The sequence below is a fragment of the Aquarana catesbeiana genome, linkage group LG03, assembly GCF_042186555.1.
Source record: "Aquarana catesbeiana isolate 2022-GZ linkage group LG03, ASM4218655v1, whole genome shotgun sequence".
Lineage (NCBI taxonomy): Eukaryota > Metazoa > Chordata > Amphibia > Anura > Ranidae > Aquarana > Aquarana catesbeiana.
The window spans coordinates 304,376,887-304,448,975 of record NC_133326.1 but is presented as its reverse complement, the minus strand read 5'-3'; the positions used below and the strand labels follow the sequence as shown (position 1 = coordinate 304,448,975).

The window sequence follows — 72,089 nt, the reverse complement described above, 5'->3', positions numbered from 1 at the left end:
CACTGCCTATCACAGTTTCGGAGGCCATGGAATGCCCAGGTGGCACAAACCCCCCCCAAATGACCCCATTTTGGAAAGTAGACACCCCAAGCTATTTGCTGAGAGGCATGGTGAGTATTTTGCAGCTCTCATTTGTTTTTGAAAATAAAGAAAGACAAGAAAAAACATTTTTTTTTTTCTTTTTTCAATTTTCAAAACTTTGTGACAAAAAGTGAGGTCTGCAAAATACTCACTATACCTCTCATCAAATAGCTTGGGGTGTCTACTTTCCAAAATGGGGTTATTTGGGGGGGTTTTTTGCGACCTGGGCATTCCATGGCCTCCGAAACTGTGATAGGCAGTGAAGAGTGAAATCAAAAATTTACGGTCTTAGAAAGCCTGAAGGCGGTGCTTGGTTTTCGGGGTCCCGTACGCGGCTAGGCTCCCAAAAAGTCTCACACATGTGGTATCCCCGTACTCAGGAGAAGCAACAGAATGTATTTTGGGGTGTAATTTCACATATTCCCATGGCATGTTTGAGCAATATATCATTTAGTGACAACTTTGCGCACAAAAAAATAAAAAAAATAAAAATTTTCTCTTTCCCACAACTTGTGTCACAATATAAAATATTCCATGGACTCGACATGCCTCTCAGCAAATAGCTTGGGGTGTCTACTTTCCAAAATGGGGTCATTTGGGGGGGTTTTGAACTGTCCTGGCATTTTATGCACAACATTTAGAAGCTTATGTCACACATCACCCACTCTTCTAACCACTTGAAGACAAAGCCCTTTCTGACACTTTTTGATTACATAAAAAAATAATTTTTTTTTGCAAGAAAATTACTTTGAACCCCCAAACATTATTTATATTTTTAAAGCAAATGCCCTACAGATTAAAATGGTGGGTGTTTCATTTTTTTTTTTCACACAGTATTTGCGCAGCGATTTTTCAAACGCATTTTTTGGAAAAAAAACACACTTTTTTAAATTTTAATGCACTAAAACACACTATATTGCCCAAATGTTTGATGAAATAAAAAAGATGATCTTAGGCCGAGTACATGGATACCAAACATGACATGCTTTAAAATTGCGCACAAACGTGCAGTGGCGACAAACTAAATACATTTTTAAAAGCCTTTAAAAGCCTTTACAGGTTACCACTTTAGATTTACAGAGGAGGTCTACTGCTAAAATTACTGCCCTCGATCTGACGTTCGCGGTGATACCTCACATGCATGGTGCAATTGCTGTTTACATTTGACGCCAGACCGACGCTTGCGTTCGCCTTAGCACGAGAGCAGGGGGGACAGGGGTGCTTTTTTTTTTTTTTTTATTTTCTTTATTATTATTATTTTTTTTTATCTTATTTTAAAATTGTTCCTATCATTTTTTTTTTAAAATCATTTTTATTGTTATCTCAGGGAATGTAAATATCCCCTATCATAGCAATAGGTAGTGACAGGTACTCTTTTTTGAAAAAATTGGGGTCTATTAGACCCTAGATTTCTCCTCTGCCCTCAAAGCATCTGACCACACCAAGATCGGTGTGATAAAATGCTTTCCCAATTTCCCAATGGCGCTGTTTACATCCGGCGAAATCTAAGTCATAAAATGCTCGTAGCTTCCGGTTTCTTAGGCCATAGAGATGATTGGAGCCACTCTGGTCTCTGATCAGCTCTATGGTCAGCTGGCTGAATCACCGGCTGCATTCTCAGGTTCCCTGTTGAGACAGGAGAGCCAGAGAAAAACACGGAAGACGTTGGGGGGGGGCATTCCCTCCCACTGCTTGTAAAAGCAGTCTAGAGGCTAATTAGCCGCTAGGATTGCTTTTACATGAAAGCCGACCGCTGGCTGAAAAGAATGATACCAAGATGATACCTAAACCTGCAGGCATCATTCTGGTATAACCACTCAAAGTCGTGAATGGCGTACCTGAAGACAAAAAAATGGTTAACAATAAAGCACAGTAAACGGTAAAGTATAAAAAATTGCAGACCTGAAAAGCAAACATGATAAAACATAATAACAATAAAACATTGCAGAATAGAATACAGTAAAAAAGAGCAGAACAATAGAGAGAATAGAGAGAGAGAGAACAATAAAACGACAACTATTATTTTTTATTTTATATTTTTGTGTTTTTTTTTTTTTTTTTTACACTTTTTTTTGTAACTAACTTTTATAACTGTAACCGGTTCCAGGTTCGGGTCTCTCAAAATGCGATGGCATCTTGGGAGACCCTGTGAAAGTGTGTCTAGTCTGTGCAATGCTGTACCCTACGCTAATACTCAACTAGTGAATGGTAGCGTTCAAAACATTCACCAATGCAAAGACCAGGATTGTCAGGACAGGAGAGACAATAATAGCGGGTGTCACGCCTATATCCGCGCTTGCTGCAGACACAACATCTTTTTTGGGGGGGTTCGTTGAGTAGGGGTACTCGGGAGGACATAAAGAAAATGCCTCTCATGCAGCCAGCTGCATTTGGTTGGGGATGTGAATGGGGGAAGTACGGGCGCTGCAGAAGTGGTGGGTTCCCAATTAGGATTGGCGAATGCAGCAGGAAGGGCATTATGGGCACGACGGGCCTGTGTTTGTCTTTTTGGTGGCAGCGGGACACTACTTGTGCTTGCCACCTCACCAGCTTGAACTGCACTTATGGGACTCGCCACGTCACCAAGTGTTACTGCAGTGCTGGTTTGACTACGACCGGGGTGTACTAGGCCGCTGGTGCTTGCCAGTTCACCAAAACGCTACAAAAAAAACTGTTAGCGATCGCAGGGATCAGGCCTGACTCTGCGAACACTGCAGTTATGCGTTTAGTGTTTTGTAAGTGACAGTGATCGATCGATACTGCACTTGGGTGGGCTGGGCCGGGCGGAGGGGCAAAACGCAGGTGCTAGCAGGTATCTGGGCTGATCCCGCTAACACTGCGTTTGTGGGAACCCTAAACTGCTGGGGACGCTAGTATAGATCTGATCAGATCAGATATTGATCCGATCAGATACTATACCACTAAGGGAGGTGTACGGTGCGTGCGTGGGTGTTAGCGGTACTGGCGCTAACCTGACGCTGCCTGGGGCTGGTGCTTGCCAGTTCACCAAAACGCTACCAAAAAAACTGTTAGCGATCGCAGGGATCAGGCCTGACTCTGCGAATGCTGCAGTTATGCGTTTAGTGTTTTGTAAGTGACAGTGATCGATTGATACTGCACTTGGGTGGGCTGGGCCAGGCGGAGGGGCAAAACGCAGGTGCTAACAGGTATCTGGGCTGATCCCGCTAACACTGCGTGTTTGGGAACCCTAAACTGCTGGGGACGCTAGTATAGATCTGATCGGATCAGATATTGATCCGTTCAGATACTATACCACTAAGGGAGGTGTACGATGCGTGCTTGGGTGTTAGCGGTACTGGCGCTAACCTGACGCTGCCTGGGGCTGGTGCTTGCCAGTTCACCAAAACGCTACCAAGAAAACTGTTAGCGATCGCAGGGATCAGGCCTGACTCTGCGAACGCTGCAGTTATTTGTTTAGTGTTTTGTAAGTGACAGTGATCGATCGATACTGCACTTGGGTGGGCTGGGCTGGGCCGGGCAGAGGGGAAAAATGCAGGTGCTAGCGGGTATCTGGGCTGATCCCGCTAACACTGCGTTTTTGGGAACCCTAAACTGCTGGGGACGCTAGTATAGATCTGATCGGATCAGATATTGATCCGTACAGATACTATACCACTAAGGGAGGCATATGCTGCGTGCGTGGGTGTTAGCGGTACTGGCGCTAATCTGACGCTGCCTGGGGCGACGCATATCACCGCCGGGCGATCAGGGGGCTAAACCTTTATTCGGTAATAAACGGCGGGTGCCCTGACACTATAAAAAATAAACGAACTAACCAGCGTCACCCGTAACGGTTATACGGTGATCAGTGGTGAAAGGGTTAACTAGGGGGCAATCAAGGGGTTAAAACATTTATTAGATAGTATATGGGGGTCCCTGACGCTATAAAACGCTGACGGCGAACCTAAATATTTACCTCCCTAACTAGCGTCACCAGCGACACTAATACAGCAATCAGAAAAATGATCGCTTAGTGACACTGGTGACAGGGGGTGATCAAGGGGTTAAAACTTTATTAGGGGGGGTTAGGGGGGTACCCTAGACCTAAAGGGGGCTACCACTCACTGCCCTAACACTGTAACTGTCACAAACTGACACCAATCAGTAATCAGAAAAAAAAAAAATACTGCTTGGTGTCAGTTTGTGACGGGGGGGGGTGGTTGGGGGGGGATCGGGGTATGATCTGGGGGGGGTCGGGGGTGTTTTATGTGCCTGGCATGTTCTACTGTGTGTGTTTGTGTTTTGTGCACTTACATGTCTTCTCTCCTCGGCGCTGGAACGGAAACTGCCAAGCCGAGGAGAGATGACATCACATCCTCTGCCTGTGTGAAACTACACACAGGCAGGGGAGGATTCCGATTGGCTGGGAGCGATCGCGAGGGGGGGCCACGATCAGATGGTCTCCCCCTCGCCTCCCAACGCTCCCAGTGAAATGCCGACCGCCGCTGGCACCGGGGGGGGGTCCGATCGGACCCCCCGCCCGCGGGAGGCAGATCACGTACAGGTACGTGATTCTGCCTGCCCGTGCCATTCTGCCGACGTATATCTGCGTTAGGCGGTCCTGCAAGTGGTTAAGAAGTGGTGTCGCGAGTGCGCACCGCCGGAGGCGCGTACACACTCGCCACGGTCCCCGTGACCACGGTCCCGCGGACTCGATGTCCGCCGGGTGCCCACGATCGTGTCACAGAGAGCAAGAACGGGGAAATGCTATTGTACACAAAGCCCCCATCCGGCCAGGTACAGGACAGTGATCTACTGCTCTCTGTCATTTAAAGCAGTGATCACTGTCCTGTGTGTTCAAGCCCAGCCCCCTCACAGTTAAAATCACTCCCTAGGACACACTTAACCCCTTCACCGCCCCTAGTGGTTAACCCCTTCACTGCCAGTGTCATTTACACAGTAATCAATGCATTTTTATAGCACTGATTGCTGTATAAATGACAATGGTCCCAAAAATGTGTCAAAAATGTCCAATGTTTCTGCCATAATGTCTCAGTCCTGATAAAAATCGCAGAAAACTATCCCCTATTTTGTAGACGCTATACATTTTGCGCAAACCAGTCAATTGTCAGTTAAAGCAACGCAGTGCCGAATCGCAAAAAGTGGTCAGGAAGGGGGTAAAATCCTCCCTGGCTGAACTTGCACAAATATTATGTAAAACAAAAATTTGCAACTATCCCCTTTTTATTCTGCAGGTACTCTGCTTTCAGAAAATATATAATGTCCTGGGGGTTTAATTAATTTTATTGCCAAATAATTTAATAATGTATGCGGAAAATAAAAAAAAAATGGTTCTGGAGCCGAACTGGCTAATATTTCATATCTATCAGGCTATATATGTTAATGTTACTATTTTTATAGCTCTAAACATAATAAATAATAGAAAATGCAAACATTTTAAATGTTAGGATACATATGCTTTTATATTAACATTAGAGCTTAATATATGTGATGCCAGGAGAAACATCTCCTTAAATTAGAACCATTTAGCAACAGTAAGTGATTGTTTGTCACATATGCTAATCTGAAGTTTACATGCCTGCAAACTGTATAATTAAATCCAGAATGCCAGGAGCATGTTCTCAAAATATGTTTTATATGCTGGGGGTTGGCAAGGATCTGCAGTTAAATCATGGCACTGCCAGGTATATTAGTGTAAGGCTGAATTGGGAAATTAAGAAAGCTTGTCTGAGCACATACAGTACCAAGACTGTCATACTCAAGAAACCACTTCCAAGATATGGCTAATGTTTGTTCGCTCAGGTCAGTGAACATACATATAAGATCAATCAAAATTTATAGGAAAGGGTGACATCTAGTGAGTTCAATCAGAATTTGTAGAAAGATAAATTTAAAGGCTAAGTTCCATTTCATGAACTTTTCCATAAAGAATATCTCTTAACTGAGGACTCCCACTTAAAGTGGGTACTGAAAAGAATCACCCCCCCCCCCATTTAAAATAATCACACTTTGTTGCTTTGCAGCCTGAAATGAAGACAGACACAGTTTTTATTTTATACAGCTGTATTTACTTAGTGCAACTTATAACATCCAAGTGAAAGATAACACCAACATGTCAGAAAAAAATATAAAATATTCAAAAACCGAATTGCTGGATTGGAAAAAGGATCACCCCTTCATGTCAGTATTTTTTTGAACCACCTTTTGCTTTAATTACAGTGTTTAGTCTGTTGGCATATGTTATTGTTAACGTTGCACATCTAGACTGTGCCTACTCTTCTTTTGCGGGACTGCTCAAGTTCAGTTAAATTTTATGGTGACCGTTTGTGGGTTGCAGTTTTAAAGTCATTTCACAGATTTCCATTGGGGTTTAAGTCTCAGCTCTGACTAGGCCATGCAAGGACATTCACCTTCTTCAATCACTGTGTGGTCATTTTTGCTGTATGCTTTGGGTCATTGCCATGTTGGAAGGTAAACCTGCTTCCCATTGACAACTTTCTGGCAGAGGGCAGCATATTTTCCTCAAGAATTTGATGGTATTTTACCCCATCCATTTTTCCTTCTATCCTGACAAGTGCTCCAGTCCCTGCTGCAGAGAAACACCCCCATACCAGGATATAAACACCCCCATACCACCTCCATGCTTTACTGTAGGAATAGTGTTATTTGGATGGTGATCTGTATTGGATTTCCACCAGACATATTGTTTGGTGTTGAGGTCAAATCAATCAATTTTAGTCTCATCTGACCATAACACCTTTTTCCATGTGGCCTCACTCAGAATCTTCAATGTGCGTGAGCTCAGTTGTGACTGCAAGTGGCCTTTCTTGAGGAGTGTTTTTTTTTTTTCTTGCATCCCTCCCATACAAGCCACAATTGTGGAGAATTTGTGATATTGTTGTCACATGCACATAATGACCACTCTTTGTCATAAATTCCTGCAACTGCTTCAGAGCTGCTGTAGACCTCTCGGTAGCCTCTCTGACCAGTTTCCTCCCGGCTCTTTCATCCAGTTTGGAACAACATCTTAATCCAGGGAGGATCTGTGTTGTACCAAATACCTTCCACTTCTTAACCACTTCCCGCCCGCCATATAACAGAATGATGGCTGGAAAGTGGTTTCATTATCCTGCCTGGGTGTCATATGACGTTCAGCAGGATAGACCGCTAGCACGCACCAGCAGGGAATGCACAGTGCGGCGATCGGGGATGATGCGTGTCCCCGGACACAGCCCATCCCCGATCAGGGTAAACAGCCAATTAAATTGCCTGTTTACCACATGATCGGCTGTGTCCAATCACAGCCGGTCACATTTGTCAACATTAGAGGTGTGTGCCTAATGCGCGCCCCCGGGGGCGTGCACCACGGTGATCGGGGATGGCGCGTGTCCCTGGGACATAGCCCATCCCCGATCAGGGTAAACAACCAATGAAATTGGCTGTTTACCATGTGATCGGCTGTGTCCAATCACAGCCGGTCACAATTGTAAACAAAGAGTGGTCACTAGATCTCAGCTTCTTCTTCTCACACACCGATCGTGTGAGGAAAGAGCAGGAAATCAGTGAGTAGATTGCTATTTTACAGTTACCGTAATGCCCTGTACACACGATAGGATTTTCAGATGGAAAATGTGTGATAGGACCTTGTTGTCGGAAATTCCGACCGTGTGTAGGCTCCATCACACATTTTCCACAGGAATTTCCGACACACAAAGTTTGAGAGCTTGCTATAAAAGTTTCCGCCAACAAAATCCATTGTCCAAAATTTCGATCGTGTGTACACAAATCTGACGCACAAAGTGCCACGCATGCTCAGAATAAATTAAGAGATGAAAGCTATTGGCTACTGCCCCGTTTATAGTCCCAACGTACGTGTTTTACGTCACTGCGTTCAGAACGATCGGATTTTCCGACAACTTTGTGTGACCGTGTGTATGCAAGACAAGTTTGAGCCAACATCCGTCGGAAAAAATCCATGGATTTTGTTGTCGGAATGACTGATCAATGTCCGACCGTATGTACAGGGCATTACACTTTACTATGCACCACATGCCCCCCAATAAAGAGAACCTGTCACCAGAGTACTGTCAGACAGCCCATCTGTCACACAGTCCATCTGGATCTATCACACAGGCCTGCCATCAGTACCGCCATCGGTACCACCATCAGTACCGCCATCAGTACCGCCACACAGGCCCGCCATAAGTACTGCCATCAATACCGTCACACAGGCACGCCATCAGTGACCTGTCAGTACCGTCACACAGGCCGACCATCAGTACCTCCATCGGTACCGCCATCAGTACCACCATTGGTAACTCCATCAGTATTGTCACACAAGCCCTCCATCAGTGACCTGTCAGTACCACCAGCAGCACCGTCACACAGGTCTGCCATCAGTACCGTCACACAGGCCTGCCATCAGTACCACCATCTTGTCCCAAAGATTTTTCACACCTGAGGAGGCATATAACATCCTTACTATGTCGAATGATGAGAGCAGGGGGCAGCTCTCATCATCCGATTCTAGTTCGGAATACAAGTCAGTAGAGAGTAGTTGATCGGAGACCGAGTCAGCAGAGGAAACCGTCCCTCCTTAAAGAATAAGGAGATCAGAACCAAGATCAGAACACCTGCCTACCACCAGCAGCGCCAGACCTGAAGAGGAAGAGGAGCCCAGTACCAGTACTGGAATTACACACCCAACCCAAAGAATCCGGACCCAGTCCTACCTTCCTGGTTCCCTGGCAAAACCCTTATTGTTGCCTGCCAGCTCAGGGTCAACTATAATCCCCCCTTTCATCACACAGCCGGGTGTGCAGCCCAACACTACAAATTTTTCCCGAATAGATTATTTTTATTTGTTTTTCTCAGAAGATTTGCTACAGTATATGGTGGACCAAACAAATCTCTTTGCAGAGCAATTTATTGCCTCCAAACCCAATTCATCCTACGTCCTTAAGTTTCATTGTGGACATCTCACACTAGACAGATTCAAATTGTTTTTGGGCCTTACATTTAATATGGGGCTTACAAAGAAGAACGAATTGCATGATTACTGGTCCACACATGCGGATATATTCTGCTGTAATGTCCATGACACGCTATAACATAATTATGCATTTCCTACATTTCAATGACAACTCATAGTGCCCTCCCTGAGATCATCCCAACCACGATAAATTGTATAAAATACGCCCCCTAATAAATTCTTTTTCCAAGCAATTTGCTGAAGTGTAAGTCCCAGACCAAAATATTTGTGTGGATGAATCCCTTATCCACTTTACAGTCCAGCTGCATTTCAAACAATATATTCCCAGTAAGAGGGCCAGGTACGGGTTGAAAGTAAATAAGCTTTGCAATAGAACCACTGGATATGTGTACACCTTCCGCATTTATGAAGGCAAAGACTCCCAACTCCAGCCCCCTGAGTGCTGCAGATATATCGGAACCAGTGGGAAAATTATCTGGGAGCTGGCATACCCCCCTGTTCAAAAAAGCATATCATTTTTATGTGGACAATTACTACCCTGGCCTGCGGTACCTTCAGAAAAAACACGAAGGGCTCCCCACAAAATGTAATAACAAAAAGTCTACAAATTGGGTAATCTGCTTTTATGAGGAACGAGGAAGTGTTGGCCATGGAGTGGAGGGACAAGAAAGATGTTCACATCCTCTCTACCATCCACAATGACACCTTCGTAGAGATTCAGAGAAGACACGGCCCCATTGTAAAGCATGAATATGTCCACGATTATAATCTGTTCATAAGGGAGGGGGGTGGATTTAAATAACCAGATGCTACAACCATATTTGTCAACCCAAAAGTCTCGTTACTGGTATAAAAAAGTTGCAAAGTTGCATTTCATCTTTTTCATATGGCCATGTTTAACCAGTTACTGCCCACCCACCGTCAAATCGGGGCCGTACGGCTCTCATTCTGGGAACAGCCGCTATTGCGTGTTGCTAGGACACGCCGCGACCCCGATCTCTGTAAAGAGCCGCGTCCGTGGATCTTTAACCATGTGATTGGCTGTGTATGAGAGCATGAGAGCGATAACACCAAATTTAACACACCTGCTCCCCATTCACACCTGAGACCTTGTAACACTAACGAGTCAAATGACACCGGGGAGGGAAAATGGCTAATTTGGCCCAATTTGGACATTTCCACTTAGGGGTGTACTTACGTTAGTTGCCAGAGGTTTAGACATTAACATTGGCTGTGTGTTGAGTTATTTTGAAGGGACAGCAAATTTACACTGTTATACAATCTGTACACTCACTACATTACATTGTAGAAAAGTGTAATTTCTTCAGTGTTGTCACATGAAAAGATATAATAAAATATTTACAAGAATGTGAGGGGTATACTCACTTTTGTGAGATACCGTATATACAGTTCACTTGGTGGTGTACATTATATAATACACTTCAGGCGGTGTATTCACACACATACATATATATATATATATATATATATATATATATATATACATATACATACACATACATATATATATATATATATATATATATATATATATATATATATATATATGTATATATAGTAAAGTTTGGGAGATAATGGCTCCACGGGACCAAGTGCATAAACCGTTTAAACTTCAAACAAAAAGGCTTTTATTTGTAAGCAAATCAAAAATAAAGCTTAATGCAGCACACAGCACAAAAATATAAAACAAAGTCAGCTTATCTTCAGCATAAAATAAAGTCCGCTTATCTTCAGCACAAAGAAAATTAAAGAAAAGCCACGTACAGTTTGTGGCCGGGTCTTCACCCCAGAGTTTTAAGAGTCCTTGTTGAATCTTTAGCAGCTTCCAACAGATCCACAGCTAATCAGGACAAGTGTAATCACCTACTCCTCCTCACCACCACCTCTCACTACTTCCTGTCTTTTATGAGCTGTTTCCTGGAGGCCTTTAACCCCCTGTGTGCTGAATCCCTGTGGTCAGGGGTGGAGGCTCTTTCCCACCCGAATATCACTTCAGAGCCTCCCAAATTCTGGGTCCCAAATAACTCTCTATTAAGACAGAGAGGACTGTGAGTCAGTCCTCTCCTAATTGACTCTACTCCCGGGAATTCCTCACCCATTCTGGGTGACCCCCTAAACACTACCGCACTTCCCTTAAAGGGACCATACCCTATATACCATGCCATATATATATATATTCTGCATTCAGTGTAGCCTATATATACAGTAGGGATGGAAAGTATTCAGACCCCCTTACATTTTTCACTCTTTGTTATATTGCAGCCATTTGCTAAAATCATTTGCAAAAGATTGCCGCTCCAATCTCTCAAATCCGTATCAAGACAACCGCCCTAATGGAACTCACAGGTGCTGGCTCTGCACAAGCTTGAGGAACGAAAAAAATCCTGGATGGCCGCACACCATAGAAGGCATCTTTATTGATATGAAGAAATAAAATCCAAATGCAGTCACCTCATGTACAACAGGAACAGGATAGATAGCTAACATGTTTCACGCCCCATCATGGCACTTATTAATAGCCATGATGGGGCGTGAAACATGTTAGCTATCTTTCCTGTTCCTCCTTGTACATGAGGTGACTGCATTTGGATTTTATTTCTTCATATCAATAAAGATGCCTTCTATGGTGTGCGGCCGTCCAGGATTTTTTTCTTTGCTAAAATCATTTAAGTTAATTTTTTTTTCTCATTAATGTACACACAGCACCCCATATTGACAGAAAATCACAGAATTGTTGACATTTTTGCAGATTTATTAAAAAAGAAAAACTGAAATATTACATGGTGCTGTCCATTTCTTCTCATCATCCTTGAGGTGGTCTCTTCTCATCATCCTTGAGGTGGTTCTACACCTTCATTTGAGTCCAGCTGTGTTTGATTATACTGATTGGACTTGATTAGGAAAGCCACACAACTGCCTGAAGAGCTCAGAGACATAATTGTGGCAAGGCACAGATCTGGCCAAGGTTACAAAAAATGTATGCTGCACTTAAGGTTCCTAGGAGCACAGTGGCCTCCACAATCCTTAAATGGAAGACATTTGTGATGACCAGAACCCTTCCTAGAGCTGGCTGTCTGGCCAAACTGAGTTATCGGAGGGAGAAGAGTCTTGGTGAGAGAGGTAAATAAGAACCCAAAGATCACTGTGGCTGAGCTCCAGAGATGCAGTTGGGAGATGGAAGAAAGTTGTAGAAAGTCAACCATCACTGCAGCCCTTCACCAGTCGGGCTTTATGGCAGAGTGGCCTGACTGGAAGCCTTTCCTTAGTGCAAGACACATGAAAGCCCGCATGGAGTTTGCTAAAAAAAACCTGAAGGACTCCAAGATGGTGAGAAATAAGATTTTCTGGTCTGATGAGACCAAGATAGAACTTTTTGGCCCTAATTCTAAGCAGTATGTGTGGAGAAAACCAGGCACTGCTCATCACCTGTCCAATACAGTCCCAACAGTGAAGCATGGTGGTGGCATCATCATGCTGTGGGGGTGTTTTTCAGCTGCAGGGACAGGACGACTGGTTGCAATCGAGGGAAAGATGAATGCAGCCAAGTACAGGGATATCCTGGACGAAAACCTTCTCCAGAGTGCTCAGGACCTCAGATTGGGCCGAAGGTTTACCTTCCAACAAGACAATGACTCTAAGCCAGGGGTCTCAATCTGGTGGCCCTCCATCTGTTGCAAAACTACAAGTCCCATCATGCTTGTTACTGTCAGCCTTGCAATGCCTCATGGGATATGTAGTTTTGCAACAGCTGGAGGGCCGCCAGTTTGAGACCCCTACTCTAAGCACACAGCTAAAATAACAAAGGAGTGGCTTCACAACAACTCCGTGACTGTTCTTGAATGGCCCAGCCAGAGCCCTGACTTAAACCCAATTGAGCATCTTTGGAGAGACCTAAAAATGGCTGTCCACCAATGTTTACCATCCAACCTGACAGAACTGGAGAGGATCTGCAAGGAGGAATGGCAGAGGATCCCCAAATCCAGGTGTGAAAAACTTGTTGCATCTTTCCTAAAAAGCCTCATGGCTTTATTAGATCAAAAGGGTGCTTCTACTAAATACTGAGCAAAGGGTCTGAATACTTAGGACCATGTGATATTTCAGTTTTTCTTTTTAATAAATCTGCAGAAATGCCAACAATTCTGTGTTTTTCTGTCAATATGGGGTGCTGTATGTACATTAATGGGGAAAAAAAATGAACTCAAATTATTTTAGCAAATGGCTGCAATATAACAAAGAGTGAAAAATTTAAGGTCTGAATACTTTCCGTCCCCCCTGTACAGTGCACTCGGTGGTGTACAGTTTCTAATACACTTCAGGCAGTGTACACAGTATATAATACAGTGAAGCCGATGTACAGTTTCTAATACACCTCAGGCGGTGTACACAGTATATAATACAGTGTGTACAGTTTCTAATACAGTGCAGGCAGTGTACACAGAATATAATACAGTGTGTACATTTTCCAATACACTTCAGGCGGTGTACACAGTATATAATATAGTGCAGCCGGTGTACCGTTTCTAATACAGTACAGGCGGTGTACACAGTATATAATACAGTGTAGCGTGCTGTGAAAAGAAAAAAATCCTCATCATTTCCGGAAGGCCACCAAGGAGAGGCAGACGCTCACAGGCCACTAAAAGAGGGCAAGCAGCCTCTGTGTCTAAAGTCAACAGTGGTGGTCGTGGATATGGTGCATCCTCTGCAGGTGGCCGTGGGACACGCTTGTCATTTTTTTCTGCTGCTGGCCATGTTATTGAGCCACAACATGCAGAAGAGTTGGTGGAGTGGATAACGAAGCTATCCTCATCCTCATCCTCTGTCACCCAGGCTCATAGTAGTTTGCCTTCCAATGCAGCTGCCAAAGTGGCCAATTCCACCGGCTCCTTGTCCACAGTTACTCCTTCCATAGCCCCACCATCATGCATGGAGGAGTCCCCAGAATTATTTCACCACAGTGTCGGTTACATGCTGCTGGAGGATGCGCAGCAATTTGAAGGCTCCGATGTTGGTTCCCAGGTGGAAGAAGAGAGTAACGTGAGCCTAGAGAGAGGGGGTGACACATTAGGACAAGAAACTGGCAGTCATGTTCCCCAAGCTGCAGCATACTGCCAAGTTTGCTCCAGTGACAAGAAGGGAGGGGATGATGAGGTCCTGACCATACTTGGGTGCCTGAGAGAAAAGAGGAGAAGAGTGAGGAGGAGGCACAACTCCAACGAGGCAGGATGTCCTCCAGGGGGCAGCTTAAGGGCAGCCACTCTATTGCATCACATGCATGCAGAGCTCCACAGGTGGACTGTGCTTCTGACTCCCCACTGACTTTTAAAAGTTCCTTGGTGTGGGCCTTTTTCGACACATGTTCAGCAGATCGCACCGTTGCTGTTTGCAACCTATGTCTGAAGCGGATCAAGCATGGCCAGAACAGCAGCCGCTTGGGCACCACATGCTTAACCAGACATATGATGACCTGCCATGAAGTCCGTTGGCAGCAGCACCTGAAAGACCCACATCATAGAAAAAGGCAGACTTCTCCTTGCTCCTCATCTGGGATATCAAACCCTACTATACCTCCAGTCCTCTCAAAAACCTGCACTGAGAAGAATGAAGGTATAGCAACAGGTGTCACAAGTACTTGCTGCCAATCTGCTAGCAGTACACCACCAGTTGATTTCAGCAGGCAAATTTCCCTACCTCAGATGCTAACCTGTAAAAAGAAATTCGGTCCCAGCAATCCACATGCTCAGCATCTAACTGCTAGCTTGGCCAAATTGCTAGCACTGCAACTGTTGCCTTTTCAGCTGGTAGACTCAGCGCCCTTTCGTGAATTTGTGGAATGTGCTGTACCACAGTGGCAAGTTCCAAAATGCCATTTCGTTTCACGGAAGGCCTTTCTGGCTCTCTGCTGCCAAGTGGAAGGCAATGTTTTGGCCTTGTTGGACAGGGCAGTCAGCAATAAGGTTCATAATACCGCTGACTCATGCAGGCATGGGCAGGGACATTACCTTTCCTTCACAGCACACTGGGTAACTCTGCTGGCAGCTGGGAAGGATGCAGGACAGGGTTCAGTGTTGGAGCTAATTCTGCCACCATGCATCCAAAAAGCTAGTGGTGATTCTGCCACAACATCTGTATGCTCCCTCCTCTTCTTCTTCCTCTTTGGCCTCTTCTGCAGAATTGTCCTCTGAACCAGCAGTGCTCCCTAAGCACTCAAAGGGCTACGCAAGCATTCAGGCAAAAAGATGTCATGCAGTGCTTGAGTTGGTCTGCCTAGGGGACAGGAGCCACACTGGGGCAGAGATTCTGTCAGCTCTGCAGGGGCTGACTCAGAGGTGGTTGACGCCATGTCAGCTTCAGCCAGGAATGATTGTATGCGACAATGGCACAAACCTTCTCTCCGCCCTTTGACAGGCAGGTTAGAAAAGTCTGGTCATTTCCGCTGGTCTTACAATGCCAGTGCTCGGCTGGCTGACATTCAAAGGGAATTCAACCTGCCCATCAACCGCCTCATTTGTGACATGCCCAGTGGCTACTGATCAAGGATGCATGCACTGTTCTGTCACCATTTGAGGAGGCCACAAGGATGGTGTGCAGCGACAATGCATGCATCAGTGACACTGTCCCTCTAGTCTTCCTGCTGGAGCACATGCTTCATGGAATTATGGACAGGGCACTTGAGGCATAACAGCGGGTGGAAGAAGAGGACTTCCTTTCCTCTCAAGGCCCCCTTTATCCAGATAGCATTCCTGCGGGTCCGCCAAACACACAGGAAGAAGAGGAGGAGGTTTGTGTCAGCATGGATGTCGAGGATAACACGCAGCAGTTGGGGATGGTTTTCAGTCCCCAGAAGCCCAAGGAGTTGTACGTGGCTGGGAGGAGGTAGTTACGGATAATGTGATCCTTTGTGACCCAGAGGATTCAGAATCTAATGCCTCTGCAAACTTACGCTGCATTCCCTCCCTGATTCTGCGAACCTTGCGAAAGGACCCTAGGATTCGTGGTATTAAGGAGAGGGATTATTACTGGCTGGTAACCCTGCTTGATCCATGTTACAAGGGTAAGGTTGCAGAACTCATCCTGCCTTCGCAGAGGGAGCAGAGGATGAAACATCTTCAGGAGGCCTTGAAGAAAAGTTTGTGTAATGCATTTCCAGACCCTGGGAGATTACCATTTCCTGTTGCTGCACAACGTGTTTCTGAGGCTTTGGTCTGTCAGAGGAAGAGCGGTGGAGAAGGTGGCCAGCTGACCGATGCCTTTAAACAATTTTTCAGTCCTCAGCACCAAGTAGGGATGAGCTTCGAGTTCGAGTTGAACTCATGTTCGACTCGAACATCGGCTGTTCGCCAGTTCGCCGAACAGCGAACAATTTGGGGTGTTCGCGGCAAATTTGAAAGCCGCGGAAAACCCTTTAAAAGTCTATGGGTGAAATCAAAAGTGCTAATTTTAAAGGCTTACATGCATGGTATTGTCATAAAAAGTGTTTGGGGACCTGGGTCCTGCCCCAGGGGACAAGGATCAATGCAAAAAAAGTTTTAAAAACGTCCGTTTTTTCGGGAGCAGTGATTTTAATAATGCTTAAAGTGAAACAATAAAAGTGTAATATCCCTTTAATTTTCGTACCTGGGGGTGTCTATTGTATGCCTGTAAAGGGGCACATGTTTCCCGTGTTTAGAACAGTCTGACAGCAAAATGACATTTCAAAGGAAAAAAAGTCATTTAAAACTACTCGCAGCTATAATGAATTGCCGGTCCGACAATACACATAAAAGTTCATTTATAAAAACGGCATGGGAATTCCCCACAGGGGAACCCCGAACCAAAATTAAAAAAAAAAATGATGTGGGGGTCCCCCTAAATTCCATACCAGGCCCTTCAGGTCTTGTATGGATTTTAAGGGGAACCCTGTGCCAAAATTTAAAAAAAAATGGCGTGGGGTCCACCAAAAATCCATACCAGACCCTTATCTGAGCACGCAACCTGTCAGGCCACAGGAAAAGAGGGGGGGGCAAGAGAGCGCCCCCCCTCCTAAACTGTACCAGGTCACATGCCCTCAACATTGGGAGGGTGCTTTGGGGTAGCCCCCCAAAACACCTTGTCCCCATGTTGATGGGGACAAGGGCTTCATCTCCACAACCCTTGCCTGGTGGTTGTGGGGGTCTGCGGGCAGAGGGCTTATCGGAATCTGGAAGCCCCCTTTAACAAGGGGACCCCCAGATCCCGGCCCTCCCCCCTGTGTGAAATGGTAGGGGGACCCCTACCATTTTACAAAAAAATTGTCAAAAATGTTAAAAATGACAAGAGACAGTTTTTGACAACTCCTTTATTTAAATGCTTCTTCTTTCTTCTATCCTCTTTTTTCTATCTTCTTTCTTCTATCTTCCTTCGGTTTCTTCCTCCATCTTCTTCTTCTTCTGGTTCTTCTGGTTCTTCCTCTGGTGTTCTCGTCCGGCATCTTCCTCCGCGGCGTCGGCATCTTCTTCCCTTCTTCTCCTCGGGCTGCTCCGCATCCATGATGGCATGGAGGGAGGCTCCCGCTGTGTGACGCTTCTCCTCTTCTGACGGTTCTTAAATAACGGGGGCGGGCCACCCAGTGACTCCGCCCCCTCTGATGCACGGGGACTTGACGGGGACTTCCCTGTGGCATTCCCCGTGACATCTGAGGGGTGCGGGGTCACCCGTTACGTAACCCCGCCCGCTTCTGACGTCACAGGGAAGTTCCCGTCAAGTCCCCGTGGGTCAGAGGGGGGCGGGGTCACCGGGTGGCCCCCCGTTATTTAAGAACCATCAGAAGAGGAGAAGCGTCACACAGCGGGATCCTCCCTCCATGCCATCATGGATGCGGAGCGGCCTGAGGAGTAGAAGGGAAGAAGACGCCGATGCCGCGGAGGAAGATGCCGGACGAGAACACCGGAGGAAGAACCAGAAGAATCAGAAGAAGAAGAAGATGCGGAGTGGCCCGAGGAAAAGAAGGAAAGAAGACGCCGACGCCGCGGAAGAAGATGCCGGATGAGAACACCGGAGCAAGAACCAGAAGAAGAAGAAGATGGAGGAAGAAACCGAAGGAAGATAGAAGAAGATAGAAGGTAGAAGAAAGAAGATAGAAGAAAGAAGAAGCATTTAAATAAAGGAATTGTCAAAAATTGTCTCTTGTCATTTTTAACATTTTTGACAGTTTTTTTGTGAAATGGTAGGGGTACTTTTGTACCCCCTTACCATTTCAAACAGGGGGGAGGGCCGGGATCTGGGGGTCCTCTTGTTAAAGGGGGCTTCCAGATTCCGATAAGACCCCCACAACCACCGGGCAAGGGTTGTGAGGATGAGGCCCTTGTCCCCATCAACATGGGGACAAGGTGTTTTGGGGGGCTACCCCAAAGCACCCTCCCAATTTTGAGGGCATGTGGCCTGATACGGTTCAGGAGGGGGGGCGCTCTCTCGTCCCCCCTCTTTTCCTGTGGCCTGACAGGTTGCGTGCTCAGATAAGGGTCTGATTTGGATTTTTGGGGGGACCCCACGCCATTTTAAAAAAATATTTGGCACGGGGTTCCCCTTAAAATCCATACCAGACCTGAAGGGCCTGGTATGGAATTTAGGGGGACCCCCCACATCATTTTTTTTTTAATTTTGGTTCGGGGTTCCCCTGTGGGGAATTCCCATGCCGTTTTTATCAATGAACTTTTATGTGTATTGTCGGACCGGCAATTCATTATAGCCGCGAGTAGTTTTAAATGACTTTTTTTCCTTTGAAATGTCATTTTGCTGTCAGACTGTTCTAAACATGGGAAACATTCGCCCCTTTACAGGCATACTATAGACACCCCCCAGGTATGAAATTTAAAGGGATATTACACTTTTATTGTTTCACTTTAAGCATTATTAAAATCACTGCTCCCGAAAAAACGGCCGTTTTTAAAACTTTTTTTGCATTGATCCATGTCCCCTGGGGCAGGACCCAGGTCCCGAAACACTTTTTATGGCAATAACTTGTATATAAGCCTTTAAAATTAGCACTTTTGATTATTCATGTTCGTGTCCCATAGACTTTAACGGTGTTCGCGTGTTCGAACTAATTTTTTGCCTGTTCGCACGTTCTGGTGCGAACCGAACAGGGAGGTGTTAGGCTCATACATAGCACCAAGGTCTGCTACCATCGCCTGCGTCTGCATTATATGGTGTAGGAATATCTAGGGGCAAGAGCAGACTTGGAGACCTTTCCAACAGAGCATCCACTGGATTACTGGGTCTTGAGGTTTGACCACTGGCCAGAACTTGCTCAATATGCAATTGAGCTACTGGCCTTTCCTGCATCCAGCATGCTTTCTGAATGCACATTCAGTGCTGCTGGAGGTTTTGTAATGGATCAAAGAGTGAGCCTGTCCACAGACTCTATTTATAAAAATGAATCAGTCCTGGATCAGCAGCTATCAAGCACCTGATGCTGATGTAACTGATTGAATTTGCTATGGATCTGGGATCCCTTGAAGACTGCCTTTGCTTCCTAATATATTCCTCCTCAATCATGATGATACTAGCTTCCAACAATATTTTTGGTTTAGGGCACCACCACCACCCAAGGCCCAATTTTCTGCCCCTGTTTAACAGGGGCATGTAATTACAATTTTTTAAATTATATTTAACAGCAGGGACAGTTCCTGCACCCAACAAGAGTAACTGTGAGGGGTTACTCTGTTCTGGGACCACCAACACCTAGGGCCCAATGTTTCTGCCCCTGTTTAACAGGAGCATGGAATTACAATTTTTGAAATAATATTTAACAGCAGGGACCGTTCCTGCGCCCAACAGGAGTAACTGTGAGAGGTTACAGTGTTGTGGCACCATCAAAACCAAAGGCCCAATTTTTCAGCAGAGTATATAGTGCAGTCCGTATAGTACATATACTGCAGTTCAGAGTATATAGTGCAGTACGTATAGTATATATACTGCAGTTCAGAGTATATAGTGCAGTCCGTATAGTATATATACTGCAGTTCAGAGTATATAGTGCAGTCAGTGTAGTATATATAATACAGTGCAGGGTACATAGTGCAGTGTACAATATATAATATAGTGTATTGAAGTGGTTAGGTGGAGCCCTATGACAGAATAAAGAAAAAAACGGAATGGGTTCGCCCGTCCATACCAGGCCCCTTGGGTCTGGTATGGATTTTGGGGGGGGGACCCCCACGCCATTGTTAAGGAAAATTTTGGCGTGGAGTTCCCCTTAATATCCATACCAGACCCGAAGGGCCTGGTTTGGACTGGGGGGGAAACCCACGCTGACATTTTTTCCTTTAGAAATGTCATTGTACTGTTCTAAACATGGGGAAAATGCGCTACATTAAAGGCAGACTAGGGGGACCCCCAGGCATGATATTTAAAGGAATATTTCAGTTTTATTGTTTCACTTTAAACATTATTAAAATCACTGTTCCTGAAAAAACGGCCATTTTAAAAACTTTTTTTGCATTGATACATGTCCCCTGGGGCAGGTCCCCAAACACTTTTTATGGTAATAACTTGCATATAAGCATTTAAAATGAGCACTTTTGATTTTTCACGTTCGTGTCCCATAGACTTTCAAGTTCGTAGACCTCTGATATTGGATTTTTCTGCTGTCTAGTCCTGTTAGCCTTTGTTATTTCAAAAACAGCATAGCACAAATCATATAGTGAAAGGTGATCAATAAATTCACAGATGTGCATAGCATGGTTTTGGAAATTAAAGTAATATTAGCATATAAATAATAGAATGTCAGATATAATATGAGTTGTATTGTGAGATGTTTCTATGCAGTGCTTGTATAGTACTTTTTACTGACAGAGGTTTGTTACAATTCATATGAACTAGAAAATACTCAATTATTACATGCATAGCTATTTAGCTGTCATTTCTATCAACACATTTTTTAAAACACAAATAAATATTTTAAGCAATATTTTATCTGGATTTTATTTTTTTTTCTAAAACCGCTGCTTCTCCTTGATTTATATAAAGAATGTCCAATTTATTATGGTAAGTGCAGACTTTAACACTCAGTGGTTGCAACCCTAAAAAAAAAATAAATAAAAGAGATCCGGTTCTCTTATAGCAGGTTAAAAAGCACAGAGCTTGTGCTGTCTAACCTGTCCCTCCCTAAGTTGTAAAAAAACCTGGTTGATCCTGCCTGTTCCTGTGCCCCCCATGGTGAGCTGACCACAGTAATCATGGCTGCTGATCCCTGATTACTGTGGTCAGTTTACGTGCCTCTGTCATCCCGCTGTTCTCCTCTCTCCCTCTCTCCCCCTCCCTCCCTGCCTGTCAGCTCCTATGTGTGTGAGCCGTCTCTTGCCCCCCCTCCGCTATTAGTGGTAAATTAAACCTAATTAAATATCACTGCTTGCCAGCCCCTCTCTTTTATGCAGACCTCCTAAGCTGTGTAAGTGTGGAAAACAATACCTTTAAATACCTTTTTTCAGATTTGTTCTGGACGGTCACATGACCTCCAGCCGCTTTCCTCCCCATCTAAGGGCTACAGCGGAAGGGGCTGAGCGGACAGCACAGTGGTCATGTGACCCTCCCGACTGATGTCAGGGGGGGTCTTGGCTGCTCCCACTATTGGAGAAGGATGATCACATGACCAGCCAGAACAGATCTGAAAAAAGTATTTAGAGGCATTGTTTTAACACATGCACTTAAAGAGTTTAGGATGCCTGCATAAAAGAGAGGGGCTGGCAGATATTTTTTATAAGTTTACAAACACTTAAGGGATTTAAATTACTTTTACGATCTGTGTAGCATTTGTTTAAAAGTGTCATATGAATGCTCACAACACAATATATATATATATATATATATATATATATATATATATATATATATATATATATATATATTTATTGTGCTGATTTGCTAAAGAAGTTAAGAATCTCCGCACAATAAGTTATGTAAATATTTGCTTCAGTTACTAAACAGGACAGGTGGGTGGGACTTTATGTGCCTACTGGAGTACATATTTGACAAAATTAAAATCTAGCTAATTCTATTACAAAAGATCAAGGATACAATTGCCAAATAGGCATATGCAATAATCATACTAAAAACATTAAAGTAGGTATAACAAATATAGTTACAGTAGAGTAAATGGTCAATGTGTTTTGTGGGGCTTCCTGCTTCATCATGACCCTATATGCCTTTTGAAGATGTTCCATCATTAATGACACTCTTGTACTAGAAAAAAGAACGTTACAATACCAATATTGAAGAGGAAAAAAAGAAAAAGAAAAAAAAGGTAAAACGAGAAAGACATAATTTAATATAATTACACCAATCTTGTTAAAGTTTCCTGTCAATAACAGCAGGAGAGAAAAAAAAAAGGGGGGGGGGGGTTTCCCCCAACAAACTTACCACCACTGTGGCATTTGCTTCAGTTATCCAATTGTGTGAAAAACTCCTGTTTGCTTTGAATACTTAATCATGTGTAGATGAAGTAGGTAAACAAGAATTTGGTTTGCACATGATTGGAAACTTAAAGTCAATATTCACGTGATTTAAAGAGATTTCTAAAATAAATCCATTGTATACATGCCTGCTCTGTGCAATAGTTTTGCACAGAGCAGCCCTGATACTCCTCTTCTTGGGTCCCCTGCTAGTGCTGTCTGCTCCACCCCCAAGTGCCCCCATATCAAGCGTCTTGCAAACAGCATTTTTTTGCCTTATTGTTTAACAAACTGTTAAGAAAATTTTCAATTTTAATTCAACTTAGTCTGACTGGGTATTGAAACTGAATTTTGATTAGGTTAAAAATTACATCTTTAGTAAACTGTCCCCAATGTATCAAGGAGCTGTTTATAGCTTTGCTTATTTGAGTGGAAAACTTTTTTGATTGTAATTAAAGCTTTTTGTTGACTATAAATATCAAATATTTTTATTTTTGTTCCAAAACTATTATTTTAAATTTCAATGGTTAATTATGAGAAATTAGCCATAATACAGAAGATATTTATGAAAATAAGCCATTGTAACCAATGTAGTCGAAATCACAAATAGAAAAATCATACAGGGAACCATGCTGATTCCTCTTCTGTTTGTGAAAATCTTCCTCTGTTCTGACCTCCCCCTCCCCGCCACTGTAATCTTCTGGTGTAGTGGGAGTTATTATAACTAAGGGGCTGTCACGGGCTCTCATTAAGAGAGCTTGACTATGCTCATCTTTTTTGTCCAGATCCGCCATTCATAGAAGCCATACAACAGCTTCTACGAATGAAAAAGGATCTATGAATAGGGGATAGGGCTATCAATAATCTGCCCATCCTTTATTGATAGATTGCTTTCCGCTTATAGAAGCTGTGGTAATGGCTTCTAGGAATACTGGATTTAGGTGGAAAAGCAGGTGTGGGGGTCAGGATTCAGGAAGAACAGAAGAGGAATCAGCACAAGGGACACATCCTTCTGACTGTAAGTTATGTCTCTTTTACTGATTTTTCTGTTTGTGAATGATCCTAGAATAATATTTTTCAGTCTCTTAACAATTCTTTCCACTTGTACACTTGAAGCTTTTTCATTAGAATGCACTCACTGTATTTGAGAAGTCTGTCAAGTTTTTCAAAAACCCAAACCTTCACTGCACCAATTTATCATTTAAGCTTAAAGAACTACTGTCACTATGCCCATTCATAGCAAAGTAACAATGTAGAGGCCTCTCCCTTTGAACCCTTAATACCCATCCTACTATTGCTGCTTTGCTGCCTCTGCCTCAGTATCAGCTCATGGCAATATCTGATGTTTTTGGGTTTGGGGAAGCATATGACCTCCCCATGTGAGAGGGCTTAGGTCTAGCAACCAATCACTAGGGTGACATTACTGTTCCCCTTTAGCATCTGACATCATCCAACATTCAAGTGTTGGCAAAGTGAGTATCAGGGGTTTGGGAGGTGTGAAGAACCTTTACAAAGACACAGTTACTTTGCCCTGAATGGAAAAGGTGTCAGTGTCTCGGTATCTGAGGTAGAAGGTACAGAAGAGATAATATAGTAGCCTATCAATATACTGTATGCAATCCAATATGAATGCATATGTGTTTTAAAAAAAAAATAAAAAAATCTTCTTTCATTATCAATATATAGCTGTCACATGACCCAGCTATTTCCTAGCCCAACTGCAGGGAAACATCAGTAGGAGGAACTTCCTCTGCTGCTGGTCATATGCTCAAAAAAAAAAAGAAAAAAAAAAGAAAACAGTCTTTAAAATACAAAGTAAAAATACATAATTAATATCAAATAAATGTTTTAAATCATCATACAAATACGTATTTTAACTCAAATCTTTATTATTTTTGTGCAAAAACCTGATTTGGCATATCTATGGGGAGGCCTTGCCAATTACAGCCTGTTGCACACCCCTCCAGCCTGTGTCTATTGTTCGTATGTGCATACAATTACAGGGAGGTGATGCTTCCATCAATCAGCATGTACTATACTGCCCCAATAGCATAGAGCTGTTTAGTGGACATAGAGAAGGAGGAGGGAAGGAGTGGGCTTTTATTTATCTCTCTATATATACCCATTAATGTAACTCGATAGACATGTGGGCTGCACAAAAGAAAAGGAGGAGATGAACAGCTTAGAAGGTAACTGAAACTAGAGCGTGCTCAGTAGATGTAGCAATGGCTGGTTTACACAATCTCAGGCTGTAGCGGGAACACAGTTAAGGAGGGAGGGACCTGAAATGATCCAAAAGTGACACGAAAGTTTACTCTTAACAAATTTAAAGCTAGTGCTCTCAACATCATAATTGGCTAGTGGAAAACAGTTTAGGGCAGGGGTCTCAAGCTGGCGGCCCTCCAGCTGTTGCGAAACTACAAGTCCCATGAGGCATTGCAAGGCTGACAGTTACAAGCATGACTCCCGCAGGCAGAGGCATGATGGGACTTGTAGTTTCGCAACAGTTGGAGGGCCTCCAGTTCGAGACCCCTGGTTTAGGGCCCTATTCACAAACCTACTGTTTGTGATTACCCACTGGAGACCCAACGGGGATCCATGCAAATAGGCATGAGCAGGAAGCCCTATTGAAAGCAATGAGAGCCTGGCAGTGTCCATAACTATTTGTGGCCAATTGCATGTAATCACTCATGCAGCAATTACCTGTGGAAGATCAGATACAGTAATTACCTGTGGATGGTCAATCCTGGATGTAGGCAGTCTGATTATTTTATTGCAGTAACACACAGTATGCAAGCAGCTTGGTTAGACCACGGTATAAAAGAAAGAGAGAAGGTGTGTTTTATCTTTAAATAGAAATTAGAATATAAATAATGTAATATTTGAGAGACAATAACCAAAAATATTATACAGAGGCAGGACAGTATGTAAACAGCTTGGTTGGGCCTCAATACAAAAGGGAGTGATGAGACAGGATTTATTCTGGATTCAGCATGTATTTATGTCAAGATTTATGTCATTATAATCAGGGCAGTTGCCAACCCTTCCACAGTGCAGAGAGAAGAGCAAGCAGCAGCATATAGAGGAGGGAAATCCTACAGCAGCAAAAATTAGAATCCTATCATCTCTCCACAAATCAGGTTTTTTTGGGGGGGAAGGTATTTTTTTTTTTGCTGGGGCCCATTTTGTATTTTTGGTCTGCAGCATACATGTGTTGCTGATGCAGGCAAAGCTGTCCTTTGTTTGCAGCACATCATCTCAAACTTGGGCTGTGAAGTAGGGCACACACGAAAGCACCACATATTTCTTGCTCCTATTACTACATCTGCCAGTAAATTTAGGCAATCCCCTTTATACAAAAAAAGGTTCTGCGCAAGAGGTTCTGCGCAAGAGGCAGTAGCAGGTGAGCAGATTCTGCTGGACAAAGCAGTGGTCAAGATGCACCATCTAAAGTGAGGGCACATCTGCCCTTTCTATTTCAGAGTAATTGTGCTGTACATGGGATGGAGGATGAGATAGCAGACTGTTCATGGGCGCCACTGCTTGGAGGGAGTGAAACATTCTGAGGGGGAGGCAGAACCACAGTGAGGGAGAATTTTGTCCAGGGGCAAGGCCAGTTTGCAGAGCAATGGAGGGAGTAGCCATCCTAATCCATTTTGGGGCACTGTCCCACAACTTGTATAAGCCGCTGCTATTCTCAGGACTGGTCCACAGAGCTCTCCGGTGTGGACCTATTTTAATGTATCTGCTGCTAGAATTAAAGTGATTGTAAAGTCTCATAAAAAAAAAATAATAATAACAAACATGTTATAATTACCTCATTTGTGCAGTTGGTTTTGCACAGAGCATTCTGGATCCTCCTCTTCTCGCGTTCCTCTTCGCTGCTTCTGGCCCCTCCCTCCTGTTGAGTGCCCCACAGCAAGGAGCTTGCTATGGGGGCACCCAAGTCGAGTCATAGCTCTGTGTGTCCATTCAGACACGGGAGCCCTGACCCGGCCCCGCCCCCTCTCTCTCTCCCCAATTGGCTAACTGATTTTTATTGACAGCCGCGGGCGATAATAGCGCCGCTGCTGTGTCTCAGCCAATCAGGTAGAGAGTTCCGGATGGCTAAGACACTCGTGGATGTCACTGGAGAAAGATGGGGCTCAGGTAAGTAATTAGGGGGTGCTGGGGGGTTGCTACACACAGAAGGTTTTCCTATCTTAATGCATAGAATCCATTAAGATAAAAAAAAACCTTCTGCCTTTAAAACTTCTTTAAAGAAAACAAAAGTGGCAGGTCCCTGTCTTGGGTTATTGTGGGCGCATTCTACACATCTGCTGGCTGCAGATTGTGCCAATGTAGGTAGCCAGGGAATATAAAAATGTCTCTCTAGGGCCTTTTCAATGGCTGTTTTGCCCATGTATTTTCCTTTGTGAAATTCGGACACTAGTTCAGTTGCTACAGCAGCTGGCATGACTATTCTCCCGCCCTGCAGTTGATACCACTGATCTTCCCTGTACTTCCCAGGTTCAGTCTCTATCTATTCCTGTTCTGCCTTTGTGTAAACTGGATCCCATTCAGAGAGTGGTACTGGGTACAGGGGGGGAGTAAATGTTGTGGGGGCTGCTGGAATGCTGCATCCTTGGCTGCTTGATCTGCTTTTCTATTTCCTCTAGCCACTCGGGAATCTCCCTTCTGATGGCCCCTGCAATGGGTCACTGCACTTCAGAGGGGGCCCATACTGCTTCTAAGAGTTCCAGTATCTCTGTCTCATATTTAATGCTCTTCCCTCCAGATGCAAGTCCTCTCTCCTTATACAGGGCCCCATGAGCATGAAGGGTCAGGAAGGCATACTTAGAGTCTACATAGACATTCAATCTTAGTCCCGCAGCCAGCTGTAATGCTCTGGTCAGTGCAATCAGCTCCACTTTCTGTGCTGAGGTTCCCTGCTATAAGGATCCTGCCTCTATCACCGTTTCCTGCGTGACAACTGCATAACCTGCATAGCGGACCCCATCTTTTACAAAGCTGCTGCCATCAAAATACTCAACATCTGGCTTTTCCAATGGGCTGACTCTTGTGGGGTGGGGAGCAGAGTGGCTGGGTTTAGGGTGCTGACAGTCTCTAAATGGATTCAGGGATTTTCACACAGCATGGCCTGGTATTTGATCATCCGGCTGTTAGTGAACCAGTGTTTTCCCTTGTAATTCATCAATGCCTGTACTTGGTGTGGGACTCGAACATAGGTTTCCTGACCCAGTGACAACTTGTCGGCTTCGGCCACCAGGACGGCTGTTGCGGCGATGGGCCACAGGCAAGGTGGTCAGCCCTGAGTTACAGTGTCCAGAAACAAAGAAAAAGGCATTTTTTTCACAAAATTTATGGTCTTTTTTATTTATAGCACAAAAAATAAAAAACCCACTAATGATTAAATACCACCAAAAGAAAGCTCTATTTGTGTGAAAAAAAGGACACAAATTTCATATGGGTACAGTGTTGCATAGTGAGTAATTATCATTCAAAGTGTGAGAGCGCTAAAAAGCTGAAAATTAGTCTGGGCAGGAAGAGGGTGTAAGTGCCCTGTAGTCTGAAGGACACTGGCCTGCAAAAATTGGTCCAGATTTTGGCCCGATCTTGCCATTACTGACCCAATACTATTTACAATTGGTCAAGCAGGAGGATTAATAGAATCTTTGTGTATTTTGGCAAACGTGTATACATACACTCGGGGTAAGATATTTCTTCTCCTTCTTGTTAAAGACTCTTTGTTGGTATCCAAATTCAACCAATGATGTTAATTCAGTTTTATAATGATTAGTAGGGTCTCTATCTAATTTTTTATAAGTGTCATTATCTGCCAGCATGGTGGCTAATTGGGTATGATAGAATTGTTTATTCATTATGAATACCCCCTCCCTTATCTGCTGGTCTAACAATCACATCTTTCCGATTTTCTAATTGTTCAATCCCATCTTGGACACATTTAGGATTTGCATTTTGTTTAGGCACTATGTTTTCTAAATCTCTTATAACCAAATTTTTAAACACTTCGACGTGTTGATTGGCTGGTACAGGTGGATTAAATAGAGATTTTTTTTTTTCAAACCACTATGTATTCCATTTGTGGCAAGATCTGTACTGTAGCTTCCTCTGGTATTCCGACCCAGAAAATATTTTTTTAAGGTTCAATTTCCTTATATATTTATGGATGTCTATATAGGAATCAAATATGCTAATATGTTTCTTTATTCCACATTTTAATCCTGAGTTTAGTACATTGATCTCTTTGTGTGTTAAATCAATCCCATGCAAATTGTAGTTAATCCATTTCTCACCTTTTTTTTTGGATCCTTCGTCCTGCTCTGCATCCTTTTCCCCCATTCTCATTTCCTCCATTTGTGTGGGTGTGGGTCACGGGTTAATTTCTGGATTCCATCCCCCCCAACCTCTCTGATGATGATAGGGGTAGGGTGGAGCTGGCGGTCCCCCTATGAACGCACGATTCCCCGGAAATCCATGCTGTCCTCTCCCCCCTCCATAAAAAAGGTGATCGTGGAAAGCTCTACTGGAAAAACCCATGTTTATATACTGTAAAGCCCCCAATTTGGGTGATAAAGTAGAGAAAAAAGCACTTGACACCCCAAAAAAGCCACAATCTTTTTGGGATAAGGCTGTTTTTTTAGCCTGTAGAAGGTGCAAAGCCTGCCGGCAAATAAGTAACCCTGTCAGGGAACTTGACAGATTAAAATCTATGGCTAATAACAGAGTATTTGATATTAAATAATTTATCACCTGTAATACTGACCATGTTGTCTATGTCCTGGTGTGCCCATGTGGTTTAATGTATGTAAGTCGGACCAAACTAATTTTGAGAATATGCATTGCAGAACATATAAACAAAATAATTATTGGTTTTAAGCATCATAGCGTGTCATTACATTTCAAACAATGTCATAACCAGGATCCATCAGGGTTAAAATTTTGGGGAGTTGATAGAACCTTTCCAGCATGGAGGGGTGCAAATAGAGTAAGGGGGCTATCAAAAAGGGAAACCAAATGGATATTCCTAATGAATACTTTATCTCCAAAGGGGATGAACCTAGATTTAGATATTAAGTGCTTCCTAAAGTGATTACTAACACTATGGGTCTGAATATAAAATGAGTTCCCATTTATCTATAAGTAATAAATCAATGAACCATTATCTGATTTCATCCAATTTATTGTTCTGGGACCTTTGTTAGGAATGTTAACGTAACATCGTTATTATCGAAATCCCTGCCCCGCTATTGAATTTAAATATTGATCTTTTGGTAATTACTGTTTAAGGACAATTTCCTGGGAATTTAAAATCTGATTTTCTAATTTCGATTTTTAATTATTTATTTGTTTACTCCTATGATATAAATAATTTAATACATTTTGTATATATTTGAACCTTAATAACACTATTTTGGTTTCTCCTATTCCATTAATTGTTCAATATCCAGTCCACTTATTAAATTTATAATAATAGCTATATAGAATACACTAAATCCAATTTAGGCTAATAAATACTGCTTTAATAAATAATATTTTATTGTATTTTATCTTTAAGCTCTGTGTTAGTTTAATTTTAATTTAAATACATTTATAATGAGGGATGGAGTTCTGAATCACGTGACTAGTATTATGTGCATATATGTGTATATATATATATATATATATATATATATATATATGTATTATATGTACAGGTCTCAAAATTTCAAGTCCTGAGCTACTAGCCAGGCCTCAAGGGTTACTCGCCACCAGTGCCCCACTCAATCCCTACCCTGCCCCGCCCCTAAACACGCCCTCATAAGTTATCTCATGAAATGACACTTAAATGTTTTATGCAAAAGTAAGTTACAGAAATAAATATTAACAACTTTATCAGTGCAGCCTCACCTGTGCCCCTCAATGCAGCCTCACCTGTGCCCCTCAATGCAGCCTCACCTGTGCTCATCAATGCAGCCTCACCTGTGCCCACCTTTGCAGACACACTGTGCCCACTATTACAGCCTCACTGTGCCCACTATTGCAGCCTCACTGTGCCCACCATTGCAGCCACACTGTGCCCACAATTGCAGCCACACTGTCCCCACCATTGCAGCCACACTGTGCCCATTGCAGCCACACTGTGCCCATTGCAGCCTCACTGTGCCCATTGCAACCACACTGTGCCCGTTGTAGCCACACTGTGCCGTTGCAGCCTCAATGTGCCCATTGCAGCCACACTGTGCCCTTTGCAGCCACACTGTGCCCGTTGCAGCCACACCGTGCCCATTGCAGCCTCACTGTGCCCATTGCAGCCTTACTGTACCCATTGCAGCCACACTGTACCCATTGTAGCCACACTGTGCCCATATCAGCCTCACTGTGCCCATATCAGCCTCACTGTGCCCATATCAGCCTCACTGTGCCCATTGCAGTCTCACTGTGCCCATTGCAGTCTCACTGTGCCAATTGCAGCCTCACTGTGCCCATTGCAACCTCACTGTGTCCATTGCAACCACACTGTGCCCATATCAGCCTCACTGTGCCCATCGCAGTCTCACTGTGCCCATTGCAGCCACACTGTGCCCATTGCAACCACACTGTGCCCATTGCAACCACACTGTGCCCATTGCAGTCTCACTGTGCCCATTGCAGTCTCACCGTGCCCATTGCAGTCTCACTGTGCCCATTGAAGTCTCACCATGCCCATTTCAGCCACACTGTGCCCATTGCAACCACACTGTGCCCATATCAGCCTTACTGTGCCCAATGCAGTCTGTGTCCATTGCAGCCTCACTGTGCCCATTGCAGCCTATCCTGGGCTGAGGAATGCATGGCTGGAGGAAGAGGAGAGCCGCGGGACACTGTTACAGGCGCTTACATTATAATTGTCTCCGCTCTGCTCTACACAGCCCTGCCTCCTCCTGACCCATGCCTGTGAAAGATAGAATGCATCCCAGCACTGGACCAGCGTTCTGTCTATCACAGGCGTAGGTCAGGAGGAGGCAGGGCTGTGTTGAGCAGAGTGGAGACAAATATAATGTAAGCGCCGGTAACAGCATGCTATCCAGCGGCTCTCCTCTTCCTCTGGGGCGATCACTGGGAGAAAAGCTCCTGATCAACTCCGCCAGCGGTCCTCTCCCAGGCAGGCAGCCCAGCTCTCAAGCCCTCATTTTCCACTCGCAAAATGCGAGTAGGCGAGTGGAAAATTTGAGGGCTGATATGTATATGTGTATTGGCACATATCCAGAAGATAACATCCGAGATATATTAGATTGGAGGGCACTAAGACACTAAGATTTCGCCAGGTGGTTATAACGAGCCTGACCCTCCCAATCAGGATTCAGAGTGGAAAGAACATGGAGAAAGCAGCAGCTATTGCTTCATAACTGATCAAGATCCTGATTGATGTTCACGGCTGGATAGTGGAGCTCACTTAACCCTTTTTGTGTGGTTGAAAGCCTTTAAGCCAAGCACGAGAGTGTAAGGCATTTGAAGTTGGTGAGTGAGTTTTCTGAAGGGAGCGGAATCACTTGCACATACTGGTGTGGTGGAAGAAATAAGAAGACACTATACAAAGTTATTAACATTGGAAGGATTAGTTTGTGGACAGTTTTTTCATAAGTAATCCATTGCCTTGTTTTCACACTTGTCACAGGGTGGTTAATATTTATGAATGCATATTTTTTAATATATATATATATATATATATATATATATATTTCACTTTAATATTTCGTTTTTAGCGCTACTATTTTTTCACTATTTCTGATAGAGGTTAAAATACTGTTCACATATAATCTGTAAACAATTTGGTTGTGAACGATCCCCTGATAATAAGGTATGCTGCTCCTCAAAGCCATTGTGGAAATTAAGTAGTCATAATGATTATGTCTGTATCACTCATTTGTTAGACCGAAAGGGAGGGGTTAACTCACCTGAAAGGAAGTTTATTTAAGGAACAATATCTGGCTGTGTGTCTCTATCATGTTCATAATGGGGGTGGTAGTGACACAGCCCCAAATGATCCACAATGACTCAAAAGGGATATGGTCCGGAAATATTTAGACAGATTAAAGGTGGATAAAGCACCTGGACCAGATAGCATACACCCACGGTTCCTAAAAGAATTGAGCTCTGTAATTTCAAAGCCATTGTATCTAATTTTTAGGGACTCATTAATGACGGGAATAGTATCACTGGATTGGCGTAGGGCCAATGGGGTGTCTATATTTAAAAAGAGAACAAAGTCTTTACCAAGTAACTATAGACCTGTTAGTTTAACTTCTATAGTTGGGAAGATACTGGAGAGTTTAATAAAAGACTAGTTCTTGCTGGAAAAAATATTTTAAGCAACAGACAGCATGGATTCAAGAAAGACAGAAGTTGTCAAACAAACCTGATTTCTTTTTATGAGGAGATAATACCTTGGACAGAGGGGTGGCGGTGGACGTGGTATACTTGGATTTTGCAAAAGCGTTTGACACAGTTCCCCACACATGGCTCATGTATAAGGTAAAGTCTACAGGCTTGGAAATATCAGTTTGTAAATGGATAGAAAACTTTCTAAAAGATAGAATTCAGAGAGTAGTGGCTAATGATTCTTACTCTGAATGGTCTAAGGTTATCAGTGGTGTACCCAAGGTTCAGTGCTGGGACCTTTACTTTTTAATATGTTTATAAATGATATTGGGTCTGGGATTAAAAGTAACATTTCTGTCTTTGCAGATAAGCTATGCAGTGGAATAACGTCCTTACAGGATGTCTCCAATTTACAAGCCGACCTCAATGCACTGTCTAATTGGGCGACTATGTGGCAAATAAGGCTTAATATTGATAAATGTAAAGTTATGCACTTGGGGGCTAAGAATATGCATGCATCATACATACTAGGGCTAAGAATATGCATGCATCATACATACTAGGGGGTGTACAACTGGGGGAATCAATGGTGGAAAAGGATCTGGCGGGTTTTGGTAGATCATAAGCTCAATAATTGCATACAATGCCAAGCTGTAGTTTCCAAAGAGAGCAAAGTCCTTTCTTGTATTAAGAAAGGTATGGACTCCAGAGAGAGAGATATCATTTTGCCCCTGTACAAATCATTAGTAAGACCTCATCTGCAATATGCAGTTCAGTTTTGGGCAACAGTTCTCAAAAGGGATATCGGGTAACTGGAGAAAGTGCAGAGAAGGGCAATCAAACTGATAAGAGGCATGGAGGAGCTCAGCTATGAGGAAAGATTAGAGGAACTGAATTTTTTTCACTCTTGAGAAGAGGAGATTAAGGGGGTCCATATAGTAAACTTTGTGTTGAGTTATTTACTTTACGGTCAACACTGAGGACAAGGGGGAACTCTTTACATCTAGAGGAAAAGAGATTTCATCTCCAAATATGGAAAGGTTTCTTAACAGTAAGAGCTGTGAAAATGTGGAATAGACTCCCTCCAGAGGTGGTTCTGGCCAACTCAGTAGATTGCTTTAAGAAAGGCCTGGATTCTTTCCTAAATGTACATAATATAACTGGGTATTAACATTTATAGGTAAAGTTGATCCAGGAAAAATCGAATTGCCTCTCTGGGATCAGGAAGAAATTCCAAGCAAATTGGATCCTGCTTTTCTGGGGGGTTTTTTTGCCTTCCTCTGGATCAACTGTGAGTATAGGATTGGGTATATGGGATTGTATGATATTTTTAATTTTTATTTTAATTTTTTTTATGGTTGAACTAGATGGATGTCTTTTTTCAATCTGACTAGCTATGTAACTATGTAACTATGAAGTCAGTTTGATGAAATATGCCAGGAATTGAGCACACAGTGTTTAATTAAGGTCAACTAGGCTGCCGGAGAGACAGAGGGGGTTTCAATCAGCTATCATTTGGAATAAGAGAGAGCATAGCTAATACCCTATCAGTTGTAATCCAAGTTTTGCTTATAGCATATGTGATTTTAAAAGTTTCGTACCCGTTAATTTACTTTTCGGGAATCACTCTATGGACCTGCAATCTGTTTTATGAGATCACAGCACCATCTTTGTGATCTCTGTGTGAGGACAATCGGGCGTTGGATACTACAGATGGAATGATCAGCGTGACGAGCCAATCATTCCCTGATGTCCAGATACACCTAACCCAGAATCATCCAGCAGCGCTACTAACAGCCCACGAGGAGGATTGATGAGACTATCCATTCGGGCTCTTCACTTGCCAAGGTCTGGTAAGTGTACACTTCATAAGGAGTGGGATTTGTACACAGAGTGAGAGCAGGTGCCGGAGAGTCTATTGCACAGCGGAGAACCATTCCTTTGATCCTCCTTGTGGAACTGTTTATTTATTTATCACCAGAACTGCAATTATTTGCATGTAACATCAATTTAGAGAAGATGTAGCAGCGCTGTTCTTGTTTGTCAGATATATTGCTTGAGGATCTTTGAAGGTTTTTTTTTAAACAGCAGCCCACAGACTGATTACATTTTTATTTATATTTTATTGATTTTGTTTATTTTTACCTGTGCCCTCAAGTGCTTGGTGGTGTGGGCGCCCATATACACTGTCTTTTTTATATATATATATATATATATATATATATATATATATATATATATATATATATATATATATATACACACACACACACACAAATTATATTATATACATGTGTATGCCCGCCCAAGCGTATGACTTTCGTTACTTCGCTGCTATGGGCTCTAGCCCCAGATCTTTTGTAGACCTAGCAATGCCCCTGGTTTTGATGCTTTCTTGAGATGTAAGGTACATCACTCACTCACCTGGGATAGCTGAATATTTGAAATCCTGCAAGAATACACCCCTGCAATGAGCTGGCGAATTCCTGTTTTATTTTGCTGGGTCTGCAAACCTCAAACATGCAGCATTCACATTTGGACCTGGAGCTGATAAACACATTAAAAGTATGCTTCTATTGGTGGAATGAGGGGAGAAAAAAATAAGCTTTCTCAGTAACACATGCAACTTTGAATACTTCTTTTGAATTTGAAAAAAATGGATTAAAGACGTTCCAGATGACACCTGTAAGCCCTTTCCTAAACCCAGGAGTTTGAACGATAAACAGGGCTTAATCAATTAGGGCAAATATTTCTTATGCACACTTATCACTATATTTGAGGCTATTTAATTTAAAAGGTGTCAGTATTATTATGATATTTAGCCATATTAATCATGTGTCTTTCTTTAGTAGATGTTTTTTAAATACCACAGTCATTATGAAAAATGAGTATGTGGAAATACAACCATTATCTCCTGCAATGATGATTAATGTATCCTCCCTCACAAATCACTTTTAGTGTCTTTTTAACCTACAGAGATTTATGCTTCACTCCAGTTACTTAAAAGTACATACCATCTATTACTATTCGGTGTTATGGTAAATCTCCAGTTATTTGTTCCATTTTGATCAATAAATCCCCTATTCATTTTTTTTGAGATCCTCAGTGGTTGATGTTGATATATTTTCATTCTTAACTTTTCACCTTATTCTCCTTTTTTGATCTTTCACATTACATTTGTGAAAAATTACCATCTTTTATTTCATTTCTTGTATATTTGCTTTTTTGCCTTTTTATCTACTTCTGTGTAGATTTCATTTGTTGTACAGATTGTATATTGTTTGTGCTTTTAACTTTAAAGCCCAACTCCTGGCAAAACCTTTTATTTCTGTTTGGATACAGCAGAAAGGGTAATACCTCTGTTTGTTTTTTTATAGCCCCATCTGTGTCCCACAAAAAAAAAAAAAAAAATAGAATGGATTGACAGGGGATGAAACAATCCAATGCCTGTGCATAATTCTATTTAAAGAGAATTTTGGTATTTTTTTGTTTAAATTATACTTACCTAGGTGGATGGAGCATCGATCCGATGCTGTATCTGTCCCCCACCGGCTCTAAGGCTGAGAACTGAGTGATCAAACACCTTTGATTGCTCAGTACTCCCCACCACTCTGGGCAGAGAGCGGTCACTGTCAATCACCGTTCTCTGCTCTGCCCCTCCTGCACTCACTGGAGCTTCGGGCTAGGAAGGGGAGGGAGCTGCTGGCTCAGTCTCCCAGCAGTGCAATTGAGAGGCTGAGCCAGGTGTCAGTCCAGGCTCCTGAGTGGGTCCTGACCATATGGGCGCAATCTTTCCACAGTCTAGACCGGTGTCAGCTGAAAACAGGTCACATAAGTGCAGAATGAACTGCACTTCTATGATGCACAGGAGAAGTACAGCCAAACGAGCTTTGACTATACTTCTCCTTTAATTGAATTTTCATGAATATGTATTCTGCCTACCACATGTGGATGTCAGGAGCCACATAGAATAGATGGTGTGGACAGAGAAACCTCAGGCAGGCTGAATGTAAACAAAGCAGCATTAAAAATTACCTGCATCTCAGATGACGGCTGTCAAAGTACTCAGACAGAAAAGGTAAAAGCTTATGTTCGCAAAGGTTACATTAAAACGGCTAATATGTTTTATAAGCAGTTTTCTTTAAGCAGATATCTATTACCGCTTGCTGACCAGCTGTCGTCATTATACTGCGGCAGGTTGGCACGTTTCCACGAGACGTCATAGCTGTACACCGGCCCTTTAAGCGGGGATAGCAGTCGCGCCCGCTGCACTGTGGGGGAGCCAATGTGCGTGGCCATACGCCACGCGCGATCGTGGGCAGGAGAGCCAAAACAGGGACCTGTGTGTGTAAACACACAAATCCCTGTTCTGTGAGGAGAGGAGAGAGAGATTGTTTGCTCCTACTAGCTAGGAACAACTATCTGTCACCTCCTATAGTCAGTTCCGTGCCCCTACAGTTACAGTTAGAGGTAACCCCTTCCCTGCCAGTGACATTTACACAGTAATCAGTGCATTTTTATAGCACTGATTGCTATCAGTGGTCCCAAAAATGTGTCAAAAGTGTTCGATCTGTCCTCCATAATGTCGCAATCCCGATAAAAATCTCAGATCACTGCCATTACTAGTAAAAGAAAATAATAATAATAAAAATGCCATAAATCTTTCCCATAGTTTGTAGACGCTATAACTTTTGCGCAAACCAATCAATATATACTTATTGCAATTTTTATTACCAAAAATATGTAGAAGAATACATACAAATTAGCTTTGTTTAAAAAAAAATTGGGGATATTTATTATAGCAAAAAGTAGAATATATTGTGTTTTTTCAAAATTGTCGCTCTTTTTTTGTTTATAGCACAAAAAATAAAAACCACAGAGATGATCTAATACCACCAAAAGAAAGCTCTATTTGTGGGAAAAAAGGATGTCAATTTTGTTTGGGTACAGCGTCGCAGGACCACGCAATTGTCAGTTAAAGCAACGCAGTGCTGTATCACAAAAAATGGTCTGGTCATTAAGCAGCCAAATCTTCTGGAAGTGGTTTAGTCAATTGTCTAACTTAAATCCAGTTTCCACTGTGCTCATTCTTATTCATTAACCACTAAGCCTCCGCCCACCGTCATATGACGGCGGGACGAGGCAGCTCTTGTTCTGGGCGGACGTCATATGATGTGATTGCCCTCCCGAGCCATTAGGGGGCGCGGTGCGCCGCCGCCGGCGCACGCACGTGCCCGCTGCGTCGATTGGGAACCGGTGCGCGTGCCCGGCGGCCGCGATGTCCGCCGGGCACCCGCGATTGCCAGGTAACAGAGCAGGACCGTGGATCTGTGTATGTAAACACACAGATCCACGTCCTGTCAGAGGAGAGCAGACCGATGGTGTGTCCCTTGTACATAGGGACACCGATCGGTCTCCTCCCCTAGTGAGTCCCCTCCCCCCACAGTTAGAATCACCTGCCTAGGTCATACATTAACCCCTCGATCGCCCCCTAGTGTTAACCCCTTCCCTGCCAGTCACATTTACACAGTAATCAATGCATTTTTATAGCCCGGATCGCTGTATAAATGTGAATGGTCCCAAAAATATGTCAAAAGTGTCCGATATGTCCGCTGCAATATCGCAGTCACAATAAAAATCACAGATCGCCGCCATTACTAGTAATAAATAAATAAATAAATAAATAAATAAATAAATAAATAAATAAAAATGCTATAAATCTATCCCCTATTTTGTAGACGCTATAACTTTTGCGCAAACCAATCAATGTACGTTTATCGCAATTTTTTTTACCAAAAATATGTAGAAAAATACATATCAGCCTAAACTGAGGAAAAAATTTGTTAAAAAAAAAAAAATGGATATTTATTATAGCAAAAAGTAAAAAATATTGTGTTTTTTCAAAATTGTCCCTCTTCTTTTGTTTATAGCGCAATAAATAAAAAACACAGAGGTGATCAAATACCACCAAAAGAAAGCTCTATTTGTGGGGAAAAAAATGAAAAAAATTTCATTAGGGTGCAGTGTAACATGACCGTGCAATTGTCATTCAAAGTGCGACAGCGCTGAAAAATGGCCTGGTCAGGAAGGGGGTGAAAGTGCCCTGTATTGAGGTGGTAAAGAGTTCTAATTCTTAGGCCTCATTCACATAGCTCATTAGGGCCGCCTTGTGTGTGATCAGCCATGGCCAGGAAGCCCTTACAAATCAATGACAGGCTGACAGGCACCATGGCTATCTGCAAGTGTTCACGTGTATCCTCACATCGAGCAGTTAGATGTTAGGGACATAGGTACGGCCCTGGATGCAAACTGCCTGTGTCTGAGGATGCTCATCTATTTCTAATTGCATCTGTTCTCTCCCGCCTATATGTTTTTTTTTTTTTTTTTTGTAGTGCATTGAACTGTATCAAGTTACTATTGTTCCTATGTATGTTAACATCTTGTAGTTGTTGTTTACATTATGTGATTTAGTATCTTCCTCTGTTCATACCTACTGTTTTGCGGTAGTTCAGTTCTAGCTAGAATACGTAAATAAAATAATAAATAATAGCTACACTCTCCTTTTTTCTTCAGTAAGTGTTAGCTCTTCACAGACACAGGGCTTAGGAAAGTCTTTGGGGTTGATTTACTGAAGGAAAATATACCGCAACAGCACTTGCTCCAGAGCTTAGTAAATGAGGTAAAGCTTCACTTTGCAATGAATATTCAATCATATGCAAAAAAAAATAAAAAAAACAGCATTTTTCCTTACACATAATTGGATGATAGAAGTCAGCAGAGCTTGCCCTTATTTCAGAGCTTCTCCTCAGATCTAGAGCAAGTGCACTTGCAATGCACAGTATATTTGTCTTTAGTAAATCAACCTCCAAATCTTCTTAGGGCTTGTTCTCACTTGCCTACATTTCTAATGTTCAACAAATGCTCCTATAGCATTTGTATGGCGTTAGTATGGGTGTCAGACAGGCGTCAATGAGCTTTAGTTCGGGCATTAGACAGGCGTTTTACAAGCATTAATCAGGAGTTAAAAATACTCCCCAAACACTGTAAAGGCAGTTTTGAAGTGTTTGACAAGCGTTAAAACGGCTCCACAATTGCCTATTCCATTGCAGCAAATGAACGAATCTTAGCGCCTCGCAAACGCTCCGCAACTGCCTGCCAGAGCATTTGCGAGGCATTACCATAGACTTGAATGATAGGCTTCAATTTCGAAGTGACGCAACCCTAACGCTTAGTGTGAACAGCATTATGTGCTGTCTATTATATGTTGTGCATAGGCGTTTGAGGGGCCTTTTTAACGCCTCTCAAACACCTCTCAAACTCCTGCTCTTAATGCCAGTGTGAACTCAGCCTTACACTTTTAAAAAGACTGTAAAAACATCCTCTGTATGGCATTTCTCTGAAGTAAAATTGTTTTAGATTCTGTGTCTTATTGGAGAGTAAGGCCCCTTTTACACGGGCGTCATATGTTGACTTATGACTTAAAAAACAGATTCAGTTTACATCATTTAACATCCATCTTCTGTTTAGCTCTGTTCCATTTACATCCATTTTTGTCTGCTTCCATTTTTTAAATGGAACAAAAATGCAGACTTGTTCCGTTTAAAAAAAACAGACCTTAAAGTGGAACTTTAGTCATAAAATGAAGTCCTACTTGATTTTATCAGGCTGGCTCCTTTTGCAGGTATAGCTATGTAAAACATTAAAAATAAGTGTCTATACTGTTTAAAATCCAGTAATACACAGGGGGTTATTTACTAAAGGAAAATCCACTTTGCACTACAAGTGCCCCGCAAGTGCACTTGAAAGTGCACTGAAAGTGCATTTGGAAGTGCAGTCGCTGTAGGTCTGAGGGGGACATGCAAGGGAAATAAAAAAACAGCATTTTAGCTTGCATATGATTGGATGATAAAATCAGCAGAGCTTCCCCTCATTTCAGATCTTCCCCCTCAGATCCACAGCGACTAGATATGTGCAATCTGTTTTGTAACTAAACGAAATTCGGCCAAATTTTGCATAATTCGGATGCATCCGAATGTCCGAATAAAAAAAATAACGAATTTCAACTAATACGAAAGAAATTATAGTGAAAATAACGAATGAATTCGACATGATTCGGTAATCGTTAAAGATCTAATGAAACAAAAGGTCAACTCAAAGTAAATCTTACAGTCCAATCAGCTGATTAATTTTGTGCTGGAAGTTGGATTACTGGCAAAGTGCATTCCTGAGAACTGAGTGAGAAGGGTGTTGTATTGTATTTGAGCATAGGAGAAGAGATATTGTCATTGTGTGTGTTAATAGATTCAATAAACAAACGACTTTCCAAACTACGAATCATTATCACGAATATACAGTGGGGACGGAAAGTATTCAGACCCCCTTAAATTTTTCACTCTTTGTTATATTGCAGCCATTTGCTAAAATCATTTAAGTTAATTTTTTTCCTCATTAATGTACACACAGCACCACATATTAACAGAAAAACACAGAATTGTTGACATTTTTGCAGATTTATTAAAAAAGAAAAACTGATATATCACATGGTCCTAAGTATTCAGACCCTTTGCTGTGACACTCATATATTTAACTCGGGTGCTGTCCATTTCTTCTGATCATCCTTGAGATGGTTCTACACCTTCATTTGAGTCCAGCTGTGTTTGATTATACTGATTTATTATACTGATTTGACTTGATTAGGAAAGCTACACACCTTACAGCTTACAGTGCATGTCAGAGCAAATGAGAATCATGAGGTCAAAGGAACTGCCTGAAGAGCTCAGAGACAGAATTGTGGCAAGGCACAGATCTGGCCAAGGTTACAAAAAATTTCTGCTGCACTTATGGTTCCTAAGAGCACAGTGGCCTCCATAATCCTTAAATGGAAGGCGTTTGAGATGACCAGAACCCTTCCTAGAGCTGGCTGCACAGCCAAACTGAGCTATCGGGGAAGAAGAGCCTTGGTGACATAAGTAAAGAAGAACCCAAAGATCACTGTGGTTGAGCTCCAGAGATGCAGTCAGGAGATGGGAGAAAATTGTAGAAAGTCAACCATCACTGCAGCCCTCCACCAGTCGGTGATTTATGGCAGAGTGGCCCGACGGAAGCCTCTCCTCAGTGCAAGACACATGAAAGCCTGCATGGAGTTTGCTAAAAAACACCTGAAGGACTCCAAGATGGTGAAAAATAAGATTCTCTGGTCTGATGAGACCAAGATAGAACTTTGGCCTTAATTCTAAGCAGTATGTGTGGAGAAAACCAGGCACTGCTCATCACCTGTCCAATACAGTCCCAACAGTGAAGCACGGTGGTGGCAGTTTCATGCTGTGGGGGTGTTTTTCAGCTGCAGGGACAGGACTACTGGTTGCAATTGAGGGAAATATGAATGCGGCCAAGTACAGGGATATCCTGGACAAAAACCTTCTCCAGAGTGCTCAGGACCTCAGACTGGGCCTGAGGTTTACCTTCCAACAAGACAATGACCCTAAGCACACAGCTAAAATAATGAAGGAGTGGCTTCACAACAACTCCGTGACTGTTCTTGAATGGCCCCAGCCAGAGCCCTGACTTAAAACCAATTGAGCATCTCTGGAGAGACCTAAAAATGGCTGTCCACCAACGTTTACCATCCAACCTGACAGAACTGGAGAGGATCTGCAAGGAGGAATGGCAGAGGATCCCCAAATCCAGGTTTGAAAAACTTGTTGCATCTTTCCCAAAAAGACTCATGGCTGTATTAGATCAAAAAGGTGCTTCTACTAAATACTGAGCAAAGGGTCTGAATACTTAGGACCATGTGATATTTCAGTTTTTCTTTTTTAATAAATCTGCAAAAATGTCAACAATTCTGTGTTTTTCTGTCAATATGGGGTGCTGTGTGTACATTAATGAGGAAAAAAAATGAACTTAAATGATTTTAGCAAATGGCTGCATTATAACAGAGTGAAAAATTTAAGGGGGTCTGAATACTTTCCGCCCCCACTGTATGTCGACTACTGCTCAGTAGTACTAAATTTAGAATAAAGACACTTCTGCTATTGCCAGGGTCCCTACAGCTGTCTGTTTCCCTAAACTTATCCCTTAACTTGAACCTTTTCTTAAACCTAACCCTTGACCTTAATGTAACCTTTTAAAGAGTATTTCCACATTTGCAGTTAAATGTGAGAAAACCCCACTATTTCTGTGTTAGTTGTTCCCATTTACAAAGCATATCTAAAATTAAAAAATATATTTCTTACCTTTTAGCTGCCTCTTAGAACATTGTGCCGTGGCTGACTGTGTGCATTTCTCAAGAAAACCACTGTGTTCTGTCCCAATGGAAAGTCTGGGACTGATCCTCATTAACATCCAATGTTTCTAAATGTTTAAGCTTTTGTTAGTTTTGTAAGTAAGTTTCAAATCTAGTTTAGAACTGATGAAATCCGTGCTCAATACAGACAGGTTATAGCAAACACACCTTCCCAGTCACCTCACAAGCAAAGAGAACTAGTAGGATTTTACACTGCTTGAATTTCCAATTAAGAGCATCAACAAAAGGTAAGCTGAAATTTCTAAATATTTTTCAAAAGTTATGCTTTGTGGATTGGGACATTTAACAAATTTAGAATTTTCTTTATTAGTACATCTGCTTGTCATATTGATCTTTTTATTGCTTTCTAAGCAGGAGAGAAAAGAGGACAAAGCTCTGCAATCAAAAGGAAAATCAGTGGTTGTAAACCTGAGTCACAGAACTTGAACTAAGCATATATATCTGTAGTGTTTACTTATCTCTCTCCAAAGCTCTAAAGCCGGGTACACACGGCCGGACTTCCCGACAGAAAAGGTCCGATGGGAGCTTTAGGTCGGACATTCCGACCGTGTATATGCCCCACCGGACTTTTTCTGTCAGCATTTCCGATAGACTCAGATATAGAACATGTTCTAAATCTTTCCGTCGGAAATGCCGACGGAGTTTAGCCCGTTGGCAAGTCCGGCTGTGTGTACGCGGCATAAGTGTTGTTTCTCTTCGGTGCTTCATTCCTCTGTTATCAGCATGAGTCATGAGAAGTTTTCCTGACACATAAGATACATTTGTATCAGAAGGGAAGGGGAGAAGTGCTCAGAAGTGTTTGTTTATTCACAACACATTTCTTTTGCATTGTGGAGGGGGGGTTTCCTTTCCCCCAATCAGCTCTCAGGCTACAGTCTTTCCACCCTCTGCTCTGTGCTGCTGACAGTTGAAGAAAGATTTTTTACATGATCTGCACTTTTAAAGGGGTGTTAGAGAGCATAAGACTGCAGATATACAAGTAAAACCTATGTAGGAGGATTTGTTTCATCTCTGTTTATCATCTGAGGCTGTTCACTGCACTGGGTATATCTGAGTGTTTACAACTAGGGATGGGCTGTTTGTTTGGGTCGAACATGAGTTCGACTCAAACATTGGCTGTTCGCCCGTTTGCCGAATAGCGAACAGTTTGGGGTGTTCGCGGCAAATTCGAAATCCGCAGAGCACCCTTTAAAAGTCTATGGGAGAAATCAAAAGTGCTAATTTTAAAGGTTAATATGCAAGCTATTGTCATAAAAAGTGTTTGGGGACCTGGGTCCTGCCCCAGGCGACATGTATCAATGCAAAAAAAAGGTTTTAAAACGTTCGTTTTTTCAGGAGCAGTGATTTTAAGAATGCTTAAAGTGAAACAATAAAAGTTAAATATTCCTTTAAATTTCGTACCTGGGGGGTGTCTATAGTATGCCTGTAAAGTGGCGCATGTTTCCCATGTTTACAACAGTCCGAGAGCAAAATGACATTTCTAAAGGAAAAAAAAGTAATATAAAAGTACTAGCAGTAGCACCGGCTGCTTTAATGAATTGTCGGGACTCTGCAATACTCATAAAAGTCATTGAAAAAAAAGGCCTGCGATTCCCCCACAGTGCATTACCAGGCCCTTTGGGTCTGGAATGAATATTAAGAGGAACCCTGAACCAAAATTTAAAAAAAAAATGTGTGGGGGTCCCTCCAAATTCCATACTAGGCCCTTCAGGTCTGGTATGGATATTAAGGGGAACCCCGCGCCACAATTAAAAAAATAAAAATGGCGTGGGGGTCCCCTAAAAATCCATACCGGACCCTTATCCGAGCACGAAACCTGGCAGGAAAAGAGGGGGGGACGAGAGAGCGCCCCCCTCCTGAACCGTGCCAGGCCACATGCCCTCAATATGGGGAGGATGTCCCCATGTTGATGGAGACAAGAGCCTCAACCCTTGCCCGGTGGTTGTGGGGATAAGCGGGCGGGGGGCTTATCGGAATCTGGAAGCCCCCTTTAACAAGGGGACCCCCAGATTCCAGCCCCCCCTGTGTGAAATAGTAATGGGGTACAAATGTACCCCTACCATTTCACAAAAAATGTGTCAAAAATGTTAAAAAAGACAAGAGACGGTTTTTGACAATTCCTTTATTAATGTCTTCTTTTTTCCCCGCTTCTTCTTCCATCTTCTTCTGGTCTTCATTCGGTTTTCTTCCTCCATCTTATTCCTCCCCCCGCTTCTTCCTCTGCTTCTTCCTCTTCTTCCTCTGATCCTCTGCTTCTTCCTTCGGTCTTCTCGTCCGCATCTTCCTCTGGCTTCTTCTTCCCTGCTTCGTTCTCTGGACCATCCGCATCCATGGGAGGTTTCCGCTGTGTGACGCCTCTGTTCTTCTGACAGTTCTTACATAACGGGGGTGGGGCCACCCGGTGACCCTGCCCCCTCTGACGCACGGGGACTTCACGGGGACTTCCCTCTGGCTTTCCCCGTGATGTCAGAGGGGGGCGGGGTCATGTAATGGTTACGTCACTTTTTATGACAATAACTTGCATATTAACCCTAAAAATTAGCACTTTTGATTTTTCACGTTAGTGTCCCATAGACTTTAACGGTGTTCACGTGTTCAAACAAATTTTTTGCCTGTTTGCATGTTCTGCTGCGAACCGAACAGGGGGTGTTCGGCCCATCCCTATTTACAACCACTTTAAGCTACTGGCAAATCAACTGGCAAATCATGCATTTCACATAATCAAGAACCACACAGATTGATTTCAGATCTTCTTTTCTAGGACACAAGAGTTAGCCGGCGTGAAATAAATAGTCACTTCCCCTGATAAAGTGGGCACAACTCAGTGCCCACAACATGGGATTGTGGCGGCCTCATCCCGCTACTTTATTTTTTACTGTCTCTTTAAATTTCACAGTATATGTCACAGGGACTTTCGGTGGGAGACACATATTTTTCAGGAAGGTTTCTGGAAGGTTCTCATCATGTGTACTGGGCTATATAAGGACTCCTCATGAAGGCTTCCCTCCCAGTTGACCTGGATCGGCTAGGCGAGCTGCCCTCCCTTCCATCCCTGTTGTGGGCACCTTTTATGTGGTTTTGTTACCCTTGCATCAAGGGGGGACTTTGCTGAATTAATTATTTTATGTTATCTCGCTTGAGTTCTATGACCAAGTGATATGTTTGAAGTTTTAATATTTATTAATTTATGTTTTTAATAAAGTTATTGCTTCAAGTTTAATACCAATAAAGGTTCCACAGCCATTTTAGTACCATATCTATGTATGATATGTTTGTTCTCATGACATTTATCTTGGTATTTTTGGGATAAAGTGTGCTATAAAGGGGGTGCTATGTGTTAGGCAGGCTTACAGGTAGCAAATACCAAAATGCTCTGCACTTGTTCTTCAGGGTGATGACAATCTATTTCCACATTTATGCATATGAAAAGATGCATTTTGTGAGAAACAATTGAGGCTTCTTTTTAAAAAGAAACAGAAGTCTTGTTTTTGGCTGACAATTTCTCAGACTCTGGCTGAATATATTGCATTGCCCGTTAAAAAAAAATAAAGAGGCATGCATTACAAAATATCTTGTTATTTAATTCCTGTGAACTGACAATGTATTTCTAGTTGACAATTTTTTAAGGCCTGTTTTGACAAAACACTTTTTTTTGTTTCATAGCCGGTTCACATAAGGAATTGCACAGGAATGCACTGTGCATTCCTGTGCAATTAACATGCAATCTGGGTGCAGCGAGATTTCAGCCTGTTTATTTGAATGGGCTGAAATTGAGCCAGGCTGCAGCAAAAGTAGTGAATGCACTACTTTACAAAATGCAGAGCAACAGGATTTCATGGCACTTCTGTACCATGCGATCCGGCGCAGCCAAACACACTGCGTTTGCGCAACCTTCTTTTGGGGTGTCATTAGTATTGCACTAACACCTGCTGCAGATCACAAATGCAATGCGTTTTGAATGCGGTGCAGGAAACACGCATGGAACGCGGGTTTTCCTGCATCATCTTCTGCTGTTAACTGGTCCTTAGTCTCAGGTCCCGCAAAATCAAAATCAAAACTCAGTGAACTAAAAGCTGCACTTTTTAGAAGAAAAACTAGGTTTTGACTAAACCTTTTGATTTTTAATTTCTTTTCATAGTGCTTTTCATATTGGAACAAAAAAGCCTTGCTTTGACTAAAAACCTTGTTGTTTGAATCACAGGAGCTGGGTATCTAAATCAGCAATCGTTGTAATGAAAGCTGTATTTATTTCAGAAAAAGAAATTTGTTTTGGCAGAATACGTTAGCTATGGTATTTGTTTTAATGCCATTGTTCTGAAGCTGTGTTTTTCTGAGAAAAAAAATTGTCAAAATACCTAATTTGTTTATGGAATTAATAGTAGCTCCAAACGTGCCTCTTTTCCTGTACCTCTAGCTCTCATCAGGTGCATGCCAAGCAGAGAATCCCCGTTCAGTTGTTACGCTTGTGAAGTAGAAACAAATGGGTGGCACACAGATGCTGTCACTAATGGAAAACCAACTTTAATATAATAAGTATAGCATTCACAATATATAGTCTCGCCTGTCCACCTCCAGCTCTAACACATTTCACCCCCCCAAAAAGGGCCTAATCATGATGACATCAGTGTGTGGCCCATTCATTTCTACTTGTGATGGAACCGTCCAGCACCCGGCCTGGGTGCTTTCTTCAGCATACAGCTTCCTCTAGTCTGGACCCAGGAACAAAGTACTATAGCTTAATATTGCACCCAAGATACTAGACAACACTAGCTTAGGTGCATACTGGAGCTCAAACTCTTTATTGTAAATTCACACAGAATATATACCATGCAAGATCAGATAAGAATTTGATCACATTACCCCTAACTATACAAACTGTAAACAGGAATATAATTAACATAGCTTAGGAACAGCCAACATAAACATCAATCTAATTAAACTATTAGGCACTTATACAAGCATAGGTGACTCAGTGCCCACCCAGACAATGATTTGATTAATCAGAGATTCCACCCCAGCTCAGATTGTCCAGTCTATCACCCTGGATACACAAAATACATTACACATTATTTTAAGAATGAACACATTACATCCCACAATGGTTCGATAACAAGGTAAAGTGGTCACAATAATAATCTCCAAGAAACAATCAGACAAACAGAAACAAGGTGACTCAATTAACAATGGGAATGCACACCTAGGAGGCACACAATGGGAGAGACATACTTAACAAAAGACATATAACACCTTAATAAACAGACTATAGCAGGAGACCGCAGTATCAGGTTGGTTTGAGCTGATCATATTAACATCTGCTCTGAGTCTCACAGTCTAAAGGAAACAATCAGACAAACAGAAACAAGGTGACTCAATTAACAATGGGAATGCACACCTAGGAGGCACACAATGGGAGAGACATACTTAACAAAAAACACATAACACCTTAAAACGGAGGTTGACACAAAAATTGAACCTCCGCTTTTCGGAACCCTCCCCCCCTCCGGTGTCACATTTGGCACCTTTCAGGGGGGAGGGGGTGCAGATACCTGTCTAAGACAGGTATTTGCACCCACTTCCGGGCATAGACTCAAACTGGAGTCTATACCTCTTCCTATCCCGCCACGCTGTCTGCTGGGACACACACGGGTCCCAGAGACAGCATGAACCATTCAGACTGCGCTGCGTGACTCACGCATGCGCAGTAGGGAACTGGGAAGTGAAGCCGCAATGCTTCATTTCCTGATTCCCATACCGAAGATGGCAGCGGCAGCACCCAAGGACTGAGGGACGGTTCGCCCTCGGGTGCTGACATCGCTGGACCCTGTGACAGGTAAGTGTACATATTTTAAAAGTCAGCAGCTGCAGTATTTGTAGATGCTGACTTTTAAAAAAAAAATTTCCGCGGGACTCCCTCTTTCATAAACAGACTATAGCAGGAGACCTCAGTATCAGGTTGGTTTGAGCTGATCATATTAACATCTGCTCTGAGTCTCACAGTCTAAAGAGCCCAAAGGACCCAAATCTGTGTGTTTCAGGGAGACATGAACCCAAATCAAAAGCAAGACCACTCCTTGGGTCCCCCAGGCACACACCTCCCAAAGAGTAGTGCCCCCTTAAAGACCAGGGCCCATAGTCAGTAGGCAAAAGTCCACCCTGCAGTCCCCTCCAAAAGCCCCTGTCCTGGTTGGATCTGTCACACTACTTCACCTTATTTGTTTGATTAAAATAATTGAAGATCTCTTCTACTAAAAAGCTGCATTTCTAAAATAAAAATTAAGGTGCGTTGATTGAATATCTTGTTATTCTACATACAAAATCAAACAATTTAGTTTCACAATCAAGTTGAATTAACAGCATTATTTAAGAAAAAATAGGTTTTCTTTTTTTTTTTTTTTTTTGGGGGGGGGGGAATACCAAACTGGCAATCTTTTCTCCTGCTAGACAGCTAACACAGCTCCGTAGTGTTTGCGGAAAAGTCCTGTTTATTTAGGTTCATGTCAAATCTGTCCTACTTACAATGTAATATATGTCTTTTTGTACATAGATGAAGCAGGAAGAATATTATGAACACAGAAATGTGGTTTGACCTATTTTTAGGTACACATCGAGGAAAGCCTTGCTATGTGAGAGCTCCCCCACCAGAGCTATTAAGCTTTTTTGAAGTTTTCCTTCAACTGACTGCATGTTTAAATTTGAGAATTCCCAGCACCTTTTTAAATATGCTTGTCTGGAGCAGAGAGAATAAATATGTTCCCTTCTCTCAAAATCAAAATATCCAGGGGGAAATAGGTTTAGATTTGCTCATACAAAACGTTGTGTTTGAACAAGCATTACAGAAGTTTGGGTGCTGAATATGAACTCCACTGAAGTCAAGAGAAGTTAAAATCAGTTCTGGACATTTTCTAGGCCTATAAGCAAGAGATTGAGAAACAAATGACATGGGGGGTTGGGCACTGCCTTGGGCAACATGTACCAAAGAAAACAAATTTTGTAAAAATACCCTGTTTGGCAGAAAGCAGCAATTTTAATAATGCCTAAAGTGAAAAATTGAAAGTGCAGTGTGGCCAAGTGGAGCATCTGTAAAATGTATACAGCCTACTACAGGAGAACTAACATTAAAGCGGAGTTCCACCCAAAAGTGGAAGCTTCACTTATCTGTCTCCCCCCCCCCCCTCTGGTGCCACATTTGGCACCCTTCGGGTGGGACCAGCTACCTGTTTTTGACAGGTACCCTGTCCCCACTTTCATCAGACCTCGCCACAGCGGGATACATCAGAAGTTTGGCCCCCCTCCTCCTTCTTTGCTGCCCAGCCAGTAAGAGAGCACAGTGTGCTTCTCACATGTGCAGTAGGGAACCGGCTGCGAATGACATCGCTGGATTCCAGGACAGGAAACTTGATGCTGACTTAAAATTTTTTCATGCGGTGGTGGAACTCTGCTTTAACAAATTAAAACTTTTGTTTAACCACTTCAATACTGGACACTTTCACCCCCTTTCTGCCCAGGCCAATTTTCAGCTTTCAGTGCTGTTTTATCACCACTGTTTTTTGTTTTTTTTTGCTAAATAAACAAAAAAAGACTGAACATTTAGAAAAAAAAATGTTTTCTTTGTGTCTGTTACAAAATTTTGCAAATAAATAATCTTTCTTCATAAATTTAGGTCAAAATGTATATAAAAGGTGAAATAACCATCAGTAATAGACTAATCAAACTTCACAGTAGCACAAAAAAAACTTACTCAACAAACCAATGAGAAATGATTAATCAGTGTGAAAAAAGATAAACGTCCATACAAGTATTGTACACAAGTGTTGAATCTTGTTGAATCTTTGCTGCGGAATTGTTCTAAACACGGGAAAAATGCACTACTTTACATGCATACTATAGACACCCCCCCAGGCACGATATTTAAAGGAATATTTAACTTTTATTGTTTCACTTTAAGCATTATTAAAATCACTGCTCCTGAAAAAAAGCCGTTTTTAAAACTTTTTTTTTGCATTGATACATGTCCCCTGGGGCAGGACCCGGGTTCCCATACACTTTTTATGGCAATAACTTGCATATAAGCTTTTAAAATGAGCACTTTTGATTTTTCATGTTCGTGTCCCATAGACTTTAATGGTGTTTACTTGTTCATACAAATTTTTTGCCTGTTCGCATGTTCTGGTGCAAACCGAACCGGAGGGTTGTTCAGCTCATCCCTAGTCAGTGCACAGTGAGCCCCTCTGGCCTCAGAGGCCCATGATCACTGCACACTAGAGCTGCACAATTAATCGTTAAAGAACCGTGATCTCGAATCACCTCCCCTGACGATCTCTCCTGCTGAGTTTGACGATTCTTTCATATAAACAAGTGGAGAGATTATCTGCTCACTCAGCTGTCAAAAGAAAACATCCAGGCAGTCTGCCAAGTTTAGAACTTGAAACATTGTATCTAACTTCCTTCTTAGATCAAAGGGATAAACTTCTCTGTGTAAACAAATAACTGGGCAATCTGCCAAGCTTTAACCACTTGACCACTGGGCACTTAAACCCCCTTAATAACCAGACCAATTTTCAGCTTTTGGTGCTCTCACATTTTGAATGACAATTACTCAGTCATGCAACACTGTATCTATATGAATTTTTTGTCCTTTTTTTCACACAAATAGAGCTTTCTTTTGGTGGAATTTAATCACCGCTGGGTTCTTTATTTTTTGCGCTATAAATGAAAAAAGACCGAAAAATCTGTAAAAAAATTAATTTTTCTTCGTTTCTGTTATAAAATTTTGAAAATTAATAATTTTTCTTCATATATTTTGGCCAAAATTTATACCGCTACATATCTTTGGTAAAAATAACCCAAATTAGTGTATATTATTTGGTCTTTGTGAAAGTTATAGCGTCCACAAGCTATGGTGCCAATATCTGAAAATTGATTACACCTGAAGTACTGACGGCCTATCTCATTTCTTGAGACCCTAACATGCCAGAAAAGTACAAATACCCCCCAAATGACCCCTTTTTGGAAAGAAGACATTCCAATGTATTTAGAAAGATGCATGGTGAGTTTTTTGAAGTTGTCATTTTTTCCCACAATTCTTTGCAAAATCAAGTTTTTTTTTTTCACAAAATTGTCATATTAGCAGGTTATTTCTCACACACAGCATATGCATACCACAAATTACACCCCAAAACACATTCTGCTATTACTCCTGAGTATGGCGATACCACATGTGTGAGACTTTTACACAGCGTGGCCACATACAGAGGCCCAACATGCAGGGGAGCACCTTCAGGCATTCTGGAGCACCCATGCCAATTCTGACATTTCTCTCCTACATGTAAAAATCATCATTTATTTGCTAGAAAATTACATAGAACCCCAAAACATTATATATGTTTTTTTAGCAAAGACCCTAGAGAATACAATAGCGGTCATTGCAACTTTTTATCTCGCACGATATTTGCGCAGCAATTTTTCGAACGCGTTTTTTTTGGAAAAAAAATGTTTTTTGCTTTAAAAAAAAACAAAACAGTAAGGTTAGCCCAATGTTTTTGCATAATATGAAAGATGAAGTTACGCCGAGTAAATAGATACCTAACATGTCACCTTTCAAAATTGCACACGCTTGTGGAATGGCGCCAAACTTCGCCACTTAAAAATCCCCATAGGCGACGCTTTAAAATTTTTTACTGGTTACAAATTTTGAGTTACAGAGGAGGTCTAGGGCCAAAATTATTGCTCTCGCTCTACCGATCGCAGCGATACCTCACATGTGTGGTTTGAACACCGTTTTCATATGTGGGCGGGACTTACGTATGCGTTCGCTTCTGCATGCGAGCACACGGACAGGGGCGCTTTAAAACAATTTTTTTTTTTTTTTATTGTTCATTTTACTTTATTTATTTTAGTTTGACACTTTTTTCCCCAAAAAAAATTTTTTGATCACTTTTATTCCTATTACAAGGGATGTAAACATCCCTTGTAATAGGAATATGGCATGACAGGTCCTCTTTACAGTGAGATATGGGGTCAATAAGACCCCAAATCTCACCTCTAGGCTGTGCCTGAAATTAAAAAAAAAAAAAAAAAAAAAAAGATCCTGGCTTCGATCGTAGCGGTGAGTCGGTAGAAGCACCAGAGGGCGGCGGGAGGGGGGTACGTCCCCTCTCGCCTCCCGTAAGAACGATCAAGCAGTGTAACAGCTGCTATGATCATTCTTATGGTGTAGGGAATCGCCGGCTGAAAAAGATGATATCTGAATGATGCCTGTAGCTGCACCAATCATTCAGATATCCCCGCACAAAGTCAAGGACGTCGTATGACGGAAGGCCGTAAGTGGTTAAAACGCTTTTTTTTTTTTAACACAAAGTTGTCCATTTATACAATATTTCTAACACATAGCATGTACATATCAAAAATGACACCCCAAAATAGATTCTCCTACTCCTCCTGAGTACGGCGATACCACATGTGTGAGACTTCCACAGCCTGGCCACATACAGAGGCCGGGTATGGCTGAGCATGGCCGAGTATGGCTGAGCATGGCTGGGTATTGCAGAGTATCGCCGAGTATGACTGGGTATCGCCGAGTATGACTGGGTATGACAGAGTATGACTGGGTATCACCGAGTATTGCAGAGTATGGCTGGGTATTGCGGGGTATTGCAGAGTATTGCGGGTTATGGCAGAGTATTGCAGATTTTTGCGGGGTATTGCAGAGCATGGCTGGGTATGGCAGAGTATGGCAGAGTATGGCTGGGTATGGCAGAGTATGGCAGAGTATGGCTGGGTATCACTGAGTATTGCAGAGTATGGCTGGGTATCACTGAGTATTGCAGAGTATGGCTGGGTATCACTGAGTATTGCAGAGTATGGCTGGGTATCACTGAGTATTGCAGAGTATGGCTGGGTATCACTGAGTATTGCAGAGTATGGCTGGGTATCACTGAGTATGGCTGAGTATTGCGTGGTATGGCAGAGTATTGCGGGTATGGAAGAGTATTGCGGGATATTGCGGGGTATTGCAGGGTATGGCAGTGTATTGCGGGGTATTTCAGGGTATTGCAGGGTATGGCAGAGTATTGCGGGGTATTGCGGGGTATGGCAGAGTATTGCGGGGTATTCCAGGGTATGGCAAAGTATTGCGGGGTATTCCAGGGTATGGCAGAGTATTGCGGGGTATTCCAGGGTATGGCAGAGTATTGCGGGGTATTCCAGGGTATGGCAGAGTATTGCGGGGTATTCCAGGGTATGGCAGAGTATTGCGGGGTATTCCAGGGTATGGCAGAGTATTGCGGAGTATGGCGGGGTATTGCTGAGTATGGCGGGGTATTGCATTTTTTGGGAAAAAATACACTTCAATAAATAAAAAAAAGAAACAGTAAAGTTAGCGCAATTTTTTTTGTTTTAATGTGAAAGATGATGTTACGCCGCGAGAATCGTGAGAGAATCGTGATCTATCCTCTAAGCAAAAAAATTGTGATTCTCATTTCAGCCAGAATCGTGCAGCTCTACTGCACACCCTACACACATGGATGATACTCTACTGCATCACCCTGAACACACCATCCCCACCATGAAACACGGTGGTGGCAGCATCATGTTGTGGGGATGTTTTTCTTTAGCAGGGACAGGGAAGCTGGTCAGAGTTGATGGGAAGATGGGTGGAGCCAAATAAAGGGAAATCTTAGAAGAAACCTGTTAGAGTCTGCAAAAGACTTGAGCCTGGGGCGAAGATTCCCCTTCCAGCAGGACAACGACCCTAAACATACAGCCAGAGCTACAATGGAATGGTTTAGATCAAAGCATATTTATGTGTTAGAATGGCCCAGTCAAGTCCAGACCTAAATCCAATTGAGAATCTGTGGCAAGACTTGAAAATTGCTGTTCACAGACGCTCTCCATCCAATCTGACAGAGCTTCAGCTATTTTGCAAAGAAGAATGAGCAAATATGTCACTCTCTAGATGTCCAAAGCTGGTAGAGACATCCCCAAAAGACTTGCAGCTGTAATTGCAGCAAAAGGTGGTTCTCCAAAGTATTGACTCGGGGGGAGGGGGGGGGGCTGAATACAAATTCACAGCACACTTTTTACATATTTATTTGTAAAAAACATTTTAAAACCATATCATTTTCCTTCCACTTCACAAGTATGTGACACTTTGTGTTGGTTTATCACATAAAATCCCAATAAATTACATTTATGTTTTTGGTTGTAACTTGACAAAATGTGGAAAATTTCAAGGGGTATGAATACTTTTTTAAGGCACTGAAAGTACTATAGGCAGTGAGTGTTTTTAACAGACTCAGATTAATCCGCAACAATTGATCAAAAACTAACCGCCTGTACCATTAACCCTTAATGCGGCAATATAGCAAAAATCATCTCATCCAAGACTCCTTGAATAAGTGTAATGGGTAAATTTAAAGGGACATATAAACTTATTATCGAAATATAATACAAAAAATATTTTTTATTTAAAAAAAGGCGCAGGAATGACTTGAAGGAGAATTAACATTCAAGCTAAAAGTCATATTCAAAAGACTAAATATACCAGTGGTTCTCCACTCCTATCCTCAGGACCCACTAACAGGCCAGATTTTAACCGCTTCCCGACCAACCGCCGCAGTTATACTGCGGCAGGTTGGCTCCTATGCACGAGCCGTTGTAGCTACACAGCTACAGCACCCCCGCTGCACAGCGGGGGTGCCGAGGCTTGTGGCCTATGGTCGCCACGATCATGGCCAGGAGACACAGAACAGGGACGAGTGTGTGTAAACACACACTTCCCTGTTCTGTTCTGACAGGAGTGACAGATCGTGTGTTCCTATTAGCTAGGAACCACGATCCATCAATTCCTCTAGTCAGTCCCCTCCCCCTTCAGTTGGAATCACCTCCCAGGGAACACAGTTAACCCCTAGATCACCCCTTAGTGTTAGCTTCTTCACTGCCAGTGACATTTTTACAGTAATCAATGCATTTTTATAGCATTGATAGCTGTATTAATGCCAATGGTCCCAAAAATATGTCAAAATTGTCCGATGTATCTGTCATAATGTCGCAGTCATGATAAAAATTGCAGATCGCCGCCATTACTAGTAAAAAAAAAATAATAATAAAAATGCTATAAATCTATCCCCTATTTTGTAGAAGCTATAACTTTTGCGCAAACCAATCAATATACGCTTATTGTAAGTTTTTTTTACCAAAAATATGTAGAAGAATATATATCGGCCTAAACTGAGAAAAAATTAGCTTTTAAAAAAAAAAAAAATGGGGATATTTATTATAGCAAAAAGTACAAAATAATGCGTTTTTTTCAAAATTGTCACTCTTTTTTTGTTTATAGCGTAAAAAATAAAAACCACAGAGGCGATCAAATACCACCAAAAGAAAGCTCTATTTGTGGGAAAAAAAGAACGTCAATTTTGTTTTGGTGCAACGTCGCACGACCACGCAATTGTCAGTTAAAGCGACTCAGTGGCGAATTGCGAAAAGTGCTCTGGTCAGGAAGGGGGTAAATTATTCCGGGGCTGAAGTGGTTAAGTATTATTTTGGGGAGATGCAGACTAGAATACTGCAATCACTGAGCAGCAAATGATATCACCTGTGAAGTATTTCAGTTATCTTGCAAACCTGGCCTGTTAGTGGGTCCTGAGGACAGGAGTTAGGAACCACTGAAATATACACATATTTCATAAAATTCGCTCTAAACTTTAAAACCCCCTATAAATGTATTATGAATGTCTTTATTAAAATTGTTATAATTTATACTGTAAACAAATGACCTTTGAACTCATCCAAGACTATGATTAGTCTATTACTGATGATTATTTTGCCTTTTATATATTGGTAACACTAAGTAGCATACAAGCTACAATAAGTGCAATAAGTGCATTTAAGATGCAATAAGTGCATTTACACTGATTTTAATATTTACACATTTAGTACTCTATTGAAGTATTTTTGTGAGTGCGGTGAAATTAATTTATTTTGGTCAAAATTTATACTGCTACTTTTTTTGATGAAAATAACCCAAATCAATGTATATTATTTAGTCTGTAGGAAAGTTCACAAACTATGGTAAATACATCTGAAAATCAATCAATCCTGATATACTGATGGCCTATTTCATTTCTTGAAGACCAAAATTGCCAGGACAGTACAAATATCCCCCAAATGAATGATTTTTGGAAAGTAGACAGTTCAAGGTATTTAGTATTTTTTCTGAATCCATTTATTCAGTGTGTACTATTGTGGTTAGCTGTGATTGGCCCTGTCTGTACCATGTGATCACTGTGACCGTTCACAAAGATCAACACAATAGTACACAATGAATGGTATGAATGGAAGCCATCTACTGTGTATAATTGTCATGTGTAAAAAGAAGAGAGGAGAGTAGCGTAATCTGAGTGTAGTATTGGACATAAAACAATTTATTCACACATAATTGGCAACTCACATACGAGAAGATTAAAAAGTGCTCATCAAACATGAAGTTTGCCGGTCTTATCCCATAGATCCGGTCCTGCTGTACATATGTACCATAGACGCCATCCCCGGCTGTGCTGTGGCTCCCAGAACTTCCTAGTTAGTGTGGGTACACAGACTGTGCGACTGTGATGTAACTCCCGGAGGTCGAAACAGTGAGTGCGACTATGCATTTGCATACAATTATAACTTTTGATTTATACTAATGAAAGAGATGAAACAGAAACATATTTGTAACGATATCACGTACGGGACATGAAAAGCTGTAGCTAGCTGCCATCTTGTGTGGAAGTAGCCATGACAGTTTGGCTAACCATGTAACATGACAGAGAAATCTGAACTCCCTCCTCCCTCCTCCCTTGTCTTAGGAATTCAAAGCTTTTTAAGTTCAACAGAAAAGGTTATCTCAACAGAGAAAACAGAACCAGGTTAGGTCAGTAGAAAACATTTGTTGTAAGGGCAGTGTTCAGGCCTGTCGTAAAACTGTCACCCTCCCCATTCAGAGACCTAACAGGCCCCGGTTGTAAATTGTCTGAATACACCTCTAACTTATAAGTATGAAATTTCAGCATGTGTCCTAACTTCTGACTTAGTAATAGCACAGCCATAATCTGGACATATTTAGTTTCCTCAGATAATATGGAACGTTTCAAGTCCAGACACCCCTATGTCAGGTCATATGGGAAACCCCTGGGACCACTTATTCCTCCAAAGCAGGCTATACATTATAGAGATGGCATGTTTTGACTTGTTTTGAAGGAAATCTCAAGTTGAATAATAATATGGATATTTGGAGTCTGTAAACACTATAGATGCAGATATATGAATATGTATTACAAAATCTACCTGGGACGTGGTCATGAGTGTAGACACCTCCCAGCAACCAACCCCTAAACAAGATGACCAGACGATTGGTTACTGGTCACTGTCAACACCCCCTTTGATTTGACAGAAAAGAGGAGATGCCAAGACAATGGGCAATTCTCCTTTTACCATCCAAGAAGAAACATCTGCCAAGTGGAGAACCGATTACCTAGCTCATCGATCGAACTCTGATCAACCCTCAGACATTAATTGCAAGTATTCTTTCTTCCCAATTCTACCTTATTGCTTTGTGGCTGTATATTGTCTTTATCTTTTTGAAACATCTTTTTTCTGTAAATATTTTATTTGCACCAACTTTGACCTTTTCATAATAAACCCTTATGTTGAAAAGTGTTAATCTTGTCTCTAAAGCTCTTAATGCAAGCTATAAACGAACCTGCCTCTTGAAGGGCGCTACTGTTGTAGAGTAAGACTCTGAGCAGACCTGTCTGTGGTGGCAGTGTGTGTGGCAGACGCTTATTCTAAAATTATAATTGGTATTGCTAAAATTACCAGTCTCCCCCGACTCGGTCTTTTAAACGGGGGTGGTGGCAGTTAAAGGGTTAATTGTGTAATTAGCCCAGTGACAATCACTCTCAGGCTGCTCGCACCTAGATTGTGGTCCCGCAAGCTGGAAAATCTTTGTGCTGGGCGCAGCTGAGAGTGGCATTGTTACGTAAGTGACAGCGTGGTGTGAGGTTGGCCGGTCCTTCGTTGCAAGTTAGCGAGGAGGGCAGGGATCTGACACCCGCGTTCATCACATATTGGCTGGCAGCGTAGCGGGATAGTTTCGCATTAAGAGCATTCAGTGCATTGTTAGGAATTAGCGCTGCCCTGAAGGATTGTAACCTTTGTGGAAACAGTCCTTAGAGACAAGCTGGTGCATATTTTTTGATTTTTTTTTTCAAGAGAGACATACAGCAACAGCTCTTTCCTACACCTTCTTCCTATCTCTTCTTTCTGTTCTATCTTTTCTGCTTGCAAAATGTCTGGGTTATCAGCATATAAAAAGATGAGCAAGAATGAACTGACTGTTAAGTGCGCAGAAAGAGGAATTGACGTCGGTGGCAAAAATCGTGAAGGCTTGATACATGCCTTACAGGAGTTTGATATCCGTGCAGACCAGAACCTGGGGGAAACTGGACCAGAAAGGGTTTCCGCTACTCCAGAGCCCAGTGGTTCAGAGGCGGCCTCACCAGATGGGCAAGCAGAGACTGACACTGGAATACCACAGATTGTTACCTCCAAGCCACCACAAGAGCAGGCCAGCATCAGATTGCCTGAAACCATCATAGACTCTCTTCAAATGCAAGAAACTCTACAAAACCTCAGGAAGACGGATCCTGTGGTGTACCTGCAGTTTCTTGAGCGCCAGGCTGCGGCCGAGAGAGAGGCTGCGGAACGCAGGGCTGAGCGAGAGGAACGCCAGGCTGAGAGGGAGGCTGATCGTCAGCACAAATTGGAGATGGCTAGGCTCCAGCAGCAGCGACAGGCTCAGAACCTCGGATCCCTAGAGCACAGGGATGCCTCTCTGCCAGTGACCCCGGCAGCCAAATTTTCAGTTATGGAAAAGGACAGTGACATTGACGTGTATCTACTGTCGTTTGAAAAAACTTGCCGTCAGTACCATCTGCCCCCAGCACAATGGGCCCGGTACCTGACGCCAGGGCTACGAGGCAAGGCCCTGGATGCTTATGTCGAACTGTCAGAAGAGCAGTGCGACGATTATGAGGCCCTAAAGGCTGCAATCATCCAAAAGTTTCAGCTATCCCCGGAAGTGTACCGGAAGCGTTTTAGGTCCTTACAAAAGGGGCCTGGGGACTCATACATGGATGTGGTAGGTCGCTTACGTACCACATTCCGGCAATGGACTAAAGGCTTGAAAGCCGATTCTTTTGAATCCCTGGAAGATCTTATGATTGAAGATCAACTTTTGCACATCTGTCCTACAGACGTCAGACAGTTTGTGCTGGAGCGAAAGCCAACCTCTGCCAAAGCAGCAGCAGAACTGGCAGATACCTATATCCACTCTCGGGTATCTGACCATCGCAAGGCTCCTCCGAATGGCTGGAAAGGAGGGAAATCACACATGGCAACCCCTCCTCCGCCTACCAACCAAGTTCCTCAGCGGCCGGAACCTGCAGCTCCTGGAGCCAAGCCCTTCCTAACTGACAAACGCAAATGCTACAACTGTGGGGAAGCCGGACATCTCAGGATGCAGTGCCCTGAGCAGAATAAGATGACATCACCTGGCCATCCGGCCAGCAACCCTTCTTCCGTGCTGTTCGTCCGCAGGAAAACTCGGGTAACCACCGCCAACTTGCAGCCAGTCACCGTGGGCCACCGGATCGTTACTGGTTTCCGGGACACAGGAGCTGAAGTCACTTTGGTCAGACCAGAGGTGATAGAAAGAAGGGACATCATCCCTGGAAAGTTTTTTACCCTCACCGGAGTCGGGGGGACCCGCTCACGAGTACCCCGTGCCTATGTTTTCATTGATTGGGGTGCCGGAAGTGGGATGAGAGAAGTGGGAGTCTTGGAGGAGATCCCCACTGCGGTGTTGTTGGGTGCTGATTTTCTTGTTTCTTACTATGCCCCTGCTAAAAGCACCCAGGATGCTCTCACGGAACTCTCTGGACCTACCAAGGTACTGTTTACAGATGTTGGGGTAATATCTGGGCAACCTGTGGATGGACAGAGGGAGGGGGAGGGTGGAGTGGAGGTTCAAGGGTCTTCTTCACCTACAGAAGGAGAGGAGGCCCCCTTGCATGTGCCAATATCAAATGCTTGTGTAGCTGATGTTAAGAATGTAATTACTGAATGTAATGATGTTATGTCGTTGTTGGAGGTCACCCACAATGCTGGGAAGGTTGGAGAAGATAGAGTCTCTGGCGGCAGAGCCCAGGAGTGGCCCAGGTGGCCCCATTCCTGACTCTGACCCAGAGTATTCTGCCTTGACTACACCCCAGTAGTTGTCCTTGTGTGTCACAGGACAGCTGGTTGGTACTTGTAGTCCCACGCCTCAGCCAGCACTGCTGAGAGACAAAGGCTTTTTGCAGTGTTCAGCAGGCCAGCTGTTAGCTCCCCTGCTGAGAAAAATAAACAAAAGCATGATAGGGACAGTGGGCAGAGAGGCTGTACTGGTCTACAGGCAGGAGGCCTGGAGACTGAAAGGGTTAAACAGTTGCTCACTGTGTCCAGTCAGCCTAAGGGGAATGTGTTGAAGGTGTCACCTGATATGGTCTGTGAAGGTCCAGGTGAAATCAGGAAGGCCAGGGTTGGAGTGAAACACAATGGTTTGTGGCCTAACTTGATGTTCACACAATGTCCCAGCACAGCGCCTGTCATTGGCAGAGACCATATACCTGAATGGAAAGAGTTAGGTGCCCTGCTAGAAGTGATAGCTGACACTCAGGGAGTGGGCTTAGACCTTCAGTCCCACTCACCTTTCCTTCCACTCCAGGCACCCATGATGCTGGCAGTGCTTACAGCATGCCGTGTTTGGGTCATGGGAAACCCTGGGAGAGCACCCCATGGCGTCCACAAGGTGGGCGACCAGGTGTATCCTCCCCTCACCCTTGCAGCCCACCTTGCCTTGCAGGAGGCGCAGACAGGCGGGGCAAAGGAGACTGAGGAAATTATGCAGTTAGGGGTCGTTCAGGGAGCTCGGACAGTCTGGGCGCCACTGGTAGTCTTGGTCCCCAAAAAGGACTAGACGACCAGGTTCTGTGTGGACTACCGGAAGCTGAATGCCATCACTACTGCAGATGCCTACCCCATGCCCCGGATTGATGAGTTGTTAGATAGGCTGGCGGCCGCCCGTTATATAACAATCATGGATCTGAGCAGGGGGTACTGGCAAATTCCTCTGGCCCCTGAGGCTCGGGAAAAGTCGGCCTTCATCACCCCATTCGGATTGTTCGAGTTTACCGTCATGCCGTTTGGGATGAAGAATGTCCCAGCCACCTTCCAGAAAGTCATGAATGACTTACTGGAGGGGCTGGAAACCTTTGCCGTAGCCTACCCGGATGACATCGCCGTGTTCAGCCCTACCTGGGAAGAACACCTGGTGCACCTCTCACAGGTCCTGGACCAACTGACAGCTGCCAATCTGACTGTAAAGCCCAGTAAGTGTCAGATTGGCATGACTGATGTGCAGTACTTGGGACACCAGGTAGGAGGAGGTACCCTGAAACCCGAGACAGGGAAGGTTGAGGCCATCCTGGCCTGGCCTACCCCCCAAACCAAAAAGCAGGTTATGTCTTTCTTGGGGACCGCTGGCTACTATAGGAAATTTGTATGTAACTATAGTAGCCTGGCCAAACCTCTGACTGACCTAACCAAAAAGAAACTGCCCAAGGTGGTGTCTTGGACACCAGAATGTGAGCAGGCATTTCAGGCCTTGAAGGAGGCGCTGGCCAGTGCCCCTGTGCTGCAGGCTCCAGACTTCACCCGCCATTTCCTTGTGCAGACGGATGCCTCTGCCTATGGATTGGGTGCAGTCCTGAGCCAGGTGGACGAGGCTGGAGAGGAGCATCCCATCCTCTACCTGAGCAGGAAGCTGCTTCCCAGGGAAGTAGCATATGCCACGATCGAAAAGGAGTGTCTTGCGATCGTGTGGGCTCTCCAGAAGTTGCAACCGTACCTTTATGGACGGCACTTCACTGTGATCACGGATCACAATCCCTTGAGCTGGCTAAATCGTGTTGCTGGGGAGAATGGCAAACTACTTCAGTGGAGCCTAATTCTTCAGCAATACGATTTCACCATCCAGCATAAGAAAGGCAGCGCCCATGGCAATGCTGATGGGCTGTCACGACAAGCCGAGCCCGCAGAAGTCGGTTGCGTCAGGAGAGAAATTGTAGTTCCCTCCCATGCAACCACCTAAGGGGGGAGGTGTAACGATATCATGTACGGGACATGAAAAGCTGTAGCTAGCTGCCATCTTGTGTGGAAGTAGCCATGACAGTTTGGCTAACCATGTAACATGACAGAGAAATCTGAACTCCCTCCTCCCTCCTCCCTTGTCTTAGGAATTCAAAGCTTTTTAAGTTCAACAGAAAAGGTTATCTCAACAGAGAAAACAGAACCAGGTTAGGTCAGTAGAAAACATTTGTTGTAAGGGCAGTGTTCAGGCCTGTCGTAAAACTGTCACCCTCCCCATTCAGAGACCTAACAGGCCCGGTTGTAAATTGTCTGAATACACCTCTAACTTATAAGTATGAAATTTCAGCATGTGTCCTAACTTCTGACTTAGTAATAGCACAGCCATAATCTGGACATATTTAGTTTCCTCAGATAATATGGAACATTTCAAGTCCAGACACCCCTATGTCAGGTCATATGGGAAACCCCTGGGACCACTTATTCCTCCAAAGCAGGCTATACATTATAGAGATGGCATGTTTAGACTTGTTTTGAAGGAAATCTCAAGTTGAATAATAATATGGATATTTGGAGTCTGTAAACACTATAGATGCAGATATATGAATATGTATTACAAAATCTACCTGGGACGTGGTCATGAGTGTAGACACCTCCCAGCAACCAACCCCTAAACAAGATGACCAGACGATTGGTTACTGGTCACTGTCAACACCCCCTTTGATTTGACAGAAAAGAGGAGATGCCAAGACAATGGGCAGTTCTCCTTTTACCATCCAAGAAGAAACATCTGCCAAGTCGAGAACCGATTACCTAGCTCATCGATCGAACTCTGATCAACCCTCGGACATATATTGCAAGTATTCTTTCTTCCCAATTCTACCTTATTGCTTTGTGGCTGTATATTGTCTTTATCTTTTTGAAACATCTTTTTTCTGTAAATATTTTATTTGCACCAACTTTGACCTTTTCATAATAAACCCTTATGTTGAAAAGTGTTAATCTTGTCTCTAAAGCTCTTAATGCAAGCTATAAACGAACCTGCCTCTTGAAGGGCGCTACTGCTGTAGAGTAAGACTCTGAGCAGACCTGTCTGTGGTGGCAGTGTGTGTGGCAGACGCTTATTCTAAAATTATAATTGGTATTGCTAAAATTACCAGTCTCCCCCGGCTCGGTCTTTTAAACGGGGGTGGTGGCAGTTAAAGGGTTAATTGTGTAATTAGCCCAGTGACAATCACTCTCAGGCTGCTCGCACCTAGATTGTGGTCCCGCAAGCTGGAAAATCTTTGTGCTGGGCGCAGCTGAGAGTGGCATTGTTACGTAAGTGACAGCGTGGTGTGAGGTTGGCCGGTCCTTCGTTGCAAGTTAGCGAGGAGGGCAGGGATCTGACACCCGCGTTCGTCACAATATTTGTTAGGTTAAATTTGATAATAATACTAGTGTGTCTGTGTGTGTGTGTGTGTGTGTGTGTCGTCCAGCTGTGCTCACCCTTCTTATCTGTAGCTGTCATCTTTAAACTTTAGACAAACCTTTTTTTTCCATTTCAGATAGAGTAGAGAATGGTTAAACCCTTGTTGGGTTAATTTTTGCCATCTGTGCCTCATTAAAAGAGAAGTTTGGGGGAAAAAAATGTTTAGGAATTATTCTTACCTAAGTGGATGCAGCATCTGTCCCCCACCAGCTCTAAGACTGAGAACTATTTGATCAAAGACTGCTGATCGCTTGGTTCTCAGTGCTCCGTGAGCAGAGAGCTGGTGATTGTCCTCCCCCCAAGCTCACTGGAGCACAAAATGGGTCACAGGAGTGCAGAAAGAACTGCACCCCTGTGATCCACAGGAGAAGTACAGCCAAATGAGCTTTGGCTGTACTTCTCCTTTAAGGAAATGTAACTTCCTTTCATGCAGACATAACACAAAGTTAGAGGAAATATCTCCAAAGTGAGGGAAATGTCCTTTTAAACAGTTGTCACCAAAACAGGTGAAAACATTTTAATTTACTCCTGTTCTGGTAACAAATCAACATTTTGTGAATTCCCCTCACTTTCAGTCCTGATAACATTGGAGATGGGGAATCAGACATTAGTAAAAAAGTCACAGGGGTCCTAATCCCTGTTTATGCTACTCAATAAAAAAAAGAAGTATACTTTTACTTTTCCATCTCAGTGTAGAGATTCATTAACAAGGAAAACAATAACTAGGAAACAATAAAAATGCACTCACAGAATGAACAAGACTAAAAGCTTGTCATGAGTATCCCAAAAGGACCTCCATTGGACCACTGTGGGGCTACAGAGTTCAGTCAGCAGGCAAGCAGCTGGCATAGGCAGAGTTTGGCTGAGAAGCTGCTGGTGTGGAATGAACTGTAAAGCTCCTGGCTGGAATTCCAGCAGAGGAGGCTTCCGGGTATTACCAAGATAGCTGCGGCCTTTTAGCCTCTCGCATTCAGCCACTCCAGGATTTAACTCAGTGTTAAATGAAGATGGCATGTAGGATTCAATCTACATTTCCCATATTTTGTAAAAATCAGTCATCTTATCCAGCCACAAAAACATAGAGGGGACCTGGTGGAGGTTGCCTGTGAAATATGAAAGAGGACAAAATACAAGCAGGGGAGAACCTTATAATTCACCTCCACAGCCAGCACGTGGACGAAATTTTTAGCCATATTCATCAACCTTAATGTTCAATACTCCTCAAAAATGTAAACACCAAGGATGCAATCCCATTTAGTTACATGAGATGGAAGGAAAGATGCTTCTGAAGAGGACAACAATGAATACACCAATTACATTATGCCAGGACTTCCAGGCCTGCATAATAAAGCATTCTTAAAAACTGTATATGAGGAAATATTAAAGCGGAGTTCCACCCAAAAGTGGAACGTCCGCTTTAAGTACTCCTCGCCCCCTGACAAGCCACAATTGGCATGTCATTTTTTTGGGTGGGGCTAGGTACCTGGTTTGGAGTGGGACTTCCTGTCCTACTTCCTCCTTCCGACTTCTGGCCGCCTAGGCGACTCTTAGGCGGCCCCTCCCTCACGCCAATGTTCTGGGACACGTCACAGGTCCCATAACAATGCCTGGCCATTGACGGAGCGCAGCTCACGCATGCACAGTGCGTGCCCGGCTGTTAAGCCGCAAACTGTCACAGCCGGGCGCCCACACTCACAATGTCGGCGTTGCAAAGAGGAGGGGGAGAGAACGGAGGCTGCGTGCGGCCGCATTGCTGGACCATGGGACAGGTGAGTGTCAGTTTATTAAAAGCTATACTTTTTGTAGCTGCTGACTTTTAATAAACTCAAAAACCAGTGGAACTCCACTTTAAGGATATCAATGAGTTTGGGGTTGTAAAAAATGCTTTGTTTGCAAATATTGAAAACAGCTCTTGCATCAAGGATACATGGATACATTTAGGGTCTCAAACTGTAAGACACCTGAATCATTTAAGAAGTGGATGTATAAGTAAAAACCGTGTGTTGAACAAAGAGGGGGATGAGAAACCCAGTATGGAAAGTAGGGGAGTATGGGGTGAGATCAGTTTGTACCTAATCTTTAAATTGGCCCACAATTTTAAAGAATGTTTCATAATTGAGCAAGAGATCAGACTCCTTCCCATAGAGTTCAGCCATTATAGATTATTTATTGTAACAGGGGCACACAGAGAGGTCCCCCAGTGAGACCCACAGGGTACCCCCTAGGGGATTGTCAGTGTGTCAGTTGTGTAAGTTGAGTTGTTTGGTAGTACCTGCACAAGATTGGAAGGCCCAGACTACCATGGAGCTTATATCTTTACAGGATGGTCTTAGCCACGCGAGGAAAAGTGCACAATATGCGCTGTTGTATGACATTAAGATGGTGAGATGTAAGTACAAAAAATTTGGTAGTAGCATCATCTTCACTGCTGTAATTATACACAGCCACTAAATATATTTTTTCCTTGGAGCCGAGAAGTGAGGACAATGAGGCAAAACATTTTGGGTAAGTTGCTTAATACAAGGTATCGTAGGTGTCAAGAATGTCATGTCTACCTCAATGCAGGTGGTCAGACATTATAGCTAGCTACTGTGTGCTTCACCTATAGCAGCCCCCTTTCCCTTAAGACAAGCATGCCTACCGGTACTTGGTTGCCTCCAGGACTTACACACAATGCTATAGTGCCTGGCCACCACACCAGGGAAGATGCGAACAGAGCAAACAACAGACTACTTGCAGTTTAGCAGACAGATAGCGTAGTTAATAGGTAATAAGGCAGGCTGAGTTCAGGAAATAGTCCAATATCTGATCCAATGACAGTCTAGGTGAAATGCAGGGTGAGTTCAGGGAATAGTCAAATATCCAATTCGGGTCATACACAGAGAAATCCAACAGCAAAGCAAGGCAGACAAACGGGAGGCTTGTTCAGGAACAATGCAGGTAACTGTCTCTATCACAAGCAAGGGATAGAGTGTTCGATTTGCTTATATCAGGTGACTGATCAGATCAATCACCTTGCGGGTGAACACAGACAGGGGGAAAAGCAACAGCCAACACCTGGGTGCTGGATGAGGAACAGGGGCACTAAGTGATCATGACAGTAGGTTGGGGTTAGATGTACTCCACAAGGAAGAAGTCCAAGAAAAGGTGACTGAAAGTTGAAAAGCATGTAGAGTGTCTTCTGACAGAGAGACTTTAAGGGCCTTCGACTTACTCTTATTGAGATAAAACTCAGAGAATTTACTGAAGAGAGTTATAAGGGACAAGAGGTTAGTGTGGGAGAATACCATATTCTTTAACACCAGTAAGGAGTCATCCACTAATCGGCAATGTTTATGATGATAACCTGCCAACTCGATCCCAGACACATCATGATGTTGCTAGATTGCCTGGGCAAGGGGTTCACTTGCCGGAACAAATAACAAGGCGAGGGGGAGGGCAGAGCCCTGCCTTGTACCACTGGCCACTAGAAATGATCCAAACAGAATCCTGAATACATAGGTGTGCACAGCCTATTGCATTAGGGTGTGCACCCCAAAGCTCAAACACATGCCTTTCTCTGCAGCCTCAGCTGCACAGGACAGTGAATGAATGGGAAGTTCTCTGTGTTAAGAGGCTTCCTGTTCATTCACAAACTGAAGCATAGTAAATTCAGTTATGAATGAACACACAGAGTGAGTGTGTTCACTGTGTTCATTTAGAAAAGGAAGGTGCTGGTAAATGACATTTACTAGCCCTTTCCCCCACTCTCCATCCTGAAACATCCCCCTCGGCAGCTGAGTAACATGGGGAAGCCCGAGCAGTAGGGGGAATTGGCATTGCATGTAGGGATTAGGGTGTGCCTAGGCACACCTGGCTCATACCCTGTGCCTGCATATTTAATAAATGCTGAAGGAGTGCTATACAGTGTTCTAGCAGGAGAATCTGGGCATGTTCTGCTTTTAGCATTATGTAACAGAAGGGAAATCCTACGGATGTTATAACTGACTTTCCTGCCTGGAACAAACCCCACTTGTTTTTTTTTTAGAGATTAGGCCAGCCAGCATCAAGTTTACTCTAGCAGTGATGGTTTTGACAAACGGTTTAATGTCTATGTTTATTAAGGAGTTACAGGTATAGGGATCATACAGACAGTAGACAGCGTAGAGAGGATCCATCCCAAAGTTCACTAAATGGAGATGTGAATGTGAGATGAGGTGCAAGCAGGTCTGTAAATTTCTGGTAGTAGGTTGCCCTAAAGCCTCCAGGTCTGGGATTCTTAGTACATTTCAATGATTTGATCACCTGTTGGACTTCCTGAAAATTGATTTCTGCATTTATTAGCTGAAGGGCAGAGGCCGAGAGTGCCGGGAGCCCAAGGTCATTAAAAAAGAGGTGGCACAAGCTTGGCCAGTGGCCTGTGTCGCTGTAAAGAGCTTGCAGTCAAGCCTGCATGATCTCTAAAATAGCAACAGGATTAGTTAAAGGAGGACTGGAAGTTTGAAGCTGGAACATGTTTACAAGTCACTCCCACTATCGAGGAGCCTGTGGGCCAAAGGGGGTATCAGGTTTGTCGCTCCTTTAAGTTAAAACAGTGTTGAACTCAATTAAGTTGCTGTTTGGCGAGGTGGGTAAGGCAAAGGTTCAGTTCTGTTTTTAAGTGAAACAAACTGGCCCTATTAGTCAGCATTGGGTCAAGTTGGAAGGCCTGGGAGGCTTTAGAGAGTTCTGTTTCCAAGTTCCATACGTGAGCTTCCCTACTCTTTTTACATTGGGAGGTCAGTTGAATGAATTTAACCTGTATAGTGGGCCTCCCAGGCCATCACAAATGAGCCAACCAACTGATCATTTAGTGCAAAGTACTTTCTGAGGGAAGCATCCAAATTGGAGACTGTGGTTGGATCTGCAAGGATAGTGTTTCTAAGGGACCAAGTTCTGCCATTACTAGCAGAAAGAGCTAGGTAAATCTTAATCCCACACCATCTTGGTCTGACCATGTGATGGGAAAAATAGTGGAATTAGCTATTGTGAAAGGAAAGTATGGTATACAAAAACAGGGTCAGTAGGGGAAGACATATTGGGAGGGTTGGAGTAAAAGGCATAAGATTAAGTAGAGAGATGCTATTCCTTTCAGCCATCCACAAGGTTGTACTGAGACAAAAGAGTTTGAAACTGCCTGGCAGTGGAGATGTCACCTGAAGCCACCCCAGGGTTACTGGGTTCATGGCAGTCCTTATGAGTTAGAGTCCCTAAACAACTCCAACATACCCTTGGCATGCAAGTTAGGAAATGTGAAAAAGAAACAATTTGTCTCAAGTTAAGAGCATAGTATGTAGCAAATGTAATAATGGAGTTGTGGATTGAGCCCACTAGAACTAAGTACCTGCCCTCCTGATCTGCAAATTGTTTATTTAATACACCCTGTTGCTTAAAAGTCATGGAAGCCAACTGAGGGTAAGAGGAATGGGAGTATTTTGGGATTCAGCTTTGTTGGAAGTGGGTCTCTTGCAAGCAGACCATGTTTGCGTGCCGAGATCTAAAAATCTCAGAATGCCTTTACACAAGGACAAGGACATTGTGGAAAGATGAATACAGGAAGGTTGAGGAAGGTGAAAGGAGAAAAGGGGTTGGGGGGGCAGAAGGGTATAAAAGGAGGGAGAAAAAACTCCCCTAAATTCAGAGTGTGTGGGGAGGAGAGAATTAGGATTTGTAATGAAACATTACTCCAAATATTACCCTTGTAGAGCCTGACAATAGTCAGGTCAACTAGAGGTCAATGAGGGGGTAACATAGAAAACTGGACTGGAACTACAGCACACATACTGAATATCTGTCTAGTAACATAATAATTAAATATATTCAAGCTCACAGTGAGAGAACAATTTCAAAGCACACAGGCAGTAGTACTTAAAGTAGAGACCAAAATCAGCAGTAACCAAAGCAATTGACTAGAAACTTATTAAGAAAAACTGAGATATTCACTCATGGAGGCGGAGATGACACCCAATGGTGACATGAAAGGTAATGTCTTCCCAGCACCCCTAAGAGAATGAGGAGAGGTCAGTAAGACATACTCTGAAAAAAAAATTCAAAATGATCAAAACGACTATATAGGAACATAAAAAAGTAACTGTAGGAGGCATCTCTGTGTCATAGGTAGAAATCTCTGGAGAAATATCTTACAAGGACTCTGCTATGCGTACCACAACTGCACAAGGCTTCTAAAGAGCTAAGGTGGGATTATACTGAAATTCAGCCCTTAATCTTCAAAGATATACATTATACCTTGTTCCTGAGATACTCAGGATTACAGGCCCCATGAATACATCACAAGTCAGAAACTTAATGAGACTGGTGTCATGCGAGCTTGGGACAAAATACCCACAGAAAGTGGAAGCAAGAAAGTGTAGATGGTAGTGCAAATATTCTCGATACTAATGCATTAGCATGAACAAAATAAAGGACCCATTAACAGACCTGGAGGTGTAATTCGAGGAGAAAAAAATAAAAAAGAACATAATGGCCTTAGCCCAGTCATGCAGGGCGGCAAGTGAATATTGTAATCCAATGTGAATCATAATCATAAGATCATGAATCGATCAGGATCTAAACATTGACCTAAGCTGATATCAATTGCAAAATGAATCCTCCATGTCCACTACAGGGAACAACATAAAAAAGCTCCAAACTGACAGAGGGGGTTATTTACGAAAGGCAAATCCACTTTGCACTACAAGTGCACTGCGACAACACTGAAGAAATGACACTTTGCTACAATGTAAAGTAGTGAGTGTACAGCTTGTATAACAGTGTAAATTTGCTGTCCCCTTAAAATAACTCAGCACACAGCCATTTATGTCTAAACCACTGACAACAAAAGTGAGTACACCCCTAAATGAAAATGTCCAAATTGGACCCAATTAGCCCTTTTTCCTCCCCAGTGTCATGTGACTTGTTAGTGTTACAGGGTCTCAGGTGTGAATAGGTAGCATTTATGTTAAATTTGGTGTTATGGCTCTCACTCTCTCATACTGGTCACTGGAAGTTCAACATGGCACCTCATGACAAAGAACTCTCTGAGGATCTGAAAAAAAAGAATTGTTGCTCTACATAAAGATGGCCTAGGCTATAAGAGGATTGCCAAGACCCTAAAACTGAGCTACAGCAAGGTGGTCAAGACCATACAGTGGTTTAACAGGACAGGTTCCACTCAGAACGGTCCTCGCCATGGTCGACCAAAGAAGTTGAGTGCACATGCTC

The 72,089-nt window shown here is 43.0% G+C and overlaps 1 protein-coding gene across 1 annotated transcript; it reads left to right on the top strand.

The window, feature by feature from the left end:
* The first annotated feature begins 26,588 nt into the window (after positions 1–26,588).
* LOC141133957 (uncharacterized) lies at positions 26,589–64,946 on the top strand. Its single transcript, XM_073623562.1, has 3 exons — positions 26,589–26,634; positions 59,809–60,672; positions 64,927–64,946. Exons 1-3 carry the CDS (start codon positions 26,589–26,591, stop codon positions 64,944–64,946), a joined length of 930 nt encoding a protein of 309 aa, XP_073479663.1.
* The last annotated feature ends 7,143 nt before the right edge of the window (positions 64,947–72,089 follow it).

Bases quoted from the DNA above. Each gene is read 5' to 3' on its own strand.
- LOC141133957 (XM_073623562.1), top strand. From the start codon at position 26,589: ATGGCTAAGACACTCGTGGATGTCACTGGAGAAAGATGGGGCTCAG. The intron at 26,635-59,808 runs GTAAGTAATTAG...TTCAAATGCAAG, and splicing joins TGGAGAAAGATGGGGCTCAG to AAACTCTACAAAACCTCAGG. The intron at 60,673-64,926 runs GCAAATGCTACA...TTTCCATTTCAG, and splicing joins GCCCTTCCTAACTGACAAAC to ATAGAGTAGAGAATGGTTAA.